Source organism: Apium graveolens, chromosome 6, assembly GCF_009905375.1.
Source record: "Apium graveolens cultivar Ventura chromosome 6, ASM990537v1, whole genome shotgun sequence".
NCBI classification, from domain to species: Eukaryota; Viridiplantae; Streptophyta; class Magnoliopsida; order Apiales; family Apiaceae; genus Apium; species Apium graveolens.
The window spans coordinates 31,430,265-31,502,353 of NC_133652.1; the positions used below are offsets into that span (position 1 = coordinate 31,430,265).

The 72,089-nt window shown below is 35.5% G+C and overlaps 2 protein-coding genes and 1 pseudogene across 2 annotated transcripts; 1 reads left to right on the top strand and 2 right to left on the bottom strand.

Moving 5' to 3' along the window:
• Positions 1–2,994: 2,994 nt before the first annotated feature.
• On the bottom strand, positions 2,995–4,767 carry LOC141666743 (inositol-tetrakisphosphate 1-kinase 1-like). Its single transcript, XM_074472910.1, has one exon. The coding sequence runs from the start codon at positions 4,528–4,530 to the stop codon at positions 3,433–3,435; it is 1,098 nt and encodes a 365-aa protein (XP_074329011.1). The 5' UTR covers positions 4,531–4,767; the 3' UTR covers positions 2,995–3,432.
• Positions 4,768–7,751: 2,984 nt separating this feature from the next.
• On the top strand, positions 7,752–31,215 carry LOC141664860 (putative membrane protein At4g09580; annotated as a pseudogene).
• A 354-nt stretch (positions 31,216–31,569) lies between these two features.
• On the bottom strand, positions 31,570–35,130 carry LOC141667016 (uncharacterized). Its single transcript, XM_074473305.1, has 6 exons — positions 34,293–35,130; positions 34,150–34,208; positions 33,721–33,790; positions 33,472–33,597; positions 33,244–33,372; positions 31,570–32,429 (listed from the first exon to the last, which is right to left on the bottom strand). Exons 1-6 carry the CDS (start codon positions 35,022–35,024, stop codon positions 31,974–31,976), a joined length of 1,572 nt encoding a protein of 523 aa, XP_074329406.1. The 5' UTR covers positions 35,025–35,130; the 3' UTR covers positions 31,570–31,973.
• Between the last annotated feature and the right edge of the window lie 36,959 nt (positions 35,131–72,089).

The window sequence follows — 72,089 nt, forward strand, 5'->3', positions numbered from 1 at the left end:
AGAGAATAATATTGGCAGCATAACATTCCACCACACCAAAGAGAAGCTTGTAGGCTTCAACTCACAGGAATAGGACCCCGAGTCTTATATCACCAAAATCTCTGAATCCAGAAACCTAAAAAAAAAATTATGTACTAACACCTAGAAATTGCAGCACTACATCACTTCACATAGCAGGCTTTCAACAATCTACACGCTGACTATCAACAATTCAAATGCTTCGAATCAACACTTGCCAAATATTGTTGATCAGTACATCTTGTCAAGTCATCCTTGACGATCATGCACAAGCGGAGTTATGGCAAAAGGCAAATCATGGAAATTATAGTAAATATGAGACGGAGACAAGTGACCAAGATGAGAATTCTGGCCATATGATCTCTGATCTAACCAAATAAAACTTGAAAAACGAAAATGCCACCAACGAGGACTAAACTGTAGCCTGACTGGTATAAAGGACCCCCACCGTCAATCTCTATTCCTTTTAGAAACATTTTATTAAAGGAAAAAAAAAATTAACTTTCCCACAAGATGCACCATCACACCGGAAAGCCTACCCACAAAAGAAACCAACGAGAGGATGCATAATCATATGGAAAAGCCTGCAGAATGCTCATCCCAATATCTTAATTAAGCAAACCGTGCATAGTGAGTGACTTTACTCCCCAATGAACATGGCTAAACAAACCAAACACATGTAATGAGGCAATGGTTTGATTTATAGCCAAATGACAAACACATGTTAAAATTGTAGGCATGTGTCTGAAATTGTAATGTAATTATTCAAAAAGAAAAAAAAAACAGAGTTGACAAACATGAAGTTACTTACAGCATCTTCAACAACAGACTTTTGAGTAACTCTTCAAATATATTATAAAAAATTGATTCTTACCAACCTAACGTGCATTCAATTTCAACAAGATTCTTTATATCCACCTTTTAAATAATTTTTTAATATTAAAATATTTTTATTAAATAGAAGTACAATACAAAATGTATAGAGAAAGTGAGTGCTTGTATTATTTTATAAAAAAATATAAAATAAGAGTAGGTAGTTGACTCTTTAAAGAGAGGAGGAAGAAGATGCTCTTAAGATTTTAAAGTGTCTTTACGAGTCTATTGGAGCTCCAAATTTGTTAATGCTCTCTATTTTTCCATTCGTCGGAAATGCTCTTGCATCTAAATGTTACGGTAATAAACATTGAGACTATTCAAAACAAGAAACATAAAATAAAGGTCTACCACGTGCATGATAGTAATAGTTTACATCTCAATAAGAGAGCAGTTTTATCTTCATTAACAGAACACACACCTCTGTTCCATGATCTCTGTCCACAAAAAAGTCATGGCAAAATATAGACAACCCAATTCTTCCCTTAAAGGCTGAGCAGGGATCACAAGGCAAGGACATGGAGGCATGCTCAGATAATCTGGTCACAGTTACATGCATACATGTACTAGCTAGTTTGAGGCAAATGTGACAGATCCAGTTTAGAATAAGGGTGGTGGCGGAGATGGTCTTTGAATCCAAAACCAGTACTAGGATCAAAGTCACCGATATAATTATAGGACGTCATAAGCCTCTAATTTTGCCTAGTACAACAAGAGGTGTAAGAGCATGATAAAATTCCAGAAGCATTTAGAAAATAATTGATCCCTCTAATCTCGTTCATCAACAAAGAGACTAGTCATGAACATCAACAAGAAATTTGGAGGAAAGTAATTACTTTTAAAGACACTGGGCACTCAGTCACATTGGGCACTCAGTCCTAGGGAACTTCTGACCCAAAATATCAGTCAGTTACTCAGCTTGCTAATGGTAAGCTGATGACAGTCCCCTAACATAATTTTTAGACACTGAAGATAAGGGTCACTTTTCACTGAAAGGATCCCATCATGTTAACCATATATTAACATCTTGGCAAAATTACAATGAATGGTTAAGACTACTAAAACTTACCAAGTAGCATATTGGGACACACAGTTGTAATATTAAAATCATGGTGTGCTCCATCATCATCTTTCCACATATAACTCATTGCTGCCACTACAACAGCCACCTCCCTTTTTCCCTACCACCACAATCACTTCGCATAAACAAAAATGGCATTCTATTTCACTTCTACATTTAAACAGCCCATGCCAAACTAAACAAATACTGATTGCATGTCTCAGTAAAATCAACACACACACACAAAATGGGGATCTGACTACTGGGTAACAGAAATTAAAGATATGCTGATCACGCTGTTGTTGATTTGATTTTTAAACTAATAAAAATTCAATTTCCTGTGTAGAATAGGTAGAGGAATTAATGATAGAACAATCAGATCCAAATGAAAGTATGGGTTTACACCTAAAAGTAGCCAATACGGGATTTAAAACCCCAGAAGTATGCACTAATGTATCCAATTAGGGAATTGTTGCAAGAAAATGTTCAAGGTCGTTTACATATATCCTAAGGTTTATTGTTGTTGAAACATCATGACTTAAGTGCAGCCTTGTGTTAAAATTTTAACCTTTGACTGAGATATAATTGAGTTATTGAATTGACTCTCGAGGATATTTATTAAGGGTTCTTCAATTCTCCTAGGTGTAGGAAGACTATGTTTACTCACCTTCAAAGAAAACAATGTATAATCTCAATATTTAACCATCAACACCGCATATAATATTCGGTCAAACTCAAACACCTGTTCTACAGTTCTAAAGTTGTTAAACGAATCCTACACTTCTAACACATGGCACATCCTTTCCTCAAGTTTCACCGGTTGTAACGAAAGAAATATGTGTACTAAAATTTTGCATCACAACACGTGTTTTAAATTAAGAGACTAAAAACTTGACAAATAGGACTCATGTAATGTAACAAGGAAATAATGTCCCGCTTACTATAAAGAAACCTTATTAGTTCAAATTCATGACACTACATTCTCAAGGGCACAATAAGGCGACTGTGTCAAGGAATAGCAACCACAAACAAGCAAAGAGAGGTCCAGAAATTGTGTGACATAATTAAAGCAAGTAAAACTAAAATGCATAGGTGCCACCATTAATAAATATTTATACAAGTTCCCTACATGATTAGCAAATAAAAAAAGAAACTTTCTAGTGGTACGCACAAATATCATCAGTACAAAATCAGGGGAAATGAAAATGCAATGACAAAATTGCAGAATTCATTAAATAAACTTATGTCCTAAGAAGGTACTTATCTCCAAATGACGACATGTACATTTTCAACAAGAGAACACCATGTAAAGCCTTCAGCAGGCAGAAACTAGGAAAAGTACCTACTTATTCACCACTGTCACTAACTCCTATCTAGAAGAAATGCGCACAGATTGCTTCAACTTACCACGCCCGCCCACGAGTGAAATCAGAATTTGACCAAACTGACTGAACTCCGGAGAGAAAACCACTAACAATTATTCATACTTGAATTTGGTTACCAATTTCTTCTTCCATTTTCAGAGGCGAAACAGGAAGCCCACCTTCCTCCTCAACCAGCCCATTATTACCCACCAAAATCCTAACTTTTTTCTCACAATTCATCCCTAGCTGACCATCAAAGCTACCAGCTTGCTTCTTGTTAAACACATCACAAAAGAAATCTGTCAAAACCTTCTCATACCCCGGCATCTTTGCATACCCAGGAAAATAGTTAATATCAATAACCAGATACCTATTACCAACTCTAGTATCCCTAATAACATCAAAGTTAAACAAATTCAACTTCATCGCCCTCCGCAACCCACAAGCAATATCAGAAATCAAACTCTGCGGTGGCATTTCAGCTTCTTCCAAATTCATTGCCTTATAATACGTATCATCACTTCTCTCACTCTGAGTCAAATTAGACACTTGCGAAAACGACAAAGACCCCTGCAAGCTAGGCAATTTCTCCTCACTCACATCCGGTAACGACTTCCTCTTAACACACCTCACATACTTCCCAACCACATACACCTTAAAAATCACCCCACCATGATTCACAAACTGCTGCAACACAATCGGCGGTTTCAGCTTATTCAAACCCTCATTATTATAAACCAACGACATCTTATGCGATTTCGCACTCCCATCTGCCACTAAAGGCTTAGCAATCACCGGAAACGTCAACACCTCCCCCCATTCCGCACAATCCAACAACTTCTCATTATCATAAATCAAAACCTGCTTAGGAATCCCAAACGAATCGGTGTCGTTGTCGAATTTAATCTCCGAAACAACCTCGAGCATCGAAATCCGATTATGTAACCGTTGAATTGCGTCAGGAGAGTCTATGATCAACACATTAGGATATTTGTGAGAATAATCATCCAATTGTTTCTTCCAATCGTCACCGTACAATTTGTGTAGAACACAATCGAACGGTCCCTGATCAATCAACGGCTTCTCCGTATCGATCTTAATCAAATCAATACCTTTCTCTTTGGTGAGATTCAATAACGAAGCTTGTATAAAGCTATTCTCTTTCTTCTTCGCCAACGCGTATCCTACTCCGTATCGCTTCTCCACTTCCTCCATCACAATATGTGTATGTGTATAGATTTAGAAACCCTAATTTGAATTGAGAAATTGTGAAATTAGGGTTTAGAGAGTGTGAAATTGAGAGGCGTATAAATAAGGGGAATGATAAGTAGAGTAATTATAGATAGATAGATACAGGAGAGTTGTGTGTATAGATTGAGATAAATGAAGCAGAGAGAGAGAGATTGGGAGAGAGATTGGGAGAGAGATTTAAATAGGGAGAGAAGAAAGGTTGGGTAAGGCGGTTAAGGGAGGGGGGGGATGTTAAAATTAACCATGGTTAGGATAGGAGGGGGGTGTACACGTGGCATATTCTGCAGCAAATTGTAGTGATTCTGAAACGCGTAGTTATGGCTGTCGTGTACTCGTGATACTGACTCGCAGATTGACATGGCTACTGCGATTTGTCACGTGACCATTGTTGGGGCCGTTATGTAACGGTACCGTCTGTTTTGCACACCTCTATGTTGGTCCTGTCCTATGTTCCTCTCAACTTGTACAAGTTGAACGAGTGAGTTTAAAGACGGGAGGAATAAAGTAAAATTTCAATATCGAATTTTTTAGTTAGGTTAGGACTGAAATTGAATGTCGAATTTTATGATGGGAATAAAGTTCACTTTTTCACCTCTCTAAAAAGAGGTTAACTTTTTCATTTGAATTTTTGAGTTGAGAAATGAATCTTCAAGTTAAATTCCTTTCGGCTCAGCTAGAATTTGTATACTACATCAAGCGGCTCCCGTTAGTTTCTTTGCTATTTTTCTTTTTCTTTTCAGGATTTCTTTGGTATTTTTGTTATTAAGAATATTACTACAAGTTCTCCTCGATTATGTAATTACAATTCACTTTAAAAAATTGGGTGAAAGCTAAATTATTTTTTATGAAAAATCTTATTTACATTTCTGTTAACTAATTTAAGGTTGCATAATTCGGACGATACTTAAATATATTTCTTCAGAAATTTAAAATTTTGAGGGCTATCAAAACATTTAAGAAACTACGGCAAAGCTGTGTTTATAAAGATTTGTGTTGACTGCTGAGACAATGAGTAGAAATTGAGCAAACATACCTTGTTCAAGTTGTTGAGTAAAATGAATGTATGCACCATTATTGTAAGCATCAACCAAAGTATATTCTTAATTTCAGTAGTGGAACAAGGATTTTGTATTGGCATATTTTAGTAATATCCTCAATTTAGGATTGGGATGACAAGTTGTTTTATACTTATTCTGGCATAAACTAACCTCATTTGGTTATTTTATTTTATTTATAAACAAAACATAAAAATATTGATTGTGTTTAAGATATAATTAATTGTAAAAACCCTTTTCTCTAATTTCAAAAATATAAAAGTAATATGAATAAAATTATGTGGAGACAACTATTTAATCGGAGATTCATATATTCTGCAATCAAAATACTAGAAAATATATTATCATATAAAATATTTTCTATAAATATCAATAATTCATTAAAATTGTTAAAAGATAGCCAAGTTATCGGAACTTGCACTTCACCTAAGATTCTATTATTGTTTAATGATAGCAAAAAATAAGCAACCTTAATCTTTTTAGAAAATTTACCAAAAATACTAATTTTTCTAAGTTTTTTTTGTGATTTTACTATTTTGTGATTATTTTTTTGCAAAAATATGGAATAAATCAAAATCAACCAAAATCAACCAGATATCTAACTAGTTGAATAAAGTTTTTTTGGTTGATTTGAGGTTACATGTAGTTGCAGAAACTCGTGAAAGGTTGTATGCAGTTGATTCCATTTGTCAAAAAACCGTATTTTTGCAATTTTTTTGAAAATAGTATTTTTGTAAATTAAAAAGTATTTTTGTAAATTTTTTAAAAAAATGACAGTATATTTACAAAAATATTTTTAGACTTGAGTATTTTTCAAAAAAACCCATCTTTTAAATAAATCCATCTAGTCAACCCAAAAAGCCCATCTTTTAAATAAATCCATCTAGTCAACTCAATCGAGTGGATGAAATTTTAAAATAAATTAAAAATCTGAACAAAAATAGAACGATGTCATCAAAAAAGTTATAACAAATAAATAATTACATCGCATAATTAATAAAATTTGAACCTTAAACAAAATTGCTTCCTATTTTCAAGTTTGGAATGGATGTGATACAAATAAAAAAACTGTTCAGAAGACAAAATTTAGAAACAAGTTTTAAGCAACAAAACAAAACTCAATAGTCAATATTATTAACCTTGTTTTACATGACATGCAATGTGAAAAACTGTGTTAAAATGGGATGCAATTTATAGAAAATACCAACCTCCAATAGTACAACGAGTCTATAAAGGTGGATGATTCTAGTTTTAGTGCTACCAACATAAAGTGACTCCTCTACTTCATTTACAAATCGTTTTTGTCATTTAAAGCTGCTTTATTTGTACATCAGTTTAATGACATAAATTAATTTTAAGTAAAGAAATCCAAGATATCGCTAAAATAATACGAATTAATAAATCATCTATAACATAATTTAATATTTTTACTTGTAATACATAGATTCATCATGTCAGAAATAATATTAATAAATAAATGAAATAAAGTTTAGTTTCTCAAGGTTAAGTGATAAAAAATAAATTTTATATCTATACTATAATAACCGGAATGAGATATAATTTGATTCAACCGTTATCCCCTAATTTTAATTATTAAAGAAAATAAATAAATAGTGGTATATATCTACTTGCTAGATATAGTCTAATTATCCTACTAAACTACAATAACAATGATCCTATTATAAAAAAAAATAGTGTTTTATATCCGATAAACTACTAAATTGTTAAACCACTAAACATAGTATATTTATTCTACTAATATTATTCTATTATTTTTATTATAAATTTATAATTATTATATATTTAAAAAAATATTTTAAAAATTAGAATATAACAGGATAAATAAATTTTTTAAATATTAACGGACCGGATCTAAGCTATTTATTCTTAAAAGTAAAAAAGTTTCGTCATTATGATTTGGTGTCGCGTGCACTAGATTTATACTGTGTTTATATAAACGTACAAAAAATCAGGGCGATTATTTCTCCTGGTCCGTAATCTCTGTTCTTGTTCCCAGGCTGAAAGAACAAAGTTTTTCCAAACAAAAACAATTTTTTTAAAAAAAATAGAAAGAGACTAGGGGAGCTGTGTTTTAACATTATTAACGTACGTTATTTCTTTAGAAGAAGGATGGGAGAGCAAATAAAGACGTCTTCTTCTTCTTCTTCTATGAACTGCAATGAGAATAATTCTATAACTTGTCCCAAGTTTCCATTGGCTTTGTGGGAGATAGGTGTTGCATCAGGTGTTGTTTTAGGATTTGGCATTGCTCTTTTTAGTGTTTACCTCACCATGCCTGTCTCTGATTATACCTTTCTCAAGCTTCCTCGCACACTCCATGTCCATGACCTTTGCATTCTCAGGTTTTTAGTCGCCTATTCACTACCTATACTATATATGATATATGGTACATGTTGTTTTTTGTACTCAAAGATTTTGTGGTTTTAGAGTAGCTAATAACTCGATGAATAATTTCCTGAAGCTGATAAGTATGTGATTTTTCAAATATAAACAAAAATTTATATATGATAGGCTTTTGAGGAGCTTATGCCAACTGAATCTTAAGGTATGTTATTTAGCATCGTTTCTGGGAATATTTTTATTGTAAAGAGTTTGCCTCAAGCTACATTTACATTTTAATTCTTGTAACGACTTTGAAATCTTTTAAAATCACATATCTTTGTGGAACGTTAAGGGTAAGACTGCACACATGATCGGGACCTTCCCTGACCCTCATGATCAAGCCTTGTAATAAGATATGAGTATGTGTACGACCTAAAAAGAGTTAATTTTGCTTGCATATTTATAATAAAAATAAGTAACATTGATAAGGATGCATAAATCTTCGAAAAACTCTAATGTTAAGAATGTACCCTCATTGTGTTAGTGTTGGCGAAAAGTTATCCCATAACACCTGAAAGTTATCAGTTGGATTTGCTGATATGGAGAATAAGCCCCCCCCCCCCCTTTTTAATTTGGTTACACCAACTAGCCAGCATAGCTAATGCTGTAAATTTATAGGAGGTACCTTTTTCGAACTGGGTATAAGCTTTTATTATTGCATTGTCCATGTTTGTTCGTCATGACAAAAAAATAAATTATAGATGGGGAAAAACCAATATCTAGATATTGATTCTTGGGGATTTGGGCTTACACTTTTTCTTTCACCGGATTCTTTAAATGTGTTGCACAAACCAACTAGGTAGCTCACATATGTGAACTAGTGATCATGGTCATTACCTCCATAAATAAATCTATGTTGATGAGTTTGTCAGGACTGAGGCAGGTCTTCCAGTGGTGTGAGCCATGCTGAAGTCTTTCCTGCAGATGGATTTCAACTAGTATCAATGTAGGATTTTTAATTGTTCATCAGAGTGTTTTACTAGTCTAGAGAAACTTAAGAATTTATCCAGATTAGGGATCGCCTTGGTTAAATATAGAAACTAAAGCAAGCTAATGTAAAACCATTTCAGATGTAATGCTATTCAGTTGTCATGTTTCTTTCTATCATATTTCCTTTCTTTGAAGGGTAATAATCTTATTTGGTACTTAGTTTATTTGATTCATTAATATTGGCTTACTCTAGTTTTTCTAGAGAATACTTATTTATTAAATGTAATATTTTGCAGAGATGACCCGGAGATCGACTCAAATGACTACACAACTCAGGTTCTTGCAGTTGCAGGATATTGCATGGTCTATATAGTAATGCAAACTTTTATGATCCCCGGTACTCTATTCTTGTCATTGCTTGCGGGGTCCCTTTTTGCAGTTCTCGGAGGTGTAGCTTTGATTGTGTTCAATGCTACAGCTGGTGCATCATCTTGCTGTTTCCTATGATAGTTGGACGACCTCTTCTCTTCTCTCTCTGGCCCGAAAAGCTGAGTTTCTTTCAAAAACAGGTGAACTTCGTACGCCTCTCTTTGGCTTCTATTGTGACGACTGAGAATTTTGTGACGTAATTAAGTCAATAAAGTATGTGATATGTGATGTGATTATAATTATGTGACTAAGTGATGATTAATTGTCTTATCTGTATATTAGAGTTTAGGAGCGTGGATAAAAACGTTCCAATTTAAAGAGTCAGCTTAAAAGTTAAGCTGCGATGTCGGGCCGTCAGGTAGAACGGAACCCGTCCTAATAAAGAGTTAAAAAATATAAAATGTGAATTATGTGTGATTGAATGAAAGGAATGTTTAAATAAAGTATTCCGTCCTAAGTGACGTGTTGACCGGAAAAGATAATGAGAAGCGTAATCGAAACGCTGAGCGTCGGGCCGTCAGGCTGAACGTGACCCGGTACGCGTAAAAGAGGATAAAGATTAAAGAGGGATAGATTCTATGATCAGACTTGAGTCGTTATGTGATTATATATGTGAGATTGTTGTATGTGAGCATGGCTATGTGATCTGTGATAGTTTTTGTGAATTTTAAAGGAATTACATGATTTAAATAAAGGTTTAATTAACCTTCGTGCATTTTTATAAAATCATTCGAGTAAGATAAAAACATGGGATTTGTTCTGTTATCTTCGTAGTGGTCCTAGAGACATTTTAAAAATGATAAGTGAATTTGATTGTTGGTCTTTGCATTTTAAATTGATTTTATGTGAAAAATGTTATTATTAAGACAAGATTGCGAAATTCATATAAAATCAACCGTCCACTCAAAATCTTATTATGAGTAATGGTTAAAAAGCTAATTTCGAGGCATACGTATTAAAAATGTCATTTTCAATAATTCTCGACTTCCCGAGAGAGATATATTTTATATTTAATCCTTGTTTCATTTTAGTAAAAAGAAGGGACAAATAAGAATGAAAAGGGAATTAGTTGAATTACAAATTTGCCCTTGTTTCTAAGTGGTATATAAACCCACTTTCCTTTCTTTTTCTTTCTTTTGTGCACTCACTTTCTCTTCTCTCTTTTCTCTCTTTCTCTCCCGAACCCTCTCTCTCTCTCTCTCTCTCTCTCTCTCTCTCAGCTTTCTTTAATCTCTCTCGGTATACCTCTCTTTTTCCTTGATTAATCTCACCAATCATCCCTAAATCTTCTTGATAAACACCTATATGTAGGTAGAAGAGTGTGCATGTGTGTATACCCACTTGCATGTAGATTTGTGTGTGTTGTGTGTGATGGATGTGTGTGTGTTCACCCGAGAACCACTTGGTTCTTGTTGTTGTTGTTGTTGATATCATCTTGTTTAAACATGATTCCTTGTAAATGAATGATAGAGAAGACGTGCATGCTGGTTATTTTGAGTAATTGATGGAAAACGGGGGTTTCGTGGTTGGACACCCTCGAATGAGGGCACCACCGTGAAGTCACCGCCACCGGTGATGAACTCCGGTGAACCAGTGGTGAGTTATGATGTGTAAACTGAACTCTAGACTATATACACTCGAATTTTAGTGTTTGCAGGTGGTGTTTTCTATAAAGCCGAATGGGTTTTTGTTTTTAAAAGAGATCATGTTGATTTTTGATAATGAAATTGATGGTGGATAGTTGTTGATAGAAAGTATAGAATTATTACAATTGATTTGTGATTTATAAACTTGAGATGATGCATGCATGTTGTGATTTAGGTGAAATTCGAATTCTTGGATTTGTGTTAAGAAATTTAGTTGGTTTAATCGATGAAAATGAGTGTTTGATATAATGAAGAGATGAATTTAAATTGCATGTGAGCATGTATGTATGTTTTGGTTCGAATTATTGTTGATAAAGAAAAGGGTGTTAGTTTATATGTTGGATTATGCTAAGATTAAAGATGCATGGTGTAATTTTGAGAAATTTGATTGTAGATATATGATTATGGTTCGAATTTTATGATTAAAAGAAAGGAGAATGATTCTTTAATGGTGATTGAATGAGTTATGTGCTTATGTGAACTAAAGTGAGTATTTGGTTGATTTTGTGTGATAGGGTCGAATAGGCCATAGGAATTAAAAGTCAAAAACTTGGTTTTGATGATCAAAAGGATGATTGAAGGTGTATAAGTGAATATCTATGAATTTGTTTGCTTGATTGTAGTATGTGGTATGAATTAAGGAATAAAAGAAAAGGGGAACTAAGTTGATTGATTTTAAAAGATATAAGTGATAGTTATGGACGTAAATGTTTGGTTGTGAATAAATTATGTACTCGTAAGAGTTATAATAGTGTGATTTGATAAATAGCTAAGAATAAGCAAGTGCGCTTTGATTATTAAGTATATAAGGATTTAAAAGTTACGAAAAGAGATATGCTATGTGCTATGTGCTTATATGTATAAGCTATATTCGTATGCTCGAGTCAAGGATATAATCGAGTTATCGTATAGAGTGATCGTTCCGGGAACGAGAGTTGAGAATCTAATTAAGGTTTTGGTTTTATTGTAGATTCGGACCGTGAGGGCATTCAGGCTAGGAAAGGAAAGGATTTACTAAGTGGCAGTAGTTCAACCTTCAAGAAAGCAAATCCAGGCAAGTAACTCTGATTACTTGTGAAAATGGTTAAAAAGAGAATGTTGTTCATACCATGTAGAGTATTGAACTGTTTAATTATGAAACCCTTGTTGAATTATGAAACCCTGATATTGATTTGAAGTACCCTTGTTCTTGATAATTTGTTATTGATAAGCTTATTGATTCCACCCTTTGATAATATGTCCTTTCTGTTCAAGTTATCTATTAAGCCATGAATCATATTGAACCCTCTGATTATCCTTGTTAACCCTGTTTAATGATACCCTGTTTCTCTTGATCACCCTATTGATCCCTAAACAAATGTTGATCCTTCTAACTTAAGTGCTTTGTTATCCTTGATACAGAATTCTTATGAATTGTTCCTTGCGTACCTTTGAATCACTCCCTGAACTTTGTTTCCTTAAAATCTGAATTAAGAAGGAGTTTCGACTTGAAAGAGTCCGAATGATTTCAAATGCTTGGTAATGATAAAAATGGATTTTAGAAAACCTATTTGTTTTTCCAACTCAAGGTTTTCCAAATGAATTCCGGATGGATTGGATTGGGACGTAAGAGGCTAGTGGGACTAGTCCAGTCATGGTAAGAGGCTAGCGGGGCTAGTCCAACTTAAGGCTGAATTTATGCCGATTGGTATCTTAAAGACCGGATGGAGGTCGGTACGGGTTGATCACCCGTACATAATGAAATGGAAAGATAAGTGATCCAATCAAGGGTTCAATTGATTATTTAAAAAGGGGAAACTGAAATTTTTTGTTTAGTAAATTGATGTTTGAAAATGAAAATGGTTTTTATTGCTTTAAAAAGAGTTGATTATGTTATCGTGAAGCTTAAAGCTCGAGAACCCTGATTCTTGAAATTGTTGATCATATGATTGATTCTATATATTGAAATACTGTTGCTTTCCTCTATTGAAAGATCTATTCTGATCCTTTAATGATTTGTGATGAATGTCGGCTTTCGTCCTGCCTTGAGCCTTGTTCCTTGAAAGCCCCATACTATTCTTCAGAAACCTTTCCTTAACCCAAAAGATAGAAATCTGCCACCTAGATCAGATAAAGTAGAATGCCCTGAGTTTGGTAAAGCATATTGTCAATTGATATTGTAGAACTGCTATATAGTTACTTGCTGAGTTTTATACTCATGTGTTTTGTTTTAATCTAACCATGGCAGTTAAGAAAGAAGATGGTCAGGCTTAGGCGCACTGCTCGTAAGAGCGTACCTGGTGGATCCTACCGTGTTGAGGGCTTCCGGTTGCCAGAGCAGGTAGTGGTAATTATGAGTGAGCTCACGCCTAGAAAGAAGTGTTTTAAGATACAATGGGTTATCTGTCGGTTCCCAGCCGGAATCGATATTGATTATTCAATAATATTTTGGGTTGTAAGTTATATTTTATGATTGGTAGTTGTGATCTTGTCTCATACTTTATCCTGTTGATCCTGTTAGTAGTTAATCGGGGTTTATGCATATTTAATTATTAGATTAGAGGTGTGTGAGTCCTCATTTCCTAACCCCCGAGATTGAGGGCGTCACAAGTTGGTATCAGAGTTACATGATCTAGTCTTTGAGACAAGTTAGGATTAAAAAGGGGTATTTTGGGAATATATCTTTATCGCGAGAGAGTTCGACTCATATAGCGTTGAGTTACACTATTAGGTATAGTCTAAGGAAAGTGTTTATTGGTAAAGCGGAAACTAGAGTTAGGGTGTGAGTTAGCTGGAAGCTTTATTTAACCTTAACATTGTTTCTTGGTTGTTGTTTTGTGTTTTCTCTCAGGATCCTAGTAGTGGTAGTGACTCAGACTCAGAGATTAGTTTGACTGGTACCCCTGTGGACCCCATTCCACCCTCTCCAGAGGAGCCTGTGTATGTTAGTTCAGACCCAGAGGAGGACCATTCTGAGAGTAGTGAGATCCCCATGCAGATTTCACCTTTGAGGCCAGATTCAGAGACCCTTGCCCCTGAGCCAGAGTCCGAGATGCCTAAGACTGTTCCTGTCAGTGTTGGTTGCAAGTTAGCCCAGGATCGAGACTTTGTGTACTCCCGCATTCCGGAGTTGGGAGCTTTGGTAGATAGGTTGATTCGGGATTCTAGACAGAGGACTTCAGTGGTGATGGAGGAGTGGAGAACTAGGATTCAGTTGGTGGAGCAGGTTGCCAGGAGGAGATTGGATGAGGGACCATCCACTAGTAATGCTGATGTTGAGGCCCGGAGGCTGCATAAGATCATTCGATGGATGTTGGTTGTGTTGAGAGAGATTCTAGATGATTAGACGGGACTGTTGGTTGAGCCCGTAGATTGTTGTTTTTCAGTGCCGGTAGGCTTTGGGATACTTGGTCAGATGTCGGGATCCCTTTTCATTTATCTTGTTGTATTTTAGATCATTGTTGTAGTAGTAGTAGTAGTAGTAGTAGTTGGAAGTTAGGGGTAGATAGGGGGTGTTTTCCAGTTTTTCCTCTGTTTAACCCTGCTATTTATTGTACCTTATCTCAGAACTTATGATATCCAGAATTATCTCTATGTACCCTTTGTTTAAATAAATCCATTGTCTTGCTTTCCATTGTGCACCTTGATTATCTTATAAATTGTTCTCAATACCATGTTTTAATACAATCATGTTTTCGTGTAACCATGTTTAAAGCTCATAAAACCCTATTCTGTGCCATGATAAAACAATACTGATATGAGAATTATGTAGTAATAGGATTGCATGTGCAAATTGGGTAAAAACTTAAAACCCAAAAAAGAGATTTCATAGAAACTATTGTTATATATATGCCATGCCATCGTATTGCTAAATAATTGCTCAATCAGGTTTGTAAGAAATGGCCAACTCACCAGATCACCAAGAAGAAGAAATTCCCACCCAAGACCCAGAAATAAACCCAGAAACCACTATGATGAGCAGACTTGCTCAGCTTTTGCAACAACCTGTGGCCCCTAAAGTTGGAAACTTTAAGCACTTTCAATCTGTTCATCCCCCAGAGTTCTTAGGTTTTCCAGACCCGATTAAAGCTCAGTCGTGGTTGAGAGAAATGGAAAAAGTTTTTGAGTTAGCAGAAGTTAAGGACGATAAGAAAGCTCAGTACGCAAGTTATTACCTGAAAGATGAAGCAAGTTTCTGGTGGGAGTCTTCTAAGGCGTTGTTGGAAGGCAAAGACTTGACATGTGAGAAGTTCACCGAGATGTTTCTAGAGAAGTATTTGCCAAGTTATATGCAAGATCAGTTGGAGATGAAATTTCTAGATCTTAGACAAGAGGAAATGTCAGTAGCAGAATATGAGATAAAGTTTTCGGAATTGTCTAGATTCGTACCTGAGTACGTGAATACAGAGGCGAAGAAGGCTAAGAGGTTCCAACAGGGACTCAAGCCGTGGATTAGGAGTCAAATAGCAATATTGGAGATTAAGAATTATGCTGCTTTGGTTCAGAAAGCAATGATAGTGGAAGGTGAGCGGGAAGCTGCAAGAAGAGAAAATAAAGGAAGAAAGAGGAAGTTTGAAAGCTCTGAGCAAGAGCAAGGAAGCTCAAAGTTCAGAGGGAAGTTTGGAAAGAATGGTGGAAGTCAAAACCAAAAGTTCCAGAAGTTTAGACCCGGTAATGGAGCTCAAAAGAACCGTTTCCAGAAAGCTGGACAACCGGGGAAGGATAGCAGACCCCAGATTCAAGAATGCAGGAATTGTGGAAAGAGACACCCGGGGAAGTGTAATAAGCTGGATATAGCGTGTTTTAAGTGCAACCAGAAGGGGCATTATTCTTCAGAATGTCCAAGTGGAGCGAGGAAGCCTGATTTGGCTTGTTTCAAGTGTGGTAAAGTGGGCCATATAGCCAGGAATTACAAGGAGCCTGTTCAAAAGGCTAATGTTCTCAGAATTGCTGGACCGCCGTCTCTCCCAGTGTCATCAGCTCAACCCAAAGCTAGAACCTTTAATATGACAATGAAAGAAGCGGTGCAAGATGTGGACGTGGTAGCAGGTATGCTTGTTATAAACTCAGTAGAAGTAAAAGTTTTGATGGATTCTGGAGCAACTAGATCTTTTATCTCTGAAAGTATTCTTGATAAGTTAAATTGTGTTGCGTATCCTTTAGAGCCTAATTTGATTATAGAAGTAGCAAATCAAGAGAAAGTTATTGCTAGAAAGATTTGTCCGGATTGTGAGGTGACTATAGAAGGTCGGCACTTTTCTGCTGACTTGATTCCTTTTAAGTTAGGAGAATTTGAGGTCATACTAGGAATGGATTGGTTGTCAAACCATGAAGTGCAAATAGAATGTAAAAGTAAGAAGGTGAAGTTAAGAACCAAGGATGCTGAGGAAGTGATATTTAAAGGAAAGAGGCAAGAGAAGAAATTTCTAACGGCTATTGAGGCAAGAAGATTAATACGTCAAGGATGCGAAGTTTATTTGGCTCATGTCGTGGACGTGGAGAAAGAATCTGTGAAGATCGAGGATATTCCGGTAGTAAGAGATTTTTCGGATGTGTTTCCTGATGAATTTTCTGGACTACCTCCAGACAGAGAGATCGAGTTTACGAATGATTTGGCTCCTGGTACGGAACCAGTGTCGAAAGCTCCCTATCGCATGGCGTCGGTCGAGATGAAGGAATTGGCAGCTCAGTTGCAAGAATTGTTGGACAAAGGAGTGATCCGACCGAGTGTATCCCCGTGGGGCGCACCGGTGTTATTTGTAAAGAAAAAGGATGGAAGTATGAGGTTGTGCATTAATTACCGCGAACTGACTAAGTTGACAATCAAGAATAAGTACCCTCTACCGCGGATCGATGACTTGTTTGACCAGTTAAAAGGAGCTTCGTGTTTCTCAAAGATTGATTTAAGATCTGGGTATCATCAGTTAAAGATTAAAGCGGAAGATATACCCAAGACAGCGTTCCGAACGAGATACGGACACTATGAGTTTTTGGTAATGACATTTGGCTTGACGAATGTGCCAGCTGCATTTATGGATCTTATGAACAGAGTATTCAAGCAGTATTTGGATAAGTTTGTTATTGTGTTTATCGACGATATACTGATTTACTCCAAGACGGAAGAAGATCATAAAGAGCATTTGAGGATTTCCTTGGAAATTCTGCGAAAAGAGAAACTATATGCGAAGTTTTTAAAGTGCGAATTCTGGCTAAAGGAAGTGCAATTTCTTGGTCATGTAGTTAATAAAGAAGGAATTAAAGTGGACCCAGCCAAGATAGAAGCTGTAATGAATTGGGAAAGACCCAGGACTCCGACAGAAGTCAGAAGTTTTCTGGGATTAGCCGGATATTATAGAAGATTTGTGCAAGATTTCTCTAAGATTGCCGTTCCATTGACAAAATTGACGAGAAAGAACGAGAAGTTTGTTTGGACATAAAAGTGCGAGGAAATTTTTCAAGAGTTAAAGAAGAGATTGGTAACCGCCCCAGTGTTGGTGTTACCTGATGATAAAGGGGAATTTGTGATATTCAGTGATGCTTCATATAAAGGACTTGGATGCGTGTTAATGCAACACGGGAAGGTAATAGCATATGCGTCAAGGCAACTCAAGCCGCACGAGCAAAAGTATCCAACGCACGATTTGGAATTGGCAGCAATTGTGTTTGCTCTTAAGATTTGGAGGCATTATTTGTACGGGGAAAAGTGTGAGATTTATACGGATCATAAAAGTTTAAAGTATATCTTTACTCAGAAAGAATTGAATATGCGACAAAGAAGGTGGTTGGAATTGATCAAAGATTATGATTGTGCGATAAACTATCATCCTGGAAAGGCTAATGTGGTAGCTGATGCTTTAAGTCAAAAAGAAAGATTGAATACGTTAACGTCATCAGAGGTATTGATCAAGGACTTTGAAAAGATGGAAATAGAGGTGCAGACTCCAGAATTTGGAAGTGAAGCTATATTTACAATGCTGTTTCAACCCGAGATTTTGGAAAAGATTCGATGTTGTCAAGAGCAAGTGATGAATCATGAAAAGGATAAGTTGACGGGAGAAGAAATTAAAGCTCAAAAGGATGAAAAAGGGATATACCACGTTAACTCACGTATTTGGATACCTAATGTCGTGGAACTAAAGCACGAGATTTTGCAAGAAGCGCATAACTCGAGATTTTCAATTCACCCTGGAAGTACGAAGATGTACCAGGATTTAAAAGAAAGTTATTGGTGGCCAAACATGAAAAAGGAAATTGCGGAATGGATAAGTAAATGTTACACGTGCCAAAGAGTCAAAGTGGAACATCAAAGGCCAAGCGGATTACTTCAGCCACTGGACATACCCGAATGAAAATGGGAGCATATAGCGATGGATTTCGTGGTAGGATTACCTAAAACCAAGTCAAATCACGATGCGATTTGGGTGGTAATCGATCGGTTGACAAATTTAGCACATTTATTGCCGATAAACGAAAGGTTTTCATTAGAAAAGTTTGTCAAATTGTATCTGGATGAGATCGTGATGCGTCATGGAGTTCCTGTATCTATCGTGTCAGATAGAGATCTAAGGTTTAATTCGAGATTTTGGCGACAATTCCATGATCATTTGGGAACGAAATTGAAAATGAGTACGGCATATCATCCCCAGACAGACGGACAAAGTGAAAGGATAATTCAGACGATTGAAGATATGTTGCGAACCTGTGCAATAGATTTCAAAGGAAATTGGGACGATCATTTGCCCTTAATTGAGTTTTCCTACAACAACAGTTATCACGCGAGTATTGGCATGCCGCCTTATGAAGCGTTGTATGAAAGAAAGTGTAGATCCCCTACTTATTGGGACGAAGTTGGTGAGCGCAAGAATAGTTCAGCAAACGAAGGAAAAGGTTGAAACGATTCAAAAGAGATTAATTGCAGCTCAAGATCGACAGGCAAAGTACGCAAATCAAGAACAGAAAGATGTGCAATTCGAAATTGGAGACAAAGTCTTGTTATAAATATCTCCTTGGAAAGGTTTAACTCGATTCGGAAAGAAAGGAAAGCTGAGTCCAAGGTACACTGGACCATTTGAAGTATTGCGACAAGTTAGGAAAGTGGCGTATGAATTGGCGCTACCTCCGCAAATGCAACATCTGCACAATGTATTTCATGTCTCTCTTCTAAAGAAGTATAATGCTGATGCGAGCCATGTGATCGAGTTGGATGTTGGATTTTTAATGCAGCGGGGGCATGACAAAACACTTTTACACATATAAAATCCAAATAAAAGCATACAGATCATGAATAAAAATTCGAGGGATCGGATCTAACCTTTAAAATAATTCGGAGACAACGATCAGAGATCCTTAGCAGTTGCTCCTCAAGTGTGAAGAACTCCACCGGTATCCACCAAGAAAACGATGTTAAGGAGGAGGAAGGAGGTGGAGAGAATTGGGTTTTCCAAACTTTTTGGGTTTTTGGGGTTCAAATAAAATGGGGTCTATAATAGTATATTTATAGGCAAAATTTTCAGCTGAAATTTTCCCATAAATAATATTATTATTATCCCATTTATTATTCTCATTAATAATTAAAACACCTTTTAATTATTAATCCTTTTTCTAAACACTTTAGAAATAATTCTCTCTCTTGATTTAATTTCCAAAAATTAAATCCTTTAATTAATAATATTAAGAACTTTTCTTAATTAATTTATAATCAATTAAATCTCATTTAATCAATTATTAAATTTGCCAATTAATTATTTATTTCATAAATAAATAATTATTAGCCATTATTAATTAATTCCTCCACCATTAAATCATTCTCTTTTTATGGTGTGACCCTGTAGGTTCAATATTAAGCCGGTAGTAGAAATAAATAATAATAAAACTATTTTATCATTATTTATATAAATTCTCTAATTTATTAAATATGATTAATTAATTAATCACATTTATTCTACATCGTGAGGGATACTTCTCAGCATATCGCGACTATCCGGATAATATGAATTCACTGCTTAGAATACCAAGAACCTATTCAGTGAATAGTTACCGTACAATAAACTCCTTCTACCCTACAATGTCCCGATTAAATACAAGGCATGGAACTCGTGTCAAGCCTATCTAATTTAATCACTTGCTTACCATTTACTATGCGTAGTTCTATGCAAATTAGAAACTCCTTTCTAATTTCATTCACTCTGGCCAGAGATTCCTGAACTAGCATAAGTGGATCAGCCTTGAACATTCGCTTCCTTCACTGGAAGGGGTAGATCCTTTATTGATCATACACTATCTTCGTGTACAAATTCCTATACCCAGTAGAGCCCTAATAATTGTCCCTGGAGGCTAAGAACTAAACCAAAGCATAGTTCAGTGTACACAAGATGACTATGATGACCTCAAGTCTAAGGATACTTGTACAACTATCACTATGTGAACAACTGCTGACACGTGAGTGAACTCCATCAGTTGTTCAGCTGGGCGAGTCATGTTCAGTGAACTTATTCTATAATAAGCACCTACATACTAGCTATAGTGTCACCACACAAATGTCTATGAGAACAGACATCCTTCATAATGAAGCAAGCATAGTATGTACCGATCTTTGCGGATTATTAATTACCAGTTAGTAATCCTACGACCAGGAACTATTTAAGTTTAGAGTTATCATCTTTTAGGTCTCACTATTATGATCTCATCATAATCCATAAAAAGCTTTACTCTAAACTATGGTATATCTTATTTAAACACTTAAATAGATAAAGCCCGTAATAAAAATAAAACAAGTCTTTTATTAATATCAATGAAATTAAAACAGATTACATAAAAGTTATTCCTAAATCCTCATACATGATTGGACTTAGGACATATTCATTTCAATCTCCCACTTGTACTAAAGCCAATCACTCTGGTATCTAATACCCATCTTGTCTTTATGACGATCAAAGTGACTTTCATAAAGTAGCTTTGTGAGTGGGTCTGCTATGTTGTTATGTGTGTCAACTCTAATTCAATACAACACAAGAAATGTTATCGCGCTCCCACTAACCCTTTTGTAGACGCATGGTTCATCTACGTTTTTGATAAAATCAAACTCTTTGATTGTCTCATCAAAACGAATGTTCCATCTTTCGAGAAGCTTGCTTTAAACCACATATGGTTCGCAGTAGCTTACACACTAGGTTTTCATTTCCCTCGGAAAGAAAACCATCTGGCTATATGCCAGATCTCATAGTCGTAGTAAGCAGCAATCGCAAGCAAAATCCGAACTGATTTTAACAGGGCTACAGGTAAAAGGTTTCATCAAAGTCAATCCATTGCCTTTGTTTGAATCCTTTTGCCACAAGCCTGGCCTTATAGGTCTCCACCTGGCCATCTGCTATAATCTATCTTTTGTATACCGTATACATAGATTCCATTATGGATTTCATGGCACTATGCCATTTCTCTGAGTCAACACTACTCATAGCCTCATTATAGGTCACAGGGTCGTCATCATCAATGATAGACAACTCATTGTCATTCTCAATGACAAGGCCATATTACCTCTCAGGTTGGCGAGACACTCTCCCTGATCTATGAATGGGTTGTTTCACAAAAGGTTGTTCAGTCAGAACAGGTATTTCCACTTGATCCGTAGTAGTTTGTGCTTCTTGAACTTCATCAAGTTCAATTTTGCTCCCACTATTTCCTTCAAGGATAAACTCCTTTTCCAAGAAGGTAACATGTCTGGAGACAAACACCCGATGATCGGTGTAAAAGTAATACCCTAAAGTCTCTTTAGGATATCCCACAAAACTATATTTTACGGATCGATATTCCAGCTTATCTGTGTCAACTTACTTGACATAAGCTGGACATCCCCAAATCTTAACGTGTTTAAGACTCGGTTTCCTTTCTTTCCATATCTCATACGAAGTTTGAGGAACAGATTTTGGAAGGCACCATATTCAGTAAATATGCTGAGGTTTCCAATGCATAACCCCATAGGAATACTGGAAGATTTGCATAGCTCATCATGGACCGAACTATGTCTAACAAAGTTCAATTTCTCCTTTCAGATACCAATCTAGAGGAGTCCACTGGGAGACTATACCATTTACTTTGAGATAATCTAGAAACACTCCATTAAAGTATTCACCACCTCGATCTAATCGAAGAATTATAATACTACGTTTGGTTTATTTCTCCACTTCATACTTATATTCTTTGAACTTTTCAAAGGCCTCAGACTTGTGTTTCATCAAACACATATCCGAATCTAGATCTATCATCTATGAAAGTAATGAAGTATGAAAATCCACCCATGACTTGCTTAGACATTGGTCCACATACATCTGTGTATACCATTCCTAGCAAATTTGCAGTCCTCTCTCCATGTCTACTAAATGGAGACTGCAATGCCACTATAAAGTGAGATTTTCATCATCCCTTTTCTTTTATTAGTTTGTTCAATCTGAAGTAAATTATGTCACATATATACAGACCATTATTTAAAGCACCGCGTCCATAAAGAATATTATCTCTAAGAATAGAACATTCATTATTCTCAATAATAAATGAAAATCCAGCCAAGTCTAACATGGGAATAATATTCCTCACAATCGAGGGAACAAAATAACAATTATTTAAAACAATAGTCTTGCCCATAGGCATATGTAAATAAAATGATTCTACATCTTCAGCAGCAACTCTTGCTCCATTTCCCATCAGTAGAATCACCTCCTCTTCCTCAAGAGTCCTACTTCTCCTTGGTCCCTGCAACAAATTGCAGATTTGAGAACCACAGGCGGTATCTAATACCCAAGTAGAAATTTGATTTAATGACATATTCACTTCTATCATGAACATACCTGAATCAGAAGCGGCAGTCTCACTACCCTTCTTCTTCTTCAATTCTGCAAGGTAAACCTTGCAGTTACTCTTCCAGTACCCCACCTTGTTACAGTGAAAGCAAACAACTTTGCTCTTGGGGTCTTCAGCTTTTGGTGGAACCGGCATTTTCTCACCTACTTTCTTCTTCTTGGAAGAGTTCCTCTTCCTTTTCTTAGGATTGGAACCTTCACCAATTAGAAGAACAGAACTCTTCTTAGGGGGGAAATTCGATTCCGCAGTCTTCAACATGTTGTGGAGTTCAGGCAGGCTGACATCCAACTTATTCATGTGAAAGTTCACAACAAACTGCGAGAACGAACTCGGAAGCGATTGCAAGACCAGGTCTTGGCTCAGCTCCCCATTCATGGCAAAACCAAGTTGTCCAAGACGTTCAATCAAATTGATCATCTTAAGTACATGGTCATTCACAGATGTTCCCTCAGACATCCTACAACCGAACAGCTCTTTTAATATCTCATATCGAGCTGTCCTCCCCGCCACATCATACAACTCTTGTAGATGCATTAGGATAGTGTGAGCATCCATATGCTCATGTTGCTTCTGTAGCTCAATGTTCATGGAAGCTAGCATGATGTATTGAGCAACATTTGCATCATCTATCCACTTATGATACACAACATGTTCATCATTATGTGCATCACTAGCAGGTTCAGTAGGCTTAGGTGAGTCAATCACGTATTCCAGCTTCTCAATCCTGAGAACAATTCTCAAGTTTCGAAGCCAGTCAGCATAATTAGGACCAGTCAATTTGTGAGCATCTAGTATGCTCCTGAGTGATAGTGCAGAAGACATAATGTATATTGTAAATCTGTAAATGATAAACACATAACAACACTTAGCAAATATTCGATTTCATTTTAAAACACTATATGAATCGGGTCTTTATTCATAAGTGGCTCCCACTAGTTTATCTAATTTATTCAACCCCTACGTGAAAAATTAAGCATTCATAATGCTAGTGGGAATAGGGATCCTACATTCCATTACACAACCCCGGCTGTAGCACGAACCGCCATGTAATGTTCAATAGGCAGACAACTCTTGTCAATTACATCTAATGTTATTCCCTAATCAAACTTTAGCCTCTTGAATAATTGAGTCTCGGCTGTGGCACGACAAACTCAATATTCTAAGTCAAGTCAAACCCAACATTCCGTACAGTTGAATCAGTCCCCAAAGGCCCACGGCTGTAGCACGTACCGAACTTTAGATTCTTATTCAATGTACACATCTCTATATAATAGACAAGTATTTCTTATTTCGAAATCAAAGCCCTCGGCTGTAGCACGAACCGACAATGATTCAAAAATAAGAACTACTTTTCTATCATGTTGGAAGGTTATGACCGACACAAGCCCGTTGTGTCATTGGCCAATTACTACTTGATATTATTTAATTTTAGAGGGATTATATTACGTTACAATCATAATCATATTATAAAGAGATTCTTCCTTTTAAATTAAATAATCAGATGATTCCCAGATCGGGTGGAGCAGTGTCAAGAGGCGTCACTTAATAACCCTTTCTTACAGATAGAAATCTGTTGTTGACAGAATCATCCTTTCTCTCATATCGAAAATTCATATTCAATTACGTGTTTCATAAACACAAGAATCTCATGATTGTATTCATAATATTGTTATTAAGGTTATGAAATAATTTCACTATACTAGGTTGTCTAACAAACGCCTTATGTTCATTTAAGTTCACCTAAATCTATCATCGCATGATAAACTAAGCATATATCACATATATAAACATGAATAAACATCAAGGTAGGCATGTTACATCATCTAGCACATTATTCTAAGCATTATACATCTCTATGTATCACATGAAGCATTTAAAAGCAATTAAAACAGTCAAAAACAGCTTTAAAATACTTCATAGAAATATAAAAAAGTTCAAAACTTTTATATAAACTAAAATTAATCACTCCATTAGATCCGTCTCGTAAAAACGAATCCAACGGTATATTGCACGCCTAAAACGGAGTTACGAAACTCCGAGAAAATCAATTTTAATGTAAACAGTCGGGCTGTAACGCAATACAGGAACGCGTTACAAGCCCTGTAACGCATTCCGGTGATGCGTTACAACCCTTTTAAGCCATTAAAAGGTGTAACACATTCCGTGAATGCGCCACAGGTGTGTAACGCATTCCCGGAATGCGCGACACCCCTATATATATATATTTTTATTTTTTTGCAGCAGCCGCCGTCTTTTCCTCGGAAAACGAGCCGCCTGACATTCTCTGTCGACTCTGCCATGTCTGTCTTTGCTTTGCTTTCAACACAGCAGCCACACAACAGATATACAAACATATATATATACAACAGACTTACAATTTATATATATATGATTATTTAATTACGAAATTTAATTGAAACAACTTCAAAAATTCATAATAAAAAATCTATACATCATAAAATTATGAAAAAAAATACCCAGATGATCTACAACACTTGTAGAACCCAGATCAACATTCAAAATTATTATGAGAAACGATTTCTCATCAAACAAAATTAATCCATGATATAACTTGTAAAAATCATAATTAATTCATACAAGCACATAAAATTCTGAAATTTTTACCACAGATCTATATGCATACAACCTATGCTCTGATACCATTGTTGAATTTTTAACACAGCGGGGGCATGGCAAAACACTTTTACACAAATAAAATCCAAATAAAAGCATACAGATCATGAATAAAAATTCGAGGGATCGGATCTAACCTTTAAAATAATTCGGAGACAACGATCAGAGATCCTTAGCAGTTGCTCCTCAAGTGTGAAGCACTCCACCGATATCCACCAAGAAAACGATGTTAAGGAGGAGGAAGGAGGTGGAGAGAATTGGGTTTTCCAAACTTTTTGGGTTTTTGGGGTTCAAATAAAATAGGGTCTATAATAGTATATTTATAGGCAAAATTTTCAGCTGAAATTTTTTCATAAATAATATTATTATTATCCCATTTATTATTCTCATTAATAATTAAAACACCTTTTAATTATTAATCCTTTTTCTAAACACTTTAGAAATAATTCCATCTCTTGATTTAATTTCCAAAAATTAAATACTTTAATTAATAATATTAAGAACTTTTCTTAATTAATTTATAATCAATTAAATCTCATTTAATCAATTATTAAATTTGCCAATTAATTATTTATTTCACAAATAAATAATTATTAGTCATTATTAATTAATTCCTCCACCATTAAATCATTCTCTTTTTATGGTGTGACCCTGTAGGTTCAATATTAAGCCGGTAGTAGAAATAAATAATAATAAAACTATTTTATCATTATTTATATAAATTCTCTAATTTATTAAATATGATTAATTAATTAATCACATTTATTCTACATCGTGAGGGATACTTCTCAGCATATCGCGACTATCCGGATAATATGAATTCACTGCTTAGAATACCAAGAACCTATTCAGTGAATAGTTACCGTACAATAAACTCCTTCTACCCTACAATGTCCCGATTAAATACAAGGCATGGAACTCGTGTCAAGCCTATCTAATTTAATCACTTGCTTACCATTTACTATGCGTAGTTTTATGCAAATTAGAAACTCCTTTCTAATTTCATTCACTCTGGCCAGAGATTCCTGAACTAGCATAAGTGGATCAGCCTTGAACATTCGCTTCCTTCACTGGAAGGGGTAGATCCTTTATTGATCATACACTATCTTCGTGTACAAATTCCTATACCCAGTAGAGCCCTAATAATTGTCCCTGGAGACTAAGAACTAAACCAAAGCATAGTTCAGTGTACACAAGATGACTATGATGACCTCAAGTCTAAGGATACTTGTACAACTATCACTATGTGAACAACTGCTGACACGTGAGTGAACTCCATCAGTTTTTCAGCTGGGCGAGTCATGTTCAGTGAACTTATTCTATAATAAGCACCTACATACTAGTTATAGTGTCACCACACAAATGTCTATGAGAACAGACATCCTTCATAATGAAGCAAGCATAGTATGTACCGATCTTTGCGGATTATTAATTACCAGTTAGTAATCCTACGACCAGGAACTATTTAAGTTTAGAGTTATCATCCTTTAGGTCTCACTATTATGATCTCATCATAATCCATAAAAAGATTTACTCTAAACTATGGTATATCTTATTTAAACACTTAAATAGATAAAGCCCGTAATAAAAACAAAACAAGTCTTTTATTAATATCAATGAAATCAAAACATATTACATAAAAGTTATTCCTAAATCCTCATACATGATTGGACTTAGGACATATTCCTTTCATTGGAACCAGTGGAAATCCAACCAGGTTTGTCCTATGTGGAACAGCCAGTGCGAATTTTGGATCGAAAAGAAAGGACGCTTAGAAATAAAGTTGTACCTCTAGTTAGAGTGTTGTGGAGAAATCCATTAGTTGAAGAATCGACTTGGGAATTAGAAAGCGAAATGAAAGAAAAGTATCCCCATCTATTTGCGTAGATTAGATTCTGGGGACAGAATCCTTTTAAGGAGGGTAGATTGTGACGACTGAGAATTTTGCGACGTAATTAAGTCAATAAAGTATGTGATATGTGATGTGATTATAATTATGTGACTAAGTGATGATTAATTGTCTTATCTGTATATTAGATTTTAGGAGCGTGGATTAAAATATTCCAATTTAAAGAGTCAGCTTAAAAGTTAAGTTGTGGTGTCGGGCCGTCAAGTAGAACGGAACCCGTCCTAATAAAGAGTTAAAGAATATAAAATGTAAATTTTGTGTGATTGAATGAAAGGAATGTTTAAATAAAGTATTTCGTCCTAAGTGACGTGTTGACCGGAAAAGATAATGAGAAGCGTAATCGAAACGCTGAGTGTCGGGCCGTCAGGCTGAACGTGACCCGGTACGCGTAAAAGAGGATAAAGATTAAAGAGGGATAGATTCTATGATCATACTTGAGTCGTTATGTGATTATATATGTGAGATTGTTGTCTGTGAGCATGGTTATGTGATCTGTGATAGTTTTTGTGAATTTTAAAGGAATTACATGATTTAAATAAAGGTTTAATTAACCTTCGTGCATTTTTATAAAATCATTCGAGTAAGATAAACACATGGGATTTGTTCTGTTATCTTCGTAGTGGTCCTAGAGACTTTTTAAAAATGATAAGTGAATTTGATTGTTGGTCTTTGCATTTTAAATTGATTTTATGTGAAAAATGTTATTATTAAGACAAGATTGCGAAATTCATATAAAATCAACCGTCCGCTCAAAATCTTATAAAAATGAGTTATGATGTGTAAACTGAACTCTAGACTATATACACTCGAATTTTAGTGTTTGCAGGTGGTGTTTTCTATAAAGCCGAATGGGTTTTTGTTTTTAAAAGAGATCAAGTTGATTTTTGATATTGAAATTGATGGTGGATAGTTGTTGATAGAAAGTATAGAATAATTACAATTGATTTGTGATTTATAAACTTGAGATGATGCATGCATGTTGTGATTTAGGTGAAATTCGAGTTCTTGGATTTGTGTTAAGAAATTTAGTTGGTTTAATCGATGAAAATGAGTGTTTGATATAATGAAGAGATGAATTTAAATTGCATGTGAGCATGTATGTATGTTTTGGTTCGAATTATTGTTGATAAAGAAAAGGGTGTTAGTTTAAATATTGGATTATGCTAAGATTAAAGATGCATGGTGTAATTTTGAGAAATTTGATTGTATATATATGATTATGGTTTGAATTTTTGTGATTAAAAGAAAGGAGAATGATTCTTTAATGGTGATTGAATGAGTTATGTGCTTATGTGAACTAAAGTGAGTATTTGGTTGATTTTGTGTGATAAGGCCGAATAGGCCATAGGGATTAAAAGTCAAAAACTTGGTTTTGATGATCAAAAGGATGATTGAAGGTGTATAAGTGAATATCTATGAATTTGTTTGCTTGATTGTAGTATGTGGTACGAATTAAGGAATAAAAGAATAGGGGAACTAAGTTGATTGATTTTAAAAGATATAAGTGATAGTTATGGACGTAAATGTTTGGTTGTGAATAATTTATGTACTCGTAAGAGTTATAATAGTGTGATTTGAGAAATAGCTAAGAATAAGCAAGTGCGCTTCGATTATTAAGTATATAAGGATATAAAAATTACGAAAAGAGATATGCTATGTGCTATGTGCTTATATGTATAAGCTATATTCGTATGCTCGAGTCAAGGATATAATCGAGTTATCGTATAGAGTGATCGTTCCGGGAACGAGAGTTGAGAATCTAATTAAGGATTTGGTTTTATTGTAGATTCGGACCGTGAGGGCATTCAGGCTAGGAAAGGAAAGGATTTACTAGGTGGCAGTAGTTCAACCTTCAGGAAAGCAAATCCAGGCAAGTAACTCTGATTACTTGTGAAAATGGTTAAAAAGAGAATGTTGTTCATACCATGTAGAGTATTGAACTATTTAATTATGAAACCCTTGTTGAATTATGAAACCCTGATATTGATTTGAAGTACCCTTGTTCTTGATAATTTGTTATTGATAAGCTTATTGATTCCACCCTTTGATAATTTGTCCTTTCTGTTCAAGTTATCTATTAAGCCATGAATCATATTGAACCCTCTGATTATCCTTGTTAACCCTGTTTAATGATACCCTGTTTCTCTTGATCACCCTATTGATCCCTAAACAAATGTTGATCCTTCTAACTTAAGTGCTTTGTTATCCCTGATACAGAATTCTTATGAATTGTTCCTTGCGTACCTTTGAATCACTCCCTGAACTTTGTTTCCTTAAAATCTGAATTAAGCATGAGTTTCGACTTGAAAGAGTCCGAATAATTTCAAATGCTTGGTAATGATAAAAATGGATTTTAGATAACCTATTTGTTTTTCTAACTCAAGGTTTTCCAAATGAATTCCTGATGGATTGGATTGGGACGTAAGAGGCTAGTGGGACTAGTCCAGTCATGGTAAGAGGCTAGCGGGGCTAGTCCAACTTAAGGCTGAAATTATGCCGATTGGTACCTTAAAGACCGGATGGAGGTCGGTACGGGCTGATCACCCGTACATAATGAAATGGAAAGATAAGTGATCCAATCAAGGGTTCTAATTGATTATTTAAAAAGGGGAAACTGAAACTTTTTGTTCAGTAAATTGATGTTTGAAAATGAAAATGGTTTTTATTGCTTTGAAAAGAGTTGATTATGTTATCGTGAAGCTTAAAGCTCGAGAACCCTGATTCTTGAAATTGTTGATCATATGATTGATTCTATATATTGAAATACTGTTGCTTTCCTCTATTGAAAGATCTATTCTGATCCTTTAATGACTTGTGATGAATATCGGATTTCGTCCTGCCTTGAGCCTTGTTCCTTGAAAGCCCCATACTATTCTTCAGAAACCTTTCCTTAACCCAAAAGATGGAAATCTGCCACCTAGATCAGATAAAGTAGAATGCCCCGAGTTTGGTAAAACATATTGTGAATTGATATTGTAGAACTGCTATATAGTTACTTGCTGAGTTTTATACTCATGTGTTTTGTTTTAATCTAACCGTGGCAGTTGAGCAAAAAGATGGTCAGGCTTAGGCGCACTGCTCGTAAGAGCGTACCTGGTGGTCCCTACCGTGTTGAGGGCTTCCGGTTGCCAGAACAGGTAGTGGTAATTATGAGTGAGCTCACGCCTAGAAAGAAGTGTTTAAAGATACAATGGGTTATCTGTCGGTTCCCAGCCGGAATCGATATTGATTATTCAATAATATTTTGGGTTGTAAGTTATATTTTATGATTGGTAGTTGTGATCTTGTCTCATACTTTATCCCGTTGATCCTGTTAGTAGTTAATCGGGATTTATGCATATTTAATTATTAGATTAGAGGTGTATGAGTCCTCATTTCCTAAACCCGAGATTGAGGGCGTCACATCTATACTTGGCTTTGCTGTGTTTGCAGACTAATACAATTCTGTACTTACTCGGGTGGCTAAAAGACATGATTCCTTACTGAAATACATGCTTTTTTTAAGAGTTACCCCAACTTTGCCAAATACTTTCATTAATCTTGCTTCACCCATCGTTGGTATACCTTTTCACATATTCTTCTTGGGAACTTTGATTTGTCTCATTCCTGCTGCTTTCGTAACTGTCAGGGATTTTACTTATTCATTAGGAAACTGAGCTCCATTGGTGATCTCTATGATATGCACTCCATAGCCACCCGCTTTCTTATAGGAATAGTAACAGTAACACCGACACTGATTAACAAATTTTAACATTTCATTGTCTGATAAGTTGGATAAGCTGCACTACCGCCATTCACTTTAACCTCCAGTTTACCCCATCCAAGTTCCTTTTATTGAGATGTTTCTTGATTCTTTGAACTATGAGTGGTTAGATTCTTCAGAAGGTGGTACTGCACGCCTTTTATGGAATTTGTATATATTAAATGCAGGAATCAATGTAAATGATTCAATACAGAATGTAGCTGACATTATACATGTAAATGATGTACCATCCTGTTTTTTTCATATTTAGAAGATCTGATTTATGCGAGAGTTGAAATTATCCGGTAGATGTTACATAGCTTGTTTTTGCAATGTGGCAGACGGAGTTGGAAGCTACTTCAAGCAACAATTTGTTAAAATACCATACAGACATTATAAGGAACAGCCTAGCTATGCGTCCAGTTTAGGCAATCAACACAATTTACACAAATAATTTACAAATAAAATGAAATAATAGGATGAGATAAAATCTGGAATACAAAGAAATGGTTCGCTGCTTCTCAAGCTAACAAATAAAACATTCCATATATCGATGGTCGTATGGCAGGTTCTGCATTGCAATTGTGCAAAAGAGAGAATACATTAAGGCATCATCTCACTTATCATAATATACTGTTGTCTTCAACATTTGAGCACTAGTATGAAGAAATGTATATAAGTACATGGCAGGGGAGAGAACTAAATTGACAAATAACTTCCTGGTAAGAACCGAGCAAGCTAAGTCATATCATTAGTAGAAGTTTCTAGGAACACATAGCCTGCGAAAATCTTCTCGCCTTTTTTGCTTCTTTGGAGCACATAGCCCTCTAAAATCTTCTAGCCTTTTTGCTTTTCTGAGAACTACTTGGTGTCCTGTTCTCTACCTTGCGTTTCTTCCCACCAGCTTCTTTAGCACCATTACTGGCACTCTTTAGTGCTTTTGCCTTTCTTGCAGCAACTGAAGGTCGCTTTTCCGTCCGTTCTTTTGGCTTCTGAACTTTTACACTCCTAGAGTTAAACTTCAATGGTTCAAACTTTTTGGTGTGAGCTTTCTTCTGTACACCTGATTTGCTTGCCCGCAGACCCTGATAAGGCATCGTCTTAGCCTTGCTATCGAGAGTTCTGGAGTTGGGGACAAATTTCGTTGCAGAAGAATTTCTTGGATCCCTTGGTGACAGGTTTGTCCTCTTGGACGGAGTGGCGTTGGGCTTTGAATGAGAGAGCCTCAAATCCCTGTCCCGGATCTTCAAGTTACGCTTTCTGGCTACCAGATTTGCATCTTCCTGCATCTCAGACATCAAAAGTTTAGGATGCCACATTGGTGTAAAGTGCAAATAAGGCCAATTATTATACAGGCAATAAGGCATGGAAAATAATATTTGAAACTGGAGCTAGATAGATATTAATTCCTTAAATCAACTAGAAACTTCTTAAGCAGCCTACTACTTTTCTTGACTACATTCTTAAGCAACCTTTTTTAATCAGAACAGCTTCACTTCCCTAAATTTCACCACCAGTAAACATAAGTACCAGAAAACAAAAAGTGAGAAAAGGCTGAACAATAATCTTGTATAATTATTCTTTCATATATTGGCTTTGTGGTAATACATCCCTAAAGTTAGTCCTGTAAAACATGATTTATCCATATGGGAGTTTTAGCATACAAGGCTGTAATCTTTATGGTGCATATCTGTTGTCAGTTGTCTCAGTGTTCCCACGCTATTTAGATTAGGGTGTCACGATTTGACCCATTATTAACATTGCATCTATAAATATCACCTAAAAAGTTTCAAATTTTACGAACACGGGACTTTTTATGATAAGATGTAAAAATATTCTTGTCCCACAGCTATGCAACATTGCTTGCAAACAAAAATAGATATGAACTTTTTAGAAGCTCAGATTCCATAACATCGCTTGTGAACAGGTTAGGGACAAGAATATCAAGTTTCATATATATTACCTAAAAAAGGAGCTTCATTGAGAGATAAATCATACATTAAGAGGGGAGGGCATTCAATAGGTCAAATCTTCAAAGTAAATGTATTTTAATGAAAAAAAAAGAAGAAAAGATCACTGCAGATTGATAGATCTTACCTTTGTTTTAAACAGCACATAGGCGATTCCCTTTCCCAAACTAGTACCTGGATCTCGCACAACACGAATTGCTTCAATGCTGGAATTCATGTTAGCAAGACCTGAAAACAACTGATAAATCTCTTCATCCTGCACAGAAAAAAATACAGTTTTACGGATGAATATAAACAAAAAAGCAAGAAGATTAGTTAGTAATTAATAGAATACAGAATATAAATTAATTATCACCTTAACATCAAATGGGAGGTTGCCAATAAAAACAGTCCTCTTACAATCATACAGTGGAGCATCATCTCCCTTCAATTTCTTACGAGGTGGGCATGCCCTATCGACCCTGATGTGATTCCCTCCAATCTAAATACACAAGTACACAAGTGTTAGATCTAACTTATAAAAGCAACTAATACCAAAAGACGTCTAAGGGAAATAAAATGAAAACAAAACCAAATCGGCCAACTGTAGAAAAAGAAAGCATACCACAGCCATATTGTGAGACAAAGAAGCCTTGGCAGATTCATCAGTCTTGAAAACAATATAAGCATGAACACTGCAAGCATCATAATGATTAGCATGACATAATTTGTTTGTCAATTACTGTGATGATCCCTACTCTAGAAACCCCAAAAAAAAAATATAGGAACTTTAATTTTTTATATTAGAAGTCAAAAGGAAAAGAGACAGGCATAATTTTTTTTAAGAAAATCAATGCATACAATACAAACTTAATCAGAAACTAATAAAAATTTACGAGCTAAAACATCAAACCTAAAGTAAACAAAAATTGCACAAGCACAAACATATCCAAGGACAAAAAAATGACGGCCTAGTTAAACTCCAATACTTTCAAATGTATATTGCAAACGAAAGACAAAAACAACATGTTAAGATATGCAGTTCATATCATACTTATCAACCGCAGCATTGAATTCCTTCTTGATTACAGCCCCTTTCCTTGGTGTTTTACTCTGCAATAAGAAATCATAGTTAATAATGATGACTTCTATCATATATTAAACATATAAAAATTATTAACCATGAACTCAACCTACATTCATTATTGGAACAGACCGGATCCTCACAGAATCAATTTCTCCAAACTGACTAAATTCCTTCAATAAAGCCTTTTTCTTCACCTTCAAAGGCAAATTCCCTACAAAAACAGTCCTCAAAAGCTTATCCTCGTCATCGAAACCTTCCTCCGTCTCAACCATATCAACTGCACTATCCATAGTTTTCCTCTTTTCTCCAACAACACCCCCACCCAAATCCTTATCATCTTTCACCACCAATTCCCCATATCGCTTCGCCTCGTATTCAGCCTCAATCTCACCCCTCTTCCTTTTCTTCTTATCTTTCACCTCCACCCCAACATTACCCTCTTCATCCTTCCCTAAAAATCCAATCTTTCCTTTCACTTTCTTCGAAAGCCCTTTCGACTCATCACCTTCACCTTCACAAACATCAACAACTTTATCTTTACTCCTCTTCCTCTTCTTCCCTAACCCTCCATCTGGGGTTTCAAATACACCGTTTTCAAGACTTTCTTGATTTCCAACTGAACCACCCAGCTGATTTTCTTGCTGAATCTTTAAAGACTGTTGAGATGGGTCAATGGGCTTTCTTCTAAATGGATTGTTATCAGAAAAGATAGAAGCAGATTGAGCTGCTTCTTGTTCTTGTGGAACATACCCAAATATAGATTTAAATATATCGTCGCCTGAAGAAGATGAAGGGAGTTTCAAGTCACCATTTTTCTTGGTGCTGCTATGTTTCTTTACCATGTTTTACAAAGCGTTTATTTAGGAGAAAAGAACGACAAAAGGTCGAAGCTCGGTTGTGTAAACAGTCTCTTCTAATACGCAAACCCTAGCCCCCAAATCTTTTCTTTTATGTTGTTTTCTATTTCAATTTCTTTCCCTTTACTTTCAGGAATTTCTTTCCTACTTTTATTTTTTAGAATTATTTTTTTATAATTAATTACACATACGTCAAAAGAATAAGAGTACTTTTATTTTTTAGAATTATTTTTTTTATAATTAATTACACATACGTCAAAAGAATAAGAGTTCAAACAGTTCCTTTTACAAAAAAAAAGTTCAAACAATATACTAACCATTTATTTGCTTGTGTTTAAGTTGTTAATATATAATCAAGTTATATCTTTATATAAGAGAAAATTTCACGCTGGTGACATGACACTGCTCATATTATGTTAAAAATATTTTTTCAGCATTTAACGCCTTTCACCCGTCTCTCTAATTTCTTCATTCATCGCATTTTTTATGTAATTGCACCGAAAACAGGCAATAATCAATTAACGTATTGACACATTAACGCAAGAGAAATCACCATCAAACCTTTAAATTCTAATACCCTCCAATCCTATCAGTATTAACCTTTTCGTTGCCAAATCAATTACACATTATACACACGCAGCTTAGCTATGTGTTGAAAGAAGAGAGGGTTCAAGAACATTCAATTCTTATGAATTTCAAATCGATTAACGTGGATGTGCTCATTTCGATTCACTAAGTTACATATATTTTATGGTGTGTACACCCTAAAAATTAAAAAAATTACAATACCATTTAATGGCGCTTAGTGGCAGGCTTAGGAATCAGCATCTGTGAGGGAGGTTGCGAGCAAACTCGCATAATATCTATATTTGAGGGAGAAAGACATAGGTTTGTCCTGGTGAATTTTATGGTGAGAAAGAAGGAGCTCTTGCAGATTGTCGACCTGCATTTAGGGTAATTCCAATTTCCATGTTTATACTTTTGTCTAATCGATTTTTTCGGCTACTTGTTATTGTGTTATATGTTTAGTTGTAATTCATTGTTTAAAGTCAAAATGTCCACTGAATTCTAAACTTTATCTTAACTTTCAAGTTTTAACCGCACCGTAATAGGATAGTTTAGTAATATTTTAGCTTCATCATAGTTGATGGTTATATCCTTGATTGATTGAATTAACTTTTGGCATGTAGTATTGCACGTCTGCATCTGTCCATGAATAATTTTTGGGCCAATGAGTCAAGAATTTGACTGTTTTCACACCCTGCCTTGATTCACTTTTCCTGAAAAGTCATGGAAATAGTTGAGTTTCAATTTAAAATTGTTTATTATTATAGATTGTAGTCTCATATTTTGCAACCCCGCCTAATTATTTAGGGTGACACATCTGAATTGCTCAATTATGTATATGTTGTGAGTCAGTTTTATATATTTTTTGTAAAATTTATTTTGTTTTCTGCTCAATTAAATAGGAAACATTTGCATAATCAATTACCGAGGAATCCTAAGAGAATACTAGAATGGTGAGGAAAGTTAATTTATCGATTGTCCTAACTGTTCTTACCACAACCCTACAGTTAATAAATGTATGAGAGGGAGATTCAAGATGTCGAGATGAAGAGTGGGAAGATTGTAGAGTAGAATATGCTTCGGTTTTTGTCTTAAATATTTTTGTTACGATGGAAAATAGTAGCATCCAGATCAATCGATAAGTGGAAGTCATAAAAAAGAGATATTTCTCTTCGCACCTCAGATCAAGATGAAGGGTATGCAAAAATCTGGTTCTGGTGTAGCAATTACCGGGAGAGGGGTGGATACTAACTTTGGACTTGCTCAATGTTATGGTGATCTTTCTTTACTTGACCGTGTATTATGCTATGTTAAAGCTCGAACTCTACTTTCTCGAGGTTACCCTTACAATGGAGGTCGGATTTATCTTGATGCTTGCTTTATGAGGACTGATAATTTCACATATTTTGATGAATACAGAGGACCTGAAGAAGGGGCAGTTTGTGCAAATAGCATTAGAATAAGCACTAACTAGTTTCAAGAAGCTGCAGAAACAATTGTTTCACTAGCAGTTGCAGATACACCAAATAATCAGAACTATGCTCGAGTTCATTTTTAACCGCACGAAGGAGGTCAGAAATATGTGTTAGCTAATTGTTGGAGGAGATTGAATACGAGTTCTTGTAGGGCTTGTCTTGAAATTGCTTCATATTCAATACTGGGATGTTTGCCTTCGTCTGAGAGGAGAACGTTAAACATTGAATGCTTCATGAGGTATTTCTGACAATAACTTTCTTAATCTAATACCAGGAAGCCAGGGTTTAAGAAGTAATTATTGTAGTTTAGTCCTAGATTAATTTTGATTTAAAAAATTAGTATGTCTTCATTCATTTATGTATTTTATTCATTTCATTTTATATTTTATTCATTTCAGAATTTGGGGGCGTTGTATTGTTAAAAAGCACGAGAGAATTTTGAAGAGTGCACAATTATAGTACCCTTTGTTGGTTATACAAAGGTATAAGCATTTTGTATGATTTGTATGACCTTTTTTACTACAATTTTGTAAAGTAAATTTGTTGATAATTAACTTAACATATGTTTTTCATGTATTTATTTTTTAATATGCCAATCTAAAATATATGAAACAACAAGCTCCTGAGGATGAGTTTACTTACTAAGATAAAGTATCGATGCAAATGATACTAAGATAAAGTATTAATACAAATGAAATAAAAGGTACCAAGTCTCCTCAGCACACAAACTCATTAACACATAGCTAGGTATTCATATTGTAAATGACATTGATCACTTGTGTGTGTGTATATATATATATATATACACAAATATGGTATTAAGATAATACAACACTCTTAGCTAAAAGTGGCATTGGCTTCAATTTCTGCCTCAAAATAAATGTATGTTTGTAGTCCATATCTATTGTTATACTCGTCAAGTTAGCGTCTTCAAGTTAGAGTCACAGATAGGAAGTTGATAAATTGGCATGTTATCATTCATATTATTTATCATTGTGTGTGTTGTTACCAAACAAAATTTTTTAGCTCTACAAAAATATTAGATTTTCTAAGTAGCTGAGCTTATGTATTCTACGATTATATGTGTGATTTACAACTAATTTTAAATAATGACGAAGGAATTGACTGTTCTTGTGAGTGGTTAAGTCATTGTATGATTAGCTTTATGACTTTTAATGTGTACATTAGGTGCAAGTACACATAAATATTATCATCCGATGTATAAGCCGGCAGTCTAAAAATTCATAAAGGATCATTATTTAGTGAAAAAAGAATTCAAGTGATAGAGATGTGGTTAAGTGAAAAAGATAAATGTAAGTGATAGACATGTAGCAAACTACTATAAAAATTCTAGGCTTCCCAAAGTCTAACTAGCCTTTTTATTCAAACAATTAAAACTGTCAAAATTTTCTTAGCAGCCTTAGGGTGTGTTTGGTATTGTTGTTGCCGCCAACAACAACAATAGCTTTTCACTGAAAAACAGTTAAAAACTGTTTGATAAAATTTAAAAGCTGTTTTTCGGAAAAATGCTTTTGGTCTAAAAGCTGCTGTTAGAGAAAGTAAGTCCCCCCATGCTTTTAGAAAAAAACTGCTTTTCAGTTGTTGCGGGAAGCAGATGCTGATTTCACCATCAAACCTTACCAAAAGCATCATTATTTTTAATTTTTTGCATCAAAACATATACGTATCAAAAAAATTACCAAACAGTCATCTGATTTTTACAACATCACTTTTTCCAGCAGCACTTTTTCTAACAACATAGCAATTTTTAACAACAATCCCAAACAGAGCCTTAATCTTCTGTGACAGGCTTATGATTGAGGTGGATACTTGAAAATACATTTATATCACTCCCTTCAATTGGGATGTTTGAGTCTTAATTGTTGTAGTGTACGTCTCACCAATAAAAAAACTTGAGTTTCTCTGAATTATCACTTCATTTTACCTCTAAAAAATGTATATATGTAAATCTATATGGTATTGTCATATTTATAGATCTCTCCATTGTGCAGCTGTTATTGATTTTGATGAGATAGTTTAGCCACCATTATGTGTTTGTTTTTGTAGTTTCACAAGTATGCTATGGCCTATAGGTCAGATAAATCTCCGTAATAATTAGATTTAAAGTGACTTTCCTTAAGGTTTGTCATATTTTAACAACAAAGTACTCGTGATATAGAAATTATGATATTGTCTTCTATGTCTTTAATTTCTCATTTCCTAAATACAGCACTTTCAGATGTTGGTCGAACCTGCATCTATACATATGCATGGTTGCGTGCTATAGTTAGCTTTGGACATCGAATCTCTCGCATCTTCTCATTCCTTGAATTTTCGGTCAGTGAAGATCAAAATACCCTGACTAACGATAATTTCACTATCCGGTATTTACATCCAGCTATTCAAATACTCTTTTAAAACGTATGCCACTGTTTTTCTCTATCACCTTAACCTGCTCGTTATAACACCTTTGTAATTTGTGGTTTTAAATACAAGCCTATACTTTAGGTGTTTCTTTTTATTATATGGTATTTTGTCATCTTTGTAGATCTATACATAATGCAGCTCATGATTTTAACAAGATAAATTTTAACCAACATTTGTGTGTTTCTTTTTGTCGGTTTCTGAAACTACGCTAGGCCCTATGGGTAAGATAAATCTCCGCAATAATTAGATTTAAAATAATTTTCGTTAAGGTGATTTATCATAATTTAACATCACAGTATATAGTTTGTACAATTTTTGATCAATTAACTATGAAAATTTGAACAATTGTATAGTGATGAATTTAATTAGTTAGTATAAAAATAGTTTTTTAGATTTTACCGTTATCATGATTATCTTAGAAATATAAAAAAAACTTATATGTACAGTGACAATGCATAATAAGGAGACTACAGACAAAGATGTCAGTTGCCCTCATTTTTTTTAAATAAAAGTATAAATCAGACTTATTTAATTTTTTATTTTAGGGTAGAAACATCAAATATGAATAGCCATGCTTACAGAATGATCAATTTTTATATTTTTATAGGATTTCTATTCAGCCAACCACGACAAACTTGAGCCTCGAAAGCATAATTCTTTCTCTCGGGTTTCTCAGAAATCTACAGTTTCTAAGGAGTGTTGATGTCAAAAAATAGCGTGAACAATTGAACATAGCACCTACATATTTGGTTATGTTTGCTCTCAACCAAATTAAGAACAGATAGAAAACGATCATATGTGAAGTTTTACTAGTTTTTTCTTTTAGCTTTTGTGCGCAAAAGACGTGTCTAGGACTTAAGCTTTCGCATACGGCTCCTTTCAGTCTAGGATTCCTATAAGTTTTAACTTCTATTTGTTTCGTACAATTTATCCCCAAACTAAGCTGAATACATTTTTTCGACAACCAATGAGCTATTATGTATATGTTTAACATGAGTTTTTGCTAGTCAGTATAAACTCATTGCTTTTATAGATATCCCTACTGGTTGACGCATATATTTATCCACAAATTGCAACAATGACCCAAGTTTTTGTGTGTATACTTTATCTCTGACCTATTGATGTAAAAAATACTTGGGTAATGTTAGATATTGAGTGCAACATAGGGGGTGAATGTGTTTTCTTGATTTTTAGGCTTTTTAAAACTGATTTGGAAAGGTGGTGAACAAAGCAGTTTCATTTGTAGAGATATTATGTTTAGCAGAATATAAAGAACATGCACAACAAACACAGTATTTCAAAACTCACTTAATTTGTATTAAATTTAAGTATGTCTTGCTGCAATTCCTGGGTTCTTAAGAATATAAGAACTCAGCTTCTTCCTTGAGAGAGTACAAGAAAAATTTAGATCTGTTTGTTACTTGTTAAAATAAAGGACCAGTGTTTACTTTATAGATTAGTAAACACGGGTTTACACAACATGCAATAAGGTGTACTAAACCCTACTTTAAGTTATCATCAAAGTTTTCCATTCATGGCTTAGTGAATCCTTGCAAATCGTGTAGGTCTGTGACCTTCCTTTATCAGTTAATCTTGGCCCTTGATCTTGCATTCTTCATGCTGCTTTTGTAGACTTTTCAATCTAAGTAATTAGACCATTTGTTAATTGATAATCTTGAATCTTTAACTTGTCTGCATTATGTACTTGAGATTCATATCTAGATCTCTAGTTTGTTCTATAGAGAACTGACATCTCGATAAGTATAATGGCTTATCGAAATCTTTGAGTTCTCTATAAGTGTCTTTAACTTGTCGAGGTCTCTGAGTTCTCTATAAGTGAACTTGGCTTGTCGAGGTCTCCAAAACTCTGCATGTAGAAATGACTTATCGATATCTCTGAGATCTCTATATGTATTTTGACTTATCGATATCTCTGAGATCTCTAATGAGAAATTGACTTGTCGATATTTCCGATCTTCATATCTTCATTTTGACTTGTCGATATCTCTGAGTTCTCTACATGCAGAAATGACTTGTCGATATCTCAGAGATCTGTATATACATTTTGACTTGTAGATATCTCTGAGATTTCTAATGATAATTTGACTTATCGATATCTCCAATCTTTATATTTTCATTTGACTCGTCGATATATCTGAGACTTCTCTATAAGCCATTTTGGACTTCTCGATAAGTCATTCTGGAGTTCTCAAATGACTTCTCTATATGACTTGATCTGTCATTTGTAGATATCTTGGCTTAGAACATTTTTCCTAAAACAGATTTATTCAACTCCAAGCTTCTTCACCTTTTCTCTGAGGCATGATCTTGTTGATCTTCTTCCGGAGTTTATTCGTAGGCTTTAGTTTGTTCACAGAAAAATACATCAGTCTAATCTTTAACATTGTTACAAACTCAAGTAATACAATACACAATTCAAATTTAGACTATCATACAACTTAATCTTAGGGCTGTCAATTTAACTTAGTCTTGTTATTGTATGGGCATGTCTTGCACAACAATCTCCCCCAATTTGTGAGAAGATTTCTTATCACAAATTCATGCCTGATAACAAGACTAACCCCAAGTTATAAAAAAATATAATGATTATATAAAACTGACAGAACAAAAAATACAACTTTTATACACTGAGTGATTACATGAGTTTAATAAGTACATTCATCACATGAAATTCCTATAGCCTGGTTCTTTTCTAATGAGGTCCTTTAGATTTACTGTTGGGTTTCGAGCACATAAACGCAACGGAAACAGTAATTAAAAACGTAAAAAATCAGAATTTTCGAAACCCACCACAGGATCCATGCAAAAAACATATATTTAATTCGTAGATCAGATTGTTTACCTTAAGAAGCTTTACCAATTGGTTGACAAATGGAGATCCAAAGCTTGTTCAATCATCACGCATCCCGCTCTCGCGATCTAATCTCTATCGGTATCCACACGAATGCTTGAACTCGAGGATTGAATGTGTACTAGCACAAACTCGTTTCTTCTTGCTCTCTCCATCTTTTCCCTTAGTGGCTAGGGTTTTAGTAAAAGTCTTACTTGCAAAATCAGTCACACAAGAGATATTATATAGAGAGTAGAAAAATGAATTATAACTCTGGACTAATTAGGAGTTATTATTAATTCAAAATTCATATTTGTATTATAATTAAGTCTCACTTAATTATTTAACATATAAATTTCATAATTAATATTAGTAAATTCGAATATCAATATTTATCTAATTAATTAAGTCATACTTAATTAATATTATAAATAATTCGAATTACTTTAATATAATTTAAATCCAATTTAAATTAAATAATCATTCAAGCATTCTTAGTGTGTGACCCTATAGGTTATTATTATGTTGGTAACGAATTTTAAATCTAATTTAAAATCGTAAACAATGAGCGGCATCTAGTAATACATCATTGCTACCCAAGTAATAATAATTGAATCGGTGATCGATTAAACCTTTTGTGAATAATGTACAATGTAATATAATCCCTTTAACCAAATATTATAGATTAAACTAGAGACATGTAATGTGTCATCCTCATCATAGTTTAATCCAAGTTTCCTTGATCAATGAGTAGACTATCATATCAAATCAACATTTGAGCGTGGCCACGCATTTCATAGTCTAGCTCACACAAGAGACCAATAATATCACTCCTAAAATAGGAGGGTTAAATCCCATCTAGATCATTCATATTTCTCATACGATTTATAATATACCCAATAACCACTTTTATCATTACCCGGTCAAGGATAACTTTTAATGGAATCAATGTATATTAATTCTCGTATAGAAATATAATAACTTCAGGTCTAAGGACCATTACATCATTATCACTGTGAGAATTACTTATGACACAACAGACATGTAGAATCTCACATTGGGTCTGTCCAGCACCATGTACATATACATCTGCCTGTGCTTTTGACTTTAGTATCACTATACCTATGATCAATGAGATGTGATCATCAGTCAACAAACACACTAGTCTTAATGCATTATTATTATCCCTTAATAATAATACTCGACTAGGGACCTTTAGGAATATTGATACTATTCTCATAATCTCATTTCTAAGTCACGTACTTATAGATATAAAATTGCATATCATATTCCAAGGACATTTATTAATCTAATATTTATATCGTAGTAAATTAAGAACTAATAAATTATAAAGAGAATAATCGATAGAACATAAACATTAATAATCCTAATGTCTTAAACTAAAACATCATAGTGTTGTCTCTAGGGCACAAACACTAACATTTACAAGTTCTTGAATTTCCTCTATGATTTAAGTCCTTCTTAGAGCTTCTACAAGCTTGAGCCAATCATCCAGTGAATAACCATTCAAGTAACCAACTCTAAATCTTGAGCACCTACTAGCTTGTATGTTCAGAAAGTGTCCATCCTTAGAAATTCTACCCATCCCCTTTGCCTTGAGCTCAATTGATCTTTGTTCAAACATAGAAATTTTTTCTGCATACTTCCTATCCCTTTCTTCCTTCTCAGCCCTTGATTTTTCTCTTCTTTTATCTCTTACTTTCATCCATACACACATCACAGCCCTCCATGCCCTTGTACTTGTGTCCTTGTCCTTCATTAAGCTAATCACCCTCTTAACTTCTATGGTTGAAAGTCTATCCATTAATTCCCTGCAAAGTAGAGTGAATGAGCCATCCTGATAGTAGATTCTGACTTCTATTAATGATACAACCCAAACTTTGACTATTTCTTCAGCTAATTATTAAAAGTAGTCATCTTATGTGATGCACCAGTTTAATGGTAGGAAATCAGTCTGATCAAAGTAATTCCTGATAACCCCCTTTTCAACTTGTAGCTTCTTTGGTTTTCTCCCAACAGTCTTGTAATGAGTTTTGATTGGTGGCTTAAATAAGGGTAATTTTGAGATTTTCTTTAGGGTGGTTTGGCTAGAAGTGATTGATACTTTGAGTAGAGTGTTTGCAGCTTATTTGTACAAAAGTTTAGGCTTAGAGGTTAAGAGTAGTTAAGTGTTTGAGCTTGCAGGCTTAGTGGTTTGAGTTTGTGATATTTGAATTGGTAGGACATTTTTCTTGGTACCTTCACCAACTTTCCTCTTCTTTATTCTCCTTTTATATCCCCTCTTCTTATCATCTATTTTCTTGTCTTCTATTTTGTTGTCAGTTGCTTTAGAAGATTGACTTGGATTTGAGCCAGAAGGTTTTTGCTCATTGTTCTTCTACTCATCATCATTTGTGTCATCTATTGTGTTAAACCGTGTAGATGGCAGCATGGCATCAGCATTTTGTAGGTATCTTCTCAATATCTTTATCATCTCCTCATCTTTAGTTGTTTTGAAGTTCTTCCTCTTTAGATCAGTTTCCAATGTCATAATCAATCTTGTATTTCCCCTTACACAGTTTTTGGGTACTGTGAAGTATCTACATTATTTAGTTTAGAGACAAATGTAGGCCACCCCCTTACTTGGATGTAGTTAGGCTTCAGGAAAAGGAGCTATATGAGCTTTCTTGAGTTCTTTGAGCAATTGGGTGCCCTCTGGAATTATTGGATTATCTCTGTCAATTATTACATCCAGCTTAGATGCTCTCATATTTTAAAGATTTGAGAGAAATACCTATAGACATCTATCCAAACCAGAGTTATTGACATTGGCTACTATCCTCTTCTCCAAAAAGTTGTCAACCTTTACTATTACCACTCTTAAGAAGTTGAAGTTGTTGGCCAAAGCTCTCTTGTAAGTGATGTAGTTGTTGGCCAGAGAGAATCTTAGAACTGCAAGTAGCTCATTGAACTCTTTATCTTGTCAGGGTCCTACTACAACTTTCTGGAGCTTGTCATTACTAACATCTTGAGAGAGTTTTAATTGCATAGAACTTTGACCAGAGTAAGTAGTAGATTTTCCAACCTCTTTAGATTGAGTAGATTTACCAGCTTCCTTGGACTGTTGAATCCTAGCTTCTATCTCCCCCGTAGTCTTGTTGGCAGGCATGAGTAGTGGATTTGGAATGCCTGGCCTCACAACTTCAGGAAGAGCAGGTAAAGGAACATTCAAGGCACCCATGATAGCTCCCAAAGAAACTGAATTCTGCATTTTAAGATGTTTGTGGGTCCTGATTGTAACGACTGGGAATTTTGTGACGTAATTAAGTGAATAAAGTATGATTTCAGTGGTGTGATTATAAATTATGTGACTAAGTGATGGTTAATTGTCTTTATTGTATAATAGTATCTAGGAGCGTAGATAGATGCGTTCCAATTTAAAGAGTCAGCTAAGGGGTTAAGCTGTGTTGTCGGGCCGTCAGGTTGAACAGAACCCGTCTTAAAAAGGGATTAAAGTGTTAAATGTGAAATATGTGTTGATATGTGAAAAAGAATGTTTAAGTGAGAATTATGTTCTAGTGATGTGTCGGTTAGTAAAGATAATGATTGTAAAGCGTAAATGAAACGCTGAACGTCGGGCCGTCAAGCAGAACATGACTCGATACACGAAAAAGAGAAATAATAATAATAAAGGGAAATTGTAAGGTTAATTATGAGTTGTGATGTGTGGATATATATGCGCTTGCTTGCTTGTATGCATGATTACGTGATCTATTGATTTTAAATGTATATAAGGGATGTATTCAGATTAAAATAAGGTTTATTGAACCTTTATACATTTTTATAAAATTATTCGAGAATGGTCAAGGCATGAAATTTGTTTTGTTATCTTCAAAATAGTCCTAGAGACTTTCTAAAAATGATAGACGGATTTATTTTGTGATCGTTGCATTTTAAAATGATTTTAAGGAGTAAAAATGCTATTTTCAGCATAATATTGTAAAACCCGTATTTAATCAACCGTTCGCTCAAAAATTATTCTGAAATATGGTTGGAAAGCTAATTTCGAGATATATGCTCTAAAAATTTTATTCGTTCCATTCTCATCTTTTCTGAGAGAGCTATTTCTTAAATATATCCATTTTTAGATTGAAATAAGAGAAAAGAGAAAAATAAATTTAAAAGTATGGTACAATGACCATACTACCCTTCCAAGCTAATATATATACCCCTTTCCTCCCCCTTTTTCTTTCTCTTCACCCGGCCTCACTCTCTCATCTCCCACATTCTCTCATTTCTCTCTCTTTCTCTCTCACTCTCGAAGTCTTTCTCCCTCTTTTTTTCCTCTCGGTACACCTCTCTTCTTCACTTAATTTCTATGGATTCTTCCATAAAACTTCATTCTTAATCCATATATGGGCTTTAAATATTATGCTTGCGTGTAGGTGTTTACATGCGTGTGTGCGTGTATGTTTGTGTGTGATGTTGAGACGAGAACCTTGGTTCGAGGTCTTCTTGCAAGTTTTGACTTTGATTTTCTTGATTTGTGATGAATTTTTGTTGCATGTGATACTTGTTGTTGTTTGATAGAGAAATTGGAGGTTTTTATGGTTTGGAAACCCCCGAATGGGGGCACCACCGTAGAACCACCGCCACCGGTGATGAACTCCGGTGAACCGGTGGTGAGTCATGATGTGTAAACTGAACTCTACTAATCATAAAATTTATTTTCGATGTTTGCATGTGTTGTTTCTTCAAAAATCTGAATGACTTTTGATTTTGAGAAGATTAAGTTGATTTTGAGAAGATTAAGTTGATTTTGTTGATTTAAATGGTTGTGGATGTTTATTCTAGGATAATATTGAGAAATTAGAATAAATAGTGATTCAAGGATTTGGAAAAATGTTTGCATGTGTTGATTTCCTAAAAAAACGAATGGGTCCTTAAATTTGAGCAAATAAATTTGATTATTTGATGAAAATGACTTGTTAATGTATATTCTTAGAAGTAATTGAGAAATTTGATTAGTTGATGATTTAATGAATCAAAATAAAAGTTTCATCTGTTGTTTTGCTTGAAAATCGAGTGGTTCTTGTTTATTAAATTGATTTTTATGATGAAAATGATTTGGTGTTGATTGATTGTAGAGATTCTTGAATAAGTAGATTGAGATGTGGTTTAAGAACTCCAAATGATGCATGCATGTCCTGATTATTGGAAATTTCGGGTGTTATTTCTTGACCTTGAGGGATTAAAGTTGATTTATGTGTTTAAATGCATAATAAATGTGATTTTAATTTGGTTCTAGTAGGTACATGTCAAGATAAAGTTTTGCATGTAAGCGTTTAGGCTAAAAGATGATTTAAAGGAATGAGTAGTGAATTGATCCCAAGTTTTTATGCAATTGTGATGCTTGTATGATAATATTTGATTCTTGGGTTGTGTTTTGTGGTTATAGCCGAATGGAATATAGATATAAAAGTGATTGATTTGATGCTAAGTGAATGCATGTGTAATATCTAAGAGATATGTGATTTGTTTGATTATTTTGGTTCGAATTAAGTATTGAAAAAGGAAGGATTAAGTCGTCTAGTTACAAGGGTATATAATTGATATAATAACTCAAGTATAGAGTTAAAAATGCAAGGATTAAATGTTATATGTCGTATTTGCATCATAATGCGTGATTCGAAGTCGATATGGTTAAAGTATACGAGTTATGGTATAGACATGTTGTGTGATTATAATTGAGTATATAAATACTCTTAAGGTAAATGTTAAGCATTCTAGGAATGTCAAGTGGTAATCTAATTAAGGTTTTGGTTTTTGGATTGTAGATTCGGAGCGTGAGGGAATTCAGGCTAGGAAAGGGAAATGTATACCAGGTGTCAGTAGTTCAACCTTTGTGAAACAGGAAAGCGAATTCAGGCAAGTAACTCTACTTACTTGTGTAAATGGTTATAAAGAGGATATTGTTCATGCCATGTAGAGTATTGAACTTTTATAGTAATGTACCCCTGTTATTGATTCTTGAGATACCCTATCATTGTTCTTGTGAACTTGTTATTGATAAGATTATTGTTCAAACCCTTTGGTAACCTTTTCTTATCCTGATTACTTGTTAATACCATAAACTGTTGTAAACCCTATAAGAACCTTTACAAACCCCTTGTGTAATGATCCTTTACTCCTTTGTTTACCTTATACACTATTGATCCTTGAAACGGTTTTGATTCCCTAACTTGAGTACCTTGTTATCATTTGATCAAGATCCCTAGAATTGAACTTTGCTTATCCTTGATTCAATTCCTTATCTTTAAATTCTTGAAATTTGAACTTAAGAATGAGTTTCGACTTGAAAGAGTTTGAATGATTTCATATTCTTGATAATGATAAAATGAATTTAGTAAAACCTTTCTTTTCCAACACAAGTTTTTCCAAACGAAATCCTGATGGATTGGATTGAGATGTAAGAGACTAGTGGGACTAGTCCAGTCATGTTAAGAGGCTAGCGGGGCTAGTCCAGTTTAAGGCTGAAATTATGCCATTGTTACTTTAAAGACCGGATGGAGGTCGGTACGGGCTGATCACCCGTATTATTATGAATTGAAAGTTAAAGAAGTTCAATCAAGGGTTCCATAACTATTTAAAAAGGAATTGAAATTTCCTATTCAGTAATTGATTCTTTGAAAATGAAAAGGCTTATATTGTTTTGAAGAGAGTTGATTGTGATATTGTGAAGCTTACAGCTTGTGAACCCTGATTTTGATTCTGTTGATATTATCAATCATATAATTGATTTCCAATGATGAAAAGATTATTGCTTTCCATTTGAAAGATCATTTGTGATCCTGCTAATGATTTGAGATGAATGTCGGCTTTCACCCTATCTTGAGCCTTGTTCCTTGAAAGCCCAAACCTTTTCTTCATAACCCCATTCATAGCATGAAAGATAGAAATCTGCCACCTAGAAATGTTAAAGTAGAATGCCCTGAAAACAAAAATGGTATATTGTGGATTTTATATCGTAGAACTGTTTTATAGTTACTTGCTGAGTTTTATACTCATATATTTTATTTTAATCTAATCATGGAAGTTAAGGAAGAAGATGGCCAGGCTTAGGCACACTTCTCGTAAGAGCGTACCTGGTGGTCCCTACCGTGTTGAGGACTTTCGGTTGCCAGAGTAGGAAGTACAGGTTTTGAGTGAGCAAGCACTTAGCTGAAAGGTTGTTAAGATACAATGGTTATCTGTCGATTCTAAGTCAGGATCGACTATATAAATTTGCTTTTATTCTGGGTTGTAAATTTTATTCTATGGTTGGTAGTTGTAATATTGTCTCATACTTTATCCTGTTTGATCCTGTTAGTAGCTAATCGGGGTTTATGCTTATTTAATTCATAGTTTAAAGGTATGTGGGTCCTCATTCCCAAACCCCGAGATTGAGGGCGTCACAAGTTGGTATCAGAGCTACAGGATCTAGTCCCTGAGACAAGTTAGGAGTAAAAAGGGTATTTTGGGTATATATCTATATCGCGAGAGAGTTCGACTCATATAGAGTTGAGTTAGACTATTAAATATAGTCTAAGGAAAGTGTATATAAGCTAAAGTGGTGACTAGAGTTAGGGTGTAACTTAGCTTGAAACTTTATTTAACCCTAATGTTGTTTCTTGGTTGTTGTTTTGTGTTCTCTCTCAGGATCCCAGTAGTGGTAGTGATTCTGATTCAGAGGTTAGTTTGATCGGTACCCCGGTGGACCCCATTCCACCCTCTTCAGAGGAGCCTGTGTATGTTAGTTCAGATCCAGAGGAGGATCCATCTGAGAGTAGTGAGATTCTTATGCAGATATCACCCTTGAGGCCAGAGGCAGAGACCCCAGCCCCTGAGCCAGAGTCTGAGAAGCCTGAGATTGTGCATGTCAGTGTTGGTGGCAAGTTAGCCCGGGATCGAGACTTTGTTTACTCCCGTATTCATGAGTTGGGAGCTTTGGTGGATAGGCTAGCTCGAGAGTCTAGGTAGAGCTCTTCAGTTATGGATGATGAGTGGAGAGTTCAGATTAAGATGGTGGAGCAGGTTGCCGGGATGAGATTGGATGAGGGACCATCCACTAGTGATGCTGATGCTGAGGCCCGGAGGCTGTATAAGATCATTCGCTGGATGTTGGTTGTGTTGAGAGAGATTCTGGATGATCAGATGTTAATGTTGGTTAGGCGGAACTTTTGGTGGAGCCCGTAGTTGTTGTTTTTCAGTGCCGGTAGGCTTTGTGATACTTGGTCAGATACCGGGATCCCTTTTTCATTTGTTGTATTGTATCTCGGAACCTTGTAGTATTAGTTGTTAGAAGTTAGGGGTAGATAGGGGTATGTTTTCCAGTTTTTCCTCTGTTTAACCCTGTTATATTATTGTACCTTTTTCCTGAACTTGTCATAATCAGACTTTTATCTATGTACCCTTGGTTTGATAAATCAGTTACCTATCTTATTTCCTATTATGCACCCTGGAATCTTTATAAACTGTTCTGAATACCATGTCTTCATACAAGCGTGTTTAAAATTTCGTAAAATCATACCCTGTGCCATGAGAAAATAACACTGATATGAGAATTATATAGTAATAGGATTGCATGTACAAAATTGGGTAAAGCTTAAAACCCGCAAAAGAGATTTCATAATAAAATGTTGTTATATATATGCCATGCTATCGTATTGCTAACTAATTGCTCAATCAGGTCTATAAGAAATGGCCAACTCACCAGATCACCAAGAAAAAGAAATCCAAACCCAAGACCCAGAAATGAATCCATAAACCACCATGATGAGCAGACTTGCTCAGCTTTTGCAACAACCCGTAGCCCCTAAAGTTGGAAACTTCCAACACTTTTAATCTGTTCATCCAGAGTTCTTAGGTTTTCAAAACCCGATAAAAGCTCAGTCGTGTTTAAGAGAAATGGAGAAAGCATTTGAGTTAGCGGAAGTTAAGGATGAGAAGAAAGCTCAGTATGCGAGTTATTACCTTAAATATGAAGCGAGTTTTTGGTGGGAATCTTCAAAGGCGTTGCTGGAAGGAAAGGACTTATCGTGGGAGAAGTTTACTGAAATGTTTCTGGAGAAGTATTTGCCAAGTTATATACAAGATCAGTTGGAGATGAAATTTTTGGACCTTAGACATGTCGGTAGCGGAATATGAAGTGAAATTTTCAGAGTTGTCTAGATTTGTACCGGAGTATGTGAATACGGAGACGAAGAAGGCCAAAAGGTTTCAACATGGACTTAGGTCATGGATTAGAAGTCAAGTGGTGTTGTTGGAGATCAAAAATTATGTCGCCTTGGTGCAGAAGGCAATGATAGTGGAAGGAGAGCGTGAAGCTGCAAAAAGAGAAAATGAAGGTAGGAAAAGGAAGTTTGAGAGCTCGGAGCAAGAGCAAGGAAGTTCAAACTTCAGAGGAAAGTTTGGAAAGAATGGTGGAGGTCAGAACCAAAAGTTTCAAAAGTTTAAACCCGGTAACGGAGCCCAGAAGAACCGTTTCCAGAAAGCAGGACAACCGGGAAAAGATAGTAGACCTCAGATTCAAGAATGCAAAGTTTGTGGGAGGAGACACCCAAGAAGGTGTAACAAGTTGGATGTGACCTGTTTCAAGTGTAACCAGAAAGGGCATTACTCATCAGAGTGCCCAAATGGAGCAAAAAAGTCTGACTTAGCTTGTTTCAAATGTGGAAAGGTGGGCCATATGGCCCGAAACTGCAAGGAGCCTGTTCAAAAGGCCAATGTTCTTAGGATCGCTGGACTGCCGCCTCTCCCAGAACCAACAGCTCAACCCAGAGCTAGAACCTTCAATATGACAATGAAAGATGTTGTGCAAGATGTGGATGTGGTGGTAGGTATGCTCGTTATAAACTCAGTAGAAGTTAAAGTATTGATGGATTCTGGAGCAACTAGATCTTTTATTTCTGAAAGTATTTTTAATAGACTTAATTATGTTACGTACCCTCTGGAACCTAACTTGATTATAGAGGTAGCAAATCAAGAGAAAGTCATTGTTGATTAGGTTTTTCCCGATTTTGTTGTGGTTATAGAAGATCAGCACTTTTCTTCTGACATAATTCCTTTTAAGTTAGGAGAATTCGATGTTATATTAGGAATGGATTGGTTGTCAAATCATGAGGTGCAAATAGAGTGTAAAAGTAAAAAGGTGAAGTTAAGAACTAAGGATGGCGATGAAGTGATATTCAAGGGGAAATGACAAGAGAAGAAATTTATAACGGCTATTGAGACGAGGAGATTGATACATCAAGGATGTGAAGCTTATTTGGCTCATGTCAAGGACATAGAGGAAGAATACGTAAGGATTGAAGATATTCCGGTAGTAAGAGATTTTCTTGATGTATTTTCAGATGAATTACCCAGACTACCTTCAGATAGAGAGATCGAGTTTACGATTGATTTGGCTCCTGGAACGAAACCAGTATCGAAGGCTCCCTATCGTATGGCGCCAGTCGAGATGAAGGAATTGGCAGCGCAGTTGCAAGAATTGTTGGATAAATGAGTGATTCGCCCGAGTGTATCCCCATGGGGTGCATCGGTGTTGTTTGTGAAGAAGAAGGATGGAAGTATGAGGTTGTGTATTGATTATTGCGAATTAAATAAGTTGACGATTAAGAATAAGTACCCTCTACCGTGAATTGATGACTTGTTTGATCAGTTAAAATGAGCTACGTGTTTCTCCAAGATTGATTTAAGATCTGGGTATCATCAGCTAAAGATTAAAGCGGAGGATATACCCATGACGGCGTTTCGAACGAGATATGGACACTATGAGTTTTTGGTAATGGCGTTTGGTTTGACGAACGCACCAGCCATATTTGTGGATCTTATGAACAGAGTGTTCAAGCAATATCTGGATAAGTTTGTTATAGTATTTATCGATGATATATTGATTTATTCCAAGACGGAAGAAGAGCATAAGGAGCATTTGAGGATTTCCTTGGAAATTTTGAGAAAAGAAAGGTTGTACGCCAAGTTTTTGAAGTGTGAGTTTTGGCTAAAGGAAGTGCAATTTCTTGGTCATATAGTTAATAAAGAAGGAATCAAAGTAGATCTAGCCAAGATAGAAGCTGTGATGAATTCGGAAAAACCCAAGACTCCTACGGAGGTCAGAAGTTTTCTGGGATTAGCCGGATACTATAGAAGGTTTGTGCAAGATTTCTCTAAGATTGTTGTTCCATTGACTAAGTTGACAAGAAAGAACGAGAAATTTATGTGGACAGATAAGTGCGAGGAAAGCTTTCAAGAATTGAAGAAAATATTGGTAACCGCCCCAGTGTTGGTGTTACCAGATAAGAAAGGAGAATTTGTGATTTTCAGCGATGCTTCATATAAAGGACTTGGATGTGTGTTAATTCAACACGGGAAGGTAATAGCATATGCGTCAAGGCAACTAAAGCCACATGAACAGAAGTATCCCACGCATGATTTGGAATTGGCAGCAATTGTGTTTGCCCTTAAGATTTGGAGGCATTATTTGTACGGGGAAAAGTGCGAGATCTATACAGATCATAAGAGTTTAAAGTATATTTTCACTCAGAAGGAGTTGAATATAAGACAAAGAAGATGGTTAGAATTGATCAAAGATTATGACTGTGCAATAAATTATCATCCTGGAAAGGCGAATGTGGTAGTAGACGCATTAAGTCGCAAGGAAAGATTGAATATGTTAACTTCGTCGAAGGAATTGATCAAGGATTTTGAAAAGATGGAAATAGAGGTGTAGACTCCAGAATCTGGAGGTGAAGCAATGTATGCTATGTCATTTCAACCTGAAATTTTGGAAAAGATTCGATGTTGTCAAGAGCTAGTAATGAACCGCGAGAAAGATAAGTTGTCAGGAGAAGAAATCAAAGCTCAAAAGGATGAAAGAGGAATATATCGTGTAACTCACGTATTTGGATACCTAACATTGTGGAGCTAAAGCACGAGATTTTGCATGAAGCGCATAACTCGAGATTTTCGATTCACTCTGAAAGTACGAAAATGTACAAAGATTTAAAAGAGAGTTATTGGTGGCCAAACATGAAAAAGGTAATCGCGGAATGGATAAGTAAGTGTTATACGTGTCAAAGAGTAAAATCAAAACATCAGAGACCAAGTGGATTGCTTCAACCACTGAACATAATAGAATTGAAATGGGAACATATCGCGATTGATTTCGTGGTAGGATTACCAAAGACCAAGTCTAATCATGATGTGATTTGGGTAGTAATCGATCGATTGACGAAATCAGCGCATTTTTTAGCGATAAACGAAAGGTTTTCATTAAAAAATTGGTCAAACTGTATATGGACGGGATTGTGATGCATCACGGAGTTCCAGTATCTATCGTGTCTGATAGATACCCGAGGTTTAACTCGAGATTTTGGCGACAATTTCATGATCATTTGGGAAATAAGATGAAAATGAGTACGGCATATCATCCGCAGACTTATGGACAAAGTGAAAGGACAATTCAAATGATCGAGGATATGTTGCGAACCTGTGCAATAGATTTCAAAGGAAATTGGGATGATCATTTGCCATTGATTGATTTTTCCTACAACAACAATTATCACGCAAGTATTGGCATGCCGCCTTATGAAGCGTTGTACGGAAGAAAGTGTAGATCCCCTACTATTTAGTTTATAGACAAATGTAGGCCACCCCTTGCTTGGATGTAGTTAGGCTTCAGGAAAAGGAGCTATATGAGCTTTCTTGAGTTCTTTGAGAAATTGGGTGTCCTCTGGAATTATTGGATTAACTCTGCCAATTATTACATCCAGCTCGGTGCTCTCATATTTTGAAGATTTGAGAGAGACACCTATAGACATCTGTCCAAACCAGAGTCATTGACATTGGATACTATCCTCTTCTCCAAAAAGTTGTCAACCTTTACTATTACCACTCTTAAGAAGTTGAAGTTGTTGGCCAAAGCTCTCTTGTAAGTGATGTAGTTGTTGGCCAGAGAGACTCTTAGAACTGCCAGTAGCTCATTGAACTCTTTATCTTGTCAGAGTCCTACTACAGCTTTCTGGAGCTTGTCATTACTAACATCTTGAGAGAGTTTTAATTGCATAGAACTTTTACCAGAGTAAGTAATAGATTTTCCAGCCTCTTTAGATTAAGTAGATTTACCAGCTGCCTTGGACTGTTGAATCCTAGCTTCTATCTCCCCCTTAGTCTTGTTGGCAGGCAGGAGTAGTGGATTTGGAATGTCTGGCCTCACAACTTCAGGAAGAGCAGGTAAAGGAACATTCAAGGCACCCATGATAGCTCCCAAAGAAACAAAATTCTGCATTTGAAGATGTTTGTGGGTCCTGATTATAACAACTGGGAATTTCGTGACATAATTAAGTGAATAAAGTATAATTTCAATGGTGTGATTATAAATTATGTGACTAAGTGATGGTTAATTGTCTTTATTGTATAATAGTATCTAGGAACGTAGATAGATGCGTTCCAATTAAAAGAGTCGGTTAAGGGGTTAAGCTGTGTTGTCGGGCCGTTAGGTAGAACGGAAGCCATCTTAAAAAGGGATTAAAGTGTTTAAATGTGAAATATGTGTTGATATGTGAAAAGGAATGTTTAGGTGATAATTATGTTCTAGTGATGTGTTGGTTAGTAAAGATAATGATTGTGAAGCGTAAATGAAACGCTGAGCGTCGGGCCGTCAGGCAGAACGTGACCCGATATGCGAAAAAGAGAAATAATAATAAAAAGGGGAAATTGTAAGGTCAATTATGAGTTGTGATGTATGGATATATATGTGCTTGCTTGCATGTATGCATGATTACGTGATCTATTGATTTTAAATGGATATAAGGGATGTATTCGGATTAAAATAAGGTTTATTGAACCTTTATACATTTTTATAAAATTATTCGAGAATGGTCAAGGCATGAATTTTTTTTGTTATCTTCAAAATAGTCCTAGAGACTTTCTAAAAATGATAGATGGATTTATTTCATGATAGTTGCATTTTAAAATTATTTTAAGGAGTTAAAATGCTATTTTCAGCATAATCTTGTAAAATCCGTATTTAATCAACCGTTCGCTCAAAAATTATTCTGAAAATATGGTTGGAAATCTAATTTCGAGATCTATGCTCTAAAATTTTTATTTGTTCCATTCTCATCTTTTCTGAGAGAGCTATTTCTTGAATAAATCCATTTTTAGATTGAAATAAGAGAAAAGAGAAAAAGAAATTTAAAAGTATGGTACAATGACCATACTACCCTTCCAAGCTAATATATATACCCCTTTCCTCCCCCTTTTTCTTTCTCTTCACCCGACCTCACTCTCTCATCTCTCACATTCTCTCATTTCTCTCTCTTTCTCTCTCACTCTCGAAGTCTCTCTCTCTCTCTCTCGCTCTCTCTCTTTTGTTAGATATTAATACAACACAGAGGGGGGGGGGGGGTGAATGTGTTTTGGCTTAAATGTTTACTTTTTGGTCGACTTTGGGTTTAGCAGTTGGTTGTTATCAATGATTTTGTAGAATAGATGTTAAACATAAATAATAATGCAAATATGTAAAACAAAGATCTTCAAAACTCACTTAATTTTATATTAAAAATCAAGCAGTGTTTTGCTACAAAATCTTTAAGTTCTTGGTTTAGAACTTAGCTTCTTTCTTGAGAGAGAATACAATTTCTAATCTATTCAGTCCTATCTTAAACAAAGGACCTCAGTTAACTTTATATGATAGTTAACTTTGGTTTACACAGTGAACAATAAGAAGTGCTAATCGTTTTTCTAACCTGTCACTAATCACTTTTATTTAAGGGAAACTGAGATTTCCATATCTAGATTAGCATATCTTCATTCACTGTGTATTTGTTGATCCTTCTTTGTCAGTTAATCTTCACCATTAATCTTGCACATCTCTCAAGCTGCTTTTTGTAGACTTGTCAATCCAGCTGTGTGAATTGTTTGTTGATTTGCAACCTTGGATATTGAAATGTTCTGCAATTCTGTACTTAGAGAAATTTCTTCACTTCGAGATCTCCAATTAAGCTGTAGAGAACTCGACATCTCGATAGGCATGTTGGCTTGTTGATATCTCTGAAACTTCATTGTTGACTTGACTTATCGACAACTCTTAGTTCTCGAGTGAATTTTGGTTTATCGATAACTCAGAGATCTTTAATGGACTTTGGCTTATCGATAACTCATAGTTCTCTAATGAATGTATACTTGTCGATATCTCTGAGTTCTCGAATGGGTATCTGACTTATCGATATCTCCAATAGCATTTCCTGAGTTCTCGATAGACAATTCCTGAGTTCTCAATAGGTCTTTCTGAGTTCTCGAATGACTTCTCTATAACACTAATTCTGTGACTTGTAGAGATCTTGACTTAGAATATTTTTCACCAAACAGAATTATTCAACTCCAAGCTTCTTCATAATTCTTCTGAAGCATGACCTTCTTGATCTTCTTCCAGATAGAATTCTTAGGCTTGACACTGTTTAGGGAAAAATGCTTCAGTCTGCTCCATTTACATTTTACAGACATTAAGTGTTACAAGTATAAATTACAGATTAAGGTTACAATACAACTAATCTTAGGGTTGTCAATATGACTTAGTCTTGTTCTGATACAGGCATGTCTTGCACAACAATCTCCCCCAATTTGTGAGAAGATTGCTTATCACAAATTCATGCCTGTTAACAAGACTAACCCCAAGTTAAAGAATGAAAATAAAACAATACAAAATCTGATACAACACTTGTACATTGAACATTTGACAGTTTACAATAATTAAGTAAAGACTGAGATTTATGATCCTTTCTCAATTATGTTCTTAATCTGTACAAGTATTTCTAATTCTTCTAGGATGGGGGTGTCAGTTAGAGCCTCTATTAGTTTCAGCAAATCTGGCTTAGGATAACTAGATAACATCCCTATCATGTATCTTGACAAAGAGCCAGCTTTTACATTCAGAAATCTTCCATCCTTTGATATTCTGCTCTTACATGCTGCCTTCAACTCTTCTGATCTTCTAATATACTCATCAATGTCATGCTCATACTTTCTCCTCTTTTCAGCTAGCAAAGCTCTATGCTCATCTCTCATCTCCTCTCTGTTAATCATAAATACTGCCAATATTATTCTCCATGCCTTAGTGGCCGGATCTTTACCATTCATCAAGCTTAGCACCCTTTTCAGTTCAACAATTGAGAGAGAATCCATTAGTCTATTTCAAAGCTGTTCAAAGGACATATCACTGTAGTAGATTCTAACTTCTTTGATGTTAAAAAGCCAAACTCTGACCATTCTTTCAGCTAGCTGTTGGAAGTAGTCTTCATCTGAATCAACAACATTTAGAGGTTGGAAATCATCTTGATCATATCTGTTCCAGATGGCCTTTTCACCAAATCCATGATCATTGAGAAATTCAGCTATCAGTTGTCTTCTTCTTTGTCTTCTTTGTCTTCTGAATCTTCTCTTGACCTTGGCTTCTTTTGGACCTATTCCACCTGTTTTGAAGTGTATTTTATGGGGTGGCTTGAATGAAGGTACAATTTTGAGTCTTTTCAGAGAAGTATGGCTGTGAGTGATTTGAGTTTTGATGAGAGAGTTTGCAGTGAGCTTGTAGAAATATTTAGACTTAGAGGTTTGAGGTTGAGCAGTTTTTGATGAGGTTGAATGTGAAGGTTTAGCAATTGGTATTTGGATATTTAGGGTTTGGAGGGGTTGTGAGGTATCATTCTTTTGTCTTTGTCTCCTTCCACCCCTGCTTTGAGTCTCAGATCCACTTTTCTTCTCCTTCTCTTTCTCACTATCAATTTTTCCACCAGTTGCCTTGCTAGATTGACTTGAGTTTGAGCCAAAAGGGTTTTGACCATCTTTCTTCTGCTCATCATCACCCAAGTCATCTTTGTTGATTTGAGTTTTAGGCAAATTAGCTTCAGGGTTATCAATGTATCTCCTCAGAATCTTGATCATAGCTTCATCTTCACTAGTCTTCAATTTCTTACTTTTCAGCCTAGACTAAAGCACCATTATCAGTCTTCTGTTGTCCATGACACAGTTTTAGGTACTTGGAAATGTTTCAGTTGCTTGGTTGTAGAGCAGATATAGTGCACCCCTTTGTTTGGATGTAGATAGGCTTCTGGGAATGCAGCTTCATGAGCCTTCTTCAACTCTGCTAGTAGCATTTTCTCTTCATTGGTGATTATCCTGACCTTGTTAATCAAAATATCCACCTCAAATGCTCTTCTAGAAATTAGATAATTGATATTGACTTACATACATCTGTCTACACCAGAATCATTAAGATTGATCACTATCCTTTTCTCCAAAAACTAGTCCTTGACTGGGATCTGCAGCACCCTAATGTAATTGATAGTCTTTTCCAAGGTCTTTTTGTAAGTGAAAAAGTTGTTGTTGAGAGAGTTTCGTAGTCCAGTGAGCAAATTATCAAACTCTTGTGTCATTCTTGGACCTTGGGCAGCCATAAGGAGCCTCTCTTGTTTTAGACCTTGTACTTGACTTTTGAGTTTTGATTGTGCTAGCCTTGCATCTATCTCCCCCTTAGTTTTGGTGACAAGCATGAGTAGGGGAGTAGGAATCTCAGGTCTTACAGCTTCAGGCAATGCTGGCAGTGGTATGTTGAGTTTTCCCATAATGACTCCCAAAGCAACTGTATTCTGCATTTGTAAATGCTTATGGGACTCCACTAGGGCTTGAATATCATGCTGTTGACTCTCAACCAATGTGGTTAGAGCTCTGACTTGTGAAGAGAAATCTGAGTTGGAAGCTTGAAGTGAAGAAATTTGATCTTGAAGTTCTTTTATTTGAGGAGTAGAGGTAGTGGAGACTGTTGTAGCTGAGAAGGACCCAAATTGTTCATCAACAGCTTTTCTGACACCCTCCATGAGAAGAAATGAAGGCTCATACCTAGCAGTATGTATTTGATTTAGCTTGACCCTGGTATCATTTGAATTTGTGATATGAGCTTGAACTTGTTCACACAGGGCCTTCAAAGAACTCTTCATATTTGACACTTCCTTCTCCATGGAGGCCAGATTCATCCTTGACATTTGCTCAGTGAAAGACTGGAATTTATTCTTGATGTCCTTTTAAGAAGGAACAATGGCATCCATCTTTTCCTTGATCAGCTTCCTGATTTTATCTTCATGTCCAATCAATTTTACTTCAAGGGCCTTTCCAAAGAGATGGAAATCCTTGATTTGAGCTTTGTGCACATCCACGATGGCATCATAGACTTCAGGAGGAGTGATAGATTTAGCATTGCTTCCCATGATAGTTATGTACTCCCTCCTGAATCTAGCCAAAACTTCATCCATTTCTGCCACATGGTCATCAGACAACCAGGCATCTACATTGTCATCCTCTTCAGCCTCATCTACTATCTTCTCCTTCAGTTGTTCAACCTCTTCATTGAAGCATAGCAGTATAGCTTGATAGTCCTGGTTCCCCATGTCTGAAGTGAGCAGTTGCTGAGAGAGATTGGCCAAGCCTGAGATTTGATCTACCAACATGTCATCAACTGTAGAAGGCCGAGCTTCTATATCTTGTAGTCATTGAGCCATGACATGTGGTTGGATGGATTGAGATGTTGATGGCTGTTGAGAAATGTCCAGATTACCACCTGTGACTGAAGTCACAGTTTGACTCACAGATAAATCTGTGGTTTTGACAGTTTGTTGTTCACAACATGTAGTGGGAACCTCCATTGGAATTGGAGAGGATTTGACTGGGTTACTGTCATGTACACCAGCCTCAAACCTTTGTGCACCTTGCAGAGCACTGTCACATAAATATGATGAACTTGCCTCTCCCATAACAGGGTCATTGGCATTTGTACTCCTAGCTTCAACTGCCAAGGCAATTTTAGCTAGGATTTTGAGGGGAGTTGTTCCTTCTAGAGGAACCTCCAATTGAATTAGAGATGATTTAGATAGCTCTCCCTCAAGAGTACTACCCTCAAACCTATTCATCTGTGAAGATGATTGTGCACATAAAGATGCAAGAGTGACCATGTGGTCTTCAGTAAAAATTGATGAAACCCCCATATTTTTTATGGTGTCATCAAGGTCTACCCCAACTAGTAGCCTCTCACCATCTAGATGTTGGTTCTGGGTGGTGATCACAGTTTCATGAACCATGTCACTTGAGTGTTGGTGCACTTGAGAATCAGATTCAAGTGCTCTATATGATGAAGAAATTTGAGAGATTAGAGAAGTTTGCTCAGTTGTGAGTGTTGGCAGCTCCCCCTGAATGGATGAGGGAGCTTCAAATGATGTTCCCTCAATATGTGTGCCATCCTTATTTCTTCTACCATACACTCTAGGTGCAGGTTGTGCTGACTCAGTACTGGGTGCATTGGGGTGAATGCTCTTTTCAATAGATACACCCTGTTGAGAGGATGCATCTAGTAACTGTTTACTCCCCATTTGTTCAACTGTGCCCTTTTGGGAGGACAAAGAGGTGTTTTGAGTGGTCAACTCAAGTATCTTACTCTTCTTTGGTCTCTTGACCAAGGGTGACTCTGGTTCAGTTTGAACTGTTTCACTCTCATTTACAACAGCAAGGGTTGGTTCCTTTCTCTTCTTTTTACTCACTTCAGTCTATTGAGAGACTAAAGTGGTTGGTTTGCTAACATCTAGTGGTTTAGAAGAAGGGGCTGCAGCTTTGGAAGGTCCCTGTTGGTGTGCCTATGTTTGTACTTCCACAGGCTTAGGAACCATAGCTGAACTAGCAAATTGAGGAGCCCTCATGTCTGGCATAGGGTAAGGATAAGTCCTGAATCTCTCCAACATAAATGGAATGATTTTAAGACTTACACTCACCTTATTCTTTGTAGTAAGTGAGCCAAATATTATTTTGAATACTTGCTTACAATTTCCAATTCTACTACTATCAATACCAGCTAACAAATGTATGTCATTTACTTTATGAGCTAAAGTAGACATAACAAACCTTGGCAAAAAGATTTCTTTACCTCTATTCTTCAAAGGCATAGTAAGCCTGGTAGCCAGCTCCTCCAGAATTAAAGCCCCAATATTCAGATGCCTGTTGTGAGCTATTGAGAACACCAACTTCTGCACCACACTTGAGATGTTGTCAAAGCTAGTTTTTCTGCAGGTGAAAGCCCTCACTACAGAATCAAACACAAAGGACCATTCCTTCCTAAGGTTTGTCCTGTTCAGGCTTGCCAAGTTGATTGAGCCACTGTAGTTGATGAAGTCCATGAATTCACTCAGCTCATCTGCAGTTGGCATCTCTCCATAGTTCTCATTTGGCAATCCCAGGGCTGTATTCACATCAGCAGCTGAAAACTCAATTTTTTGGCCTCCAATTGTGCAGGTGACCACCATAGAAGTGACATTCTCTAGAACAACTGTCCTAGTTATAGCCGATGTCCAAAATTCATGAAGAACGTCCAAATACAGCACATGACTTGCAGTTAAAGCACCTGCAATATAGGATTCAGAAAAAACTTCACAAACCTCTTGAAACTATCAGGGGCTTGGTTAGCATCAAGAAAAGCAATAAAGTTGGTTCCCTTCTCTGGAATGATAGTTCTAACAATGTTTTGTGCCATTTTAGTGTTTAGAAGTAGTGGGTAAGAATTTTTTTGAGAAAGTAGCAAAAACGAGAGAGAAATTGCCTTTTGTCTGAAAGCTAGGTCACTTAAGATCTCGAAAAAGTGTAAGTACAATGTATGTATCGAGAAGTCTGGGTATTTATAGAAAAAGTAAAATACTTATCGAGAAGTCAAATAAACGTTTGATATTAAACTTATCGAGAAGTAATTTTGAATTTAAAAAAGGTACATTCGATAAGTCATTTTATTAATTCTTTTCGAGAACTAAGAAATGATTTATCGAGAACTCTGATAAATGCCCAGTTTGTCCGAAAATGGACTAAAAATGATTCTAATTTATTTGAATTGAATCAAATTGAAATCAGAATAAATTTTCCAAAAGTATTTGTCTAAAATAATTCATTGAATTAAATTATTTTAGTTCTGAGTTATTGATAAGTCTCAAAATATCCTTGTCGAGAACTCTGTGAATTAACACTATTAGAGAACTCTACATGGTCTTATCGATAAGTCATAACAGAGCTTATCGAGAAGTCATTCGAGAAGTCTGTAAATAGACTTATCGAGGACTCACTCGAGAACTCTAAATGACTTGTCGATAAGTCATTTTGACTTATCGAGAACTCAGTTCTCTATACCTTTGAGTACTGTTATTCTGCCTTGTGTTAATTTTACACATTTAAGATGTAAATTAACAACTACGTAGTTTACTTAGAATTTGAAATATTCTAAGTTAATTTTTGAGTTTTTAAAAAAATAAATAAACATACAGAGATTCTGAAATATTTATAATTCATGTTTCAGTTAATTTCCAATTAAATCAAACTAGGTTGATTTATTAGAAATTAATCTGCTGCAACACATTAGCTGAGTTCTTGCCTCATGATGAAGAATTGAGCATTCCAATTTCACTCACAGGTCTAGTGAAGGTTGCTTCATCCAAAGGTTTAGTAAAAATGTCAGCTAATTGTTTCTCTGTTGGAACAAAAATGAGCTCAATGGTACCATTTGCAGCATGTTCCCTGATAAAATGGTACCTAACATCAATGTGCTTTATTCTAGAATGATTAACTGGATTAGCTACTATAGATATGGCATTAGTATTGTCACACATAATAGGAATTTTGTGTAACACTAGACCATAGTCCATTAGCTAATTTCTAATCCAAAGCACCTGAGCACAACAACTTCCAGCAGCTATATATTCAGCCTCAGCTGTGGAAGTTGACACAGATTGTTGTTTCTTACTATACCAGGATACAAGTCTTTGACCAAGAAATTGACAGCTTCCACTAGTACTTTTCCTATCAACCCTGCATCCAGCAAAATCTGCATCTGTGTATCCAACAGCTTCAAAGCCAGTTCCCTTAGGATACCATAATCCCAAGTTTGGAGTTCCCTTTAAGTATATGAAAATCCTTTTCACAGCCATCAAATGTGATTCCTTTGGATTGGTTTGAAATCTAGCACATAGACAAGTAGCAAACATGATGTCTGGTCTACTAGCAGTCAAATAAAGCAATGATCCAATCATCCCTCTGTAGCTTGAAATATCCATACTCTTGCCTTTCTTGTCTTCATCCAACTTGGTTGTAGTAGACATTGGTGTAGATGCAGGTGAGCTATCCACCATACCAAATTTCTTCAATAAGTCATTCACATATATGGTTTGGCTGATGAAAATACCATCACTTCTTTGACTAACTTGAAGGCCAAGGAAGTAACTCAATTCTCCCATCATGCTCATTTCATACTCAATCTGCATTAGCCTAGAAAATCTTTGACAAAGCTTTTTATTTGTAGATCCAAAGATGATATCATCCACATAGATTTGAACTAGGATCATATCTTCACCATGCTTCTTGTAGAAGAGAGTCTTATCAATAGTACCTCTGGTAAAACTATGTTTGAGTAGAAATTCTGACAGTGTGTCATACCGGGCTCTAGGTGTCTGTTTCAATCCATATAGAGCCTTGAGTAATTTGTAAACAAAGTTAGGAAATTCTGGATCTTCAAAGCCAGGTGGCTGTTGCACATAAACTTCTTCTTCTAGTTCACCATTAAGAAAAGCACTCTTAACATCCATTCGATACACCTTGAAATTTGAGTGTGCAGCAAATGCCAGAAAAATTCTTATTGCTTCTAGTTTTGCAACAGGAGCAAAAGTCTCATCATAGTCAATTCCCCCTTCTTGTTAGTAGCCTTTAGCAACCAGCCTTGCTTTATTTCTAGTAACAATTCCATTTTCATCCATTTTGTTCCTGTACACCCACTTAGTTCCAATTATGCTTATGTTCTTTGGTGCAGGGACTAATTTCCAAACTTTGTTTCTCTCAAACTGATTCAGCTCCTCCTGCATAGCACATATCCAATCAGGATCCAATAGGGCTTCTTCAGTTTTCTTGGGCTCTACTTGAGATAGAAAACATGCATGTAGGCATTCATTAGCAGTTGCACTTCTAGTTCTCACACCAGCTAAGGGATCACCAATAATAGCTTCTACTGTATGACTCCTATCCCACTTTCTAGTGTGTGTCTGTTGACTAGTGCCTTCATCATTTTCTTCAGTATTACCATGACTGTCATTTCCATTCTCTCATTCTCCCCCTGAGTTTGTGCCATCAAATTCAGGTGTCTGAAGAGAGCTTTCATTCCCATGATTTTGTTCAGAGGTCTTTTCATTTGTTATTTGTTGTGCCACAACTTCATCTTCCTCATCAGAATCACTATCAATGGTTAGATTCTCAAATGCAAGGGCTTCAGCATCATTTACATCAAGGCATTCCAAGCCTGGACACTTGTCATCATCAAAAGTCACATATGTGCTTTCCATAATTTTCATTTGATCAATCACATAAACTTTGTAGGCTGTTCTTTCCAATGAATATCCCAGAAAAATTGCTTCAAAAACTTTAGAGTCAAATTTTCCCACATATTCAGAGTTGTCTTTTAGAATATAACACTTGCTTCCAAACACATGTAGATGCTTCACTGTAGGCTTCCTGTTAGACATGATTGAGTAAGGTGATTTGCCATGAGCTTTGTTGATGAGATATCTGTTTTGAGTGTAGCATGCAGTATTAACAGCCTCTTCCCAAAAACTAGTTGGCAACTGAGCATCTTGTAGCAAGGTTCTAGTAGCTTTAACCAATGTTCTATTTTTCCTCTCAACTACTCCATTATGTTGAGGTGTTCTAGCTGCTGAAAATTCTTGAACAATGCCTTTGCTTTTGCAGAATTCACTTAATGTTGAGTTTCTGAATTCTGTTCCATTATATCTCCTCAATCTTTTCATACTAACTTTTCCTTCAGCTTGCTTCTCAATTTTTTTGATGTGCTCAATTATAATGTTTAGAGTTTCATCTTTAGAGTACATGAACTCAACCCAAGTGTATCTTGAAAAATCATCAACCATGACAAGGGCATATTTATTCCTTGAAATGGACAAGACATTTACTGGCCCAAACAAGTCCATGTGAATAAGTTGCAGAGGTGCACTTATAGAATTCACAGATTTTGACTTGTGACTTGATCTTTTCATTTTTCCTTTCTGACAAGCTTCACAAACTTCCAGTTGAGTAAATTCCAGACTGGGCATGTCTCTCACAAGCTCCTTCTTGACTAAGGTGTTGATTGCTTTGAAATTCAAGTGAGATAGCTTCTTATGCCACAATTTGCTTTGCTCTTCTGATGCCTTGGTGTAGAAACAACACACTCCATCCTTATTTATTGAGTCTAAGTCTACAACAAATAAGCTTCCCTTTCTTACTCCTTTAAGAGCAATTTCACCAGTCTTTTTGCTAATAAAAGCACAATCTTCTTTGTTGAAAACAACTTGAAAACCTCTGTCTGCAAATTGACTAACACTTAGAAGATTTACTTCTAATCCAGCAACTAGTGCTACATCTTCAATGACAACATTTCCAGAAACAATCTTGCCATATCCCATTGTGAATCCTTTGCTGTTGTCTCCAAAGGTCACCAAAGGGCCAACCATCTCCTCAAATTGTGATAGCAGGGCCTTATCACCTGTCATATGCCTGGAACATCCACTATCAATGATCCATATGACCTTCTTTCCTTTGCCCTGTGATTTGGATGATGAAGAATCTCCTTGCTCCAAGGCCATGAGTGCATAGTTTCCAACTTCTTCATCTTCATTATTATCTGAATCATCCCAGCTTTTGCCCTCAGCAATATAAGCTTTCCCTTGTTGCTTCTTTAGAAGAGCATCATACTTTACTTCCAATTCAAGATAGGCTTTGTCTTTCTTTGCCTTCTTGGGTTTCCTACATTCTATAGCAAAATGGCCCAACTCATCACAGTTAAAGCACCTTATGTTTGATCTATCAACAGATCCAGTTTTATAGCCAGTTTTGCTATCAGGAGTGTACTTCCCTTTTCCTTTCCAGCTGCTGTCTTTGTTGAAGGACTGTCCTTTGCTCTTGAAAAATCTTGGTTTCTTCACTCTAATGTTAGAGAATTTTCTAGCCAAGTAAGCCATTGATTTTTCTAGCTCATCAAGCTCATCAAGAGTGTAGAACTCATCTTCTTCATCCAATTCCAGTATGACTTGCTCTTTAGTGTCATTGACTTTTTTCTAACTTGTAGAAATTACTGGAGTTTGGGATCTTTGCTCATCATTAGAGGTCTGTCCATCATTCACAATCAGTGCACTTGAGCCATCCATTACATATCCTTGACCAGCCCTTAATGATTTCTTTTGAATATTTTCAAGTTCATAAGTTTTCAGAACCCCATAGAGCACTTCCAGTGTGATTCTACTCAAATCCCTTCCTTCTCTGATTGCAGAGATCTTTTGTTCCAAATGATCAGGGAGAGTAAGCAAGAACTTTAAATTCACTTCTTCAACATCATAAAATTTATCATGAAGCTGCAAGTCATTTATCAGCTTATTAAACCTTTCAAACATATCAGTAATACCTTCATTTGGTTTAGCCATAAAACCCTCATACTGAGAAATCAATATCCTTCTTTGATTTGACCTAACCTCCTCAGTTCCTTCACATAGTATCTCAATCTTTTCCCAGCTCTGTTTAGCAGTGTCACAGTTGACAATGTTATTATACATTACATTGTCAAGTGACTCAATTAGTATCAGTTGCAAAGCACTGTCTAGGGAAACTTTCTCTCTTTCAGTTTCAGTATACTCAGAGGCAGCCTTGGGAGCATAATGAGCTGGAATAACCATGTCTCCATCTGTGGTTTCCTCAACTCTAACCATAGGAGTGAAGGGCCCATTCTTGAGGATCTGAATGTAAAAGTGATTGGCCATTCTTATAAACAGCAACATTTTCTTTTTCCATAAAGTGTAGTCGGCCTTATCAAATGGAGGAATCTTGATACTACTGATTTTTTGTGTATTCATTTTTCCAAGATCTAATCTGTTTACTTTCAGATTTTGCTCTGATACCACTTGTTAGATATGAATACAACACAGAGGGGGGGGGTGGTGAATGTGTTTTGGCTTAAATGTTTACTTTTTGGTCGACTTTGGGTTTAGCAGTTGGTTGTTATCAATGATTTTATAGAATAGATGTTAAACATAAATAATAATGCAAATATGTAAAACAAAGATCTTCAAAACTCACTTAATTTTATATTAAAAATCAAGCAGTGTTTTGCTACAAAATCTCTAAGTTCTTGGTTTAGAACTTAGCTTCTTTCTTGAGAGAGAATACAATTTCTAATCTATTCAGTCCTATCTTAAACAAAGGACCTCGGTTAACTTTATATGATAGTTAACTTTGGTTTACACAGTGAACAATAAGAAGTGCTAATCACTTTTCTAACATGTCACTAATCACTTCTATTTAAGGGAAAAGTGAGATTTCCATATCTAGATTAGCTCATCCACTGTGTATTGGTTGATCCTCCTTTGTCAGTTAATCTTCACCATTAATCTTGCACATCACTCAAGCTACCTTTTGTAGACTTGTCAATCCATCTGTGTGAATTGTTTGTTGATTTGCAACCTTGGATATTGAACTGTTCTGCAATTCTGTACTTAGAGAAATTTCTTCACTTCGAGATCTCCAATTAAGCTGTAGAGAACTCGACATCTCGATAGGCATGTTGGCTTTTCGATATCTCTGAAACTTCATTGTTGACTTGACTTATCGACAACTCTGAGTTCTCTAGTGAATTTTGGTTTATCGATAACTCAGAGTTCTCTAATGGACTTTGGCTTATCGATAACTCAGAGTTCTCTAATGAATGTATACTTGTCGATATCTCTGAGTTCTCGAATGGGTATCTGACTTATCGATATCTCTGATAGCATTTCCTGAGTTCTCGATAGACAATTCCTGAGTTCTCAATAGGTCTTTCTAAGTTCTCGAATGACTTCTCTATAACACTAATTCTGTGACTTGTAGAGATCTTGACTTAGAATATTTTTCACCAAACAGAATTATTCAACTCCAAGCTTCTTCATAATTCTTCTGAGGCATGACCTTGTTGATCTTCTTCCAGATAGAATTCTTAGGCTTGACACTGTTTAGGGAAAAATGCTCCAGTCTGCTCCATTTACATTTTACAGACATTAAGTGTTACAAGTATAAATTACAGATTAAGGTTACAATACAACTAATATTAGGGTTGTCAATATGACTTAGTCTTGTTATGATACAGGCATGTCTTGCACAACATCTTTTTTCCTCTCGGTATACCTCTCTTCTTCACTTAATTTCTATGGATTCTTCCATATAAGTTCATTCTTAATCCATATATGGGCTTTAAATATTATGCATGTGTGTGTAGGTGTTTGCATGCGTGTGTGCATGTATGTTTGTGTGTGATGTTGAGCCGAGAACCTTGGTTCGAGGTCTTCTTGCAAGTTTTGACTTTGATTTTCTTGATTTGTGATGAATTGTTGTTGTATGTGATACTTGTTGTTGTTTGATAGAGAAATCAGAGGTTTTTATGGTTTGGAAACCCCCGAATGGGGGCACCACCGTAGAACCACCGCCCCCGGTGATGAACTCCGATGAACCGGTGGTGAGTCATGATGTGTAAACTAAACTCTACTAATCATAAAACTTATTTTTGATGTTTGCATGTGTTGTTTCTTCAAAAAGCCGAATGGCTTTTGATTTTGAGAAGATTAAGTTGATTTTGTTGATTTAAATGGTTGTGGATGTTTATTCTAGGATAATATTGAAAAATTAGAATAAATAGTGATTCAAGGATTTGGAACAATGTTTGCATGTGTTGATTTCCTAAACCCGAATGGGTCCTTGATTTTGAGCAAATAAATTTGATTGTTTGATGAAAATGACTTGTTAATGTATATTCTTACAAGTAATTGAGAAATTGATTAGTTGATGATTTAAAGAATCGAAATAATAGTTGCATGTGTTGTTTTGATAGAAAACCGAGTGGTTCTTGTTTATTAAGTTGATTTTTATTATGAAAATGATTTGTTGTTGATTGATTGTAGAGATTCTTGAATAAGTAGATTGAGATGTGGTTTAAGAACTCCAAATGATGCATGCATGTCCTGATTGTTGGAAATTTCGGGTGTTATTGCTGGACCTTGAGGAATTAAAGTTGATTTATGTGTTTAAATGCGCTATAAATGTGATTTTGATTTGGTTCAGTAGGTGCATGTCAAGATAAAGTTTTACATGTAAGCATTTAGGCTAAAAGATGATGTAAAGGAATGAGTAGTGAATTGATCCCAAGTTTTTATGCAATTGTGATGCTTGTATAATAATGTTTTATTCTTGGGTTGTGTTTTGTGGTTATAGCCGAATGGAATATAGATATAAAAGTGATTGATTTGATGCTAATTGAATGCATGTGTAATTTCTAAGAGATATGTGATTTATTTGATTGTTTTGGTTCGAATTAAGTATTAAAAAAGGAAGGGTTAGGTCGTCTAGTTACAAGGGTATATAATTGATATGATAGCTCAAGTATAGAGTTGAAAATGTAAGGATTAAATGTTATATGTCGTATTTGCATCGTAATGCGTAATTTGAAGTCTATATGGTTAAAGTATACGAGTTATGGCATAGACATGTTGTGTGATTATAATTGATTATATAAATAATCTTAGGGTATTGCGATTAAGTGAAATGTTAAGTGTTCTGGGAACGTCAAGTGGGAATCTAATTAAGGTTTTGGTTTTTGGATTGTAGATTCGGAGTGTGAGGGAATTCAAGCTAGGAAAGGGAAAGGTATACTAGGTGGTAGTAGTTCAACCTTTGTGAAACAGGAAAGCGAATTCAGGAAAGTAACTCTACTTACTTGTGTAAATGGTTATAAAGAGGATATTGTTCATGCCATGTAGAGTATTGAACTTCTATAGTAATGTACCCCTGTTATTGATTCTTGAGATACCCTATCATTTTTCTTGTGAACTTGTTATTGATAAGATTATTGTTCAAACCCTTTGGTAACCTTTTCTTATCCTGATTACTTGTTAATACCATGAACTGTTGTAAACCCTATAAGAACCTTTACGAACCCCTTGTGTAATGATCCTTTACTCCTTTATTTACCTTATACCTTATTGATACTTGAAACGGTTTTGATTCCCTAACTTGAGTACCTTGTTATCATTTGATCAAGTTCCCTAGAATTGAACTTTATTTATCCTTGATTCATTTCCTTATTTTTGAATTCTTGAAATTTGAACTTAAGAATGAGTTTCAACTTGAAAGAGTCTGAATGATTTCATATTCTTGATATTATCAATCATATAATTGATTCCCAATGATGAAAAGATTATCGCTTTCCATTTGAAAGATCATTTGTGATCATGTTAATAATTTGAGATGAATGTCGGCTTTCACCCTATCTTGAGCCTTGTTCCTTGAAAGCCCAAACCTTTTCTTCATAACCCATTTCATAGCCCGAAAGATAGAAATCTGCCACCTAGAAATGTTAAAGTAGAATGCCCTGAAAACAGAAATAATATATATTGTGGATTTTGTATCGTAGAACTATTTTATAGTTACTTGCTGAGTTTTATACTCATATGTTTTGTTTTAATCTAACCATGGTAGTTAAGCAAAAAGATGGCCAAGCTTAGGCGCACTGCTCCTAAGAGCGTACCTGGTGGTCCCTACCGTGTTGAGGGCTTCCAGTTGCCAGAG

Coding starts and splice junctions, on each gene's coding strand:
- LOC141666743 (XM_074472910.1), bottom strand. CDS start 4,530: ATGGAGGAAGTGGAGAAGCGATACGGAGTAGGATACGCGTTGGCGAAG.
- LOC141667016 (XM_074473305.1), bottom strand. CDS start 35,024: ATGGTAAAGAAACATAGCAGCACCAAGAAAAATGGTGACTTGAAACTC. Junction 34,209..34,292: donor GGTCTGTTCCAATAATGAAT/GTAGGTTGAGTT, acceptor TTCTTATTGCAG/AGTAAAACACCAAGGAAAGG. Junction 33,791..34,149: donor TTCAATGCTGCGGTTGATAA/GTATGATATGAA, acceptor TGATGCTTGCAG/TGTTCATGCTTATATTGTTT.